General features: G+C 41.6%; 1 pseudogene; it reads left to right on the forward strand.

Annotated features, from left to right (window-relative positions):
* Nucleotides 1-33,046: 33,046 nt before the first annotated feature.
* On the forward strand, nucleotides 33,047-34,159 carry LOC122800268 (annotated as a pseudogene).
* Nucleotides 34,160-72,089: the final 37,930 nt, after the last annotated feature.

Below are 72,089 nucleotides of genomic sequence, written 5' to 3' on the forward strand. Positions count from 1 at the left end.
ACAGGCATCCTGAGGCAATGTAGAAATTGTCTCATGTTTACTGACAAGTTAATTCTCAAACAAACTGATATAGTATGTAAGAGACATATTTACACAATGTCACTCAAGGCAAAGCTCTCACATAAAAGCACTCCTAATGTAAATAAAGTTATCATTAGTACCCACATATGCTGAGTCACTTAAATGTAATCCCAAAGACCTCCTCAATCGTGTACACATAACAAATAACCTCAGCAGCCCCGAATGCACTCCTTCAAAACAACACCCACATTAACACTTTCAGCCACATCTCATGGAGCCTCTACTTATAAGCTCATAAGGCAAGCCACTACAGAAACCAAAATTCTGGTCATTGTAGACTCCATTTTGAGGCAAACTGATGTCCCTCTTACTAGGCTGAGTAAAGAGAAAGTCACAATGAATTGCTTATCAGGGGCCAGGATCCGCCACATTACCCATGCACTCAGGTCAGTGGACTACAAGTACCAGTATGACTTAGTCATAGTCCATGTGGGTATAAATGACCTGAGATATACCCCTGTATACTATATAAAGAGAGACATCATGGAGTTCTCAAAATATGTGTCCCAGGCTGGTATGAGCCTAGCATTGAGCAGCATTTTACCTTCTCCAAGAATGATGCCACAATACGAACAAAAGATGACTCACTTTAATAATTGGAGTAGTTTCCGGTGTCATTCTAAGGGGGTGCAATATTTGTCGGCATAGAAGGAGATGGTCAAGAGACCACACTGTTTTGTCAGGGATGGTCTGCACATCTCCCATCTAGACTTTCAAATATTATCTAAAACATTGTCCTTCCTGTGATGCCCCACCACTGGCCCAGTAATCAAGGAGCCTCAGTCCTCATCACTGGCAACAATGAGGGATGTGCACACTGGGAAGATGACAAGTACACACACAGTAAAGTGCAATTTCCCTTAAGAGCACACAGTCAATCTGGTGCTGGTTTCTTCCTCTTTCTCCAGATCCCCAGTAAGACTCCCCATTGGCACAGCTATAGAGTTGAGATCTCAGCTGAGCGGCCAAGCCAAGACCTGTAACACCCTCTCTGTCCATCCAGTGCTTTGTGTCCCTGCCCAAGTAGCTGACACAGAACACACACACACACACACACACACACACACACACACACACACACACACACACACACACACACACACACACACACACACACACACACACACACACACACACACACACACACACACACACACACACACACACACACACAGACACACACACACACTTTGAGGTTTGATATGCACACACACACACACACACACACACACACACACACACACACACACACACACACACACACACACACACACACACCTGGGAAAGGCTAACACAGGTTTACTAGCTATGCCTCCTTCTATCTAGACTATAAGGTAGTTTTCCCTGCCACCGGCCAATACTTATCAGCTACTTTAAGGCCCTTAGCAAAGGGTGTCCAGTCTTACTGTGTAATGCTTCTATTAATCCAAACAGTAGTTTGGCCAAGAGAAAGGCTATTAGGAGTGGTCTGCACAGTGTCACCAAATAGATATGCAAGTACTATAACAGCTTAAATATCTCTAGACAGACCAGCCACAATTGAAAGGTTTAAATATATTTCCTAATAAATAATAAAAGAATAAGAAAATAGTAAATAAACACAATTACTACAGAGTTCAAAATCACAGGAAATATTTAAATCAACATTGCAGGACAGTCTTAAACAAAGAAAATATCTAAGCTATAGTTCACTATATTCCTAAATATATCTAAGCGAAATTACTGTACCCTAGTTAACGTATTTCCAGAGCCAGGCAAGACAGATGTCGTGAGTGGGTTTTCCAGCTGATACTTACAGGTCAAAGACAAAATACAAAATGTACACTCTCTCAGAGAGTTCTTAAATTAATACCTCAAATATTGCTGCTGGGATACTTGCAGCAAGACACCACTTCTTGTCATCTGACTATCCCAGGTCAAAACCATTGATTTTATCATCTACCTGCAAAAACACATATACCTTAGATCTTTTGGCAAATGGTGGAAATTGTAAAATAATTTACATTCCTCTGCCTTTAAAGACAATACAAAAAACTTCTAGTTCTAGACATTATGTCTCCTGTTGCACTGAAACTAAAAGATAACATCTCTTTTTATGGCCCAGCAATAAAGTACTTCAATCGCAACTACCCTTTTGATGTTTTGCAAGTTAATATCCTGTGTTTCAGTCTCCCCTGTTAAAATGTATATGTAAACAGTTACAACAGTTAGGGTGGCCACCTTTTCAAATGCCCGAAGTGGGACATTTCTGGTACAAACATCAGACTTTGCAGGCCGAAACATACCCACGGTGAGTACAAAGGACAGAACTTCACTTTTTTGCCTAAATAAAAGCTTATTCTTGTAGCATTTTGGTTGCTTATTCAGTTTCTTATAACATTTAGGTGTTTGAGATACAGAATAAATGTTTTATGCAACTATTACATAAAATATAGGAAAAATTATGTCCTAAAATCTCAGGACATTTGCCATTTTTACAATTTTTTTGCAGGACGCAACTGCGCAAAGAGGGACTGTCCCTTGCAAAGTGGGACAGATGGTAACCCTAACAACAGTACATATACATTTCTGCTTAATACTAAAATATCTCTTCAGCACACATCTGTACAATATGGCATACAGTTCTAATTTATTTGTAACAAGGCATGTGAATCATGATGCTATTTACAAATGACACACAGCCACTTACAAAATTCCAGCCAGCTGGGCTGATAGTATCTTCTTCCATCACACTTCTACATAAATCATATTAATATTCACAAATGGCATAGAATTATTTACAAAATTCCAGATAGCTGGGTTGGCAGCATTTCCTTTTGTGACATTTCTCCCCCCGTGAAAATTCAAGCTAGTTTTTCAAGTGAACCTTGAGAAATGTTGCTTGAGAGGGTGAGCCTGTCTTGGAATACACTACCCCATACCGTGTCTTGAGATTCCAGCTGCCTTGGCATTGCTAGCCCCAGTACAGTGCTGCACTGTCCTATCATATGCCTGCAACTCTAGGCTCCACCATAGTAATTTGGGATTTGTCTGGCTGGCTCCCTGCAACCATAGATCCCCCTCAGACTCAACCTGCCTTGTACTGCAAATATTTAGCACCAGAGCCTCCCTATCTTGGTAAGGTTTCATCATTTTAGCATGGTACAGTTTGTGCCCCTGCCTACTGCCTAGCAGTTCTACCATGTAGTTAACATCACTGACCTTCCTTGCCACTTTGAAGGGTCCCTCCCAAGCTGCCTGCAGCTTGTTGTGTCTGACAGGAATGCGAACAATTACCTGCTGCCCTTCAACATACTCTCTAGCTCAAGCATTCCTGTCATACCAGACCTTTTTCTGCTGGTGGGCTTCTGCCAAGTTCTCCTGGGCAAAGCCTGTGAGCTCCATGAGCCCTGTCCTGAGGTTTAGGACATATGCCACAACAGACTCCTTGTGGGATTCACACTCACCCTCCCACTCATCTCGAATCAAATCTAGCGGTCCTCTCACCCTATGCCCATACAGCAACTTGAAGGGTGAAAAAACTGTGGATTCCTGGGGCACCTCTCTATAAACAAACAACAGATGGGGCAAATATTTTCCCACTCCCTCTTAAACTGGTCTGCAAATGCCAGTAGCATGATCTTGAGTGTAGAGTTTAACCTCTCAACAAGACCATTAGTCTGGGGATGGTAGGAGTGGTCTTTAGGCGCTTCATCCCACAGTACTTCCAAAGACAAGCCAGCATGTGTGACATGAAATTTGCACCTCTGTCAGTCAGTATTTCTTTTGGGAAACCTTCCCTGCCGAAAATTTCTAACAAAGCATTTGATACCTTTTCTGCCTCAATGGAGGACAGAACCACTGCTTCAGGGTATCTGGTAGCATAATCTACTACCACTAGGATATACTTTTTGGGGTACTAAGAGGTCTCACAATATCCATAGCTACCCTCTGAAATGGGTCTTTAATCACAGACAAAGGCATCAAAGGAGATTTGGCCTTGTCCCCTGTATTGCCTACCTTTTGGCACTGCTCACAGTTCCTGCAGTACCCTGTTACATCTCTGGAAATCCCAGGCCAATAAAAACTCTGCATAAGTTTCTTGGTATGCTTTATGACCATATGATCTGCAAAGGGAATATCATGGGCTATGGCTAGAAGTGCCAGATAGTAGGTTCTGAGCACTACCAACTGCTGTATTTTCTCACCCTCTAGCCTTCCCTCAGGGGTCCACTGTCTATACAGTAACCCTTTGTCCCAGTATACAGATTCCCCCTTCCCTTGAGAATCAGGTGCCTCACTAGCTACCTCCCTCAGGCCTTGTAATGTAGGGCTTGAGAGCTGAGCCTTGCTCAAACACTCTCTTTGTAACCCTTCCCAGCTCCCCTTCCACAGGAAGTCTGGTATTCTCTGACAGTGGTGCCTTACTGTCAGCCTGGGTACTACTACTCACCTCAGCCCTTGCAATCACTCTGTCCAAAGGAACATCAGTGCCCACAAGCAGCTGTGGTTCACTTTCAGTCTCACTGCTACAGGGTAGCTATCTCCCTGAAGTAACCACCACACCAGTCCTAGCTTCAAGTGTGTGGTCTGTCTGGGTCCCCTCCTCCAGGCTACCAGACCCACATGCTTGTCTTCAAGCCTGACTACATGTCACTGCATGCAAACAAGGTACTGCATTATCAAAATCATTCCCTATCAGGATATCTGCAGGGATATCCTCAAACACACCTACTTGCTGGCTTCCTTTTCCACCCTCCCAGTCAAGGTGAACCCCAGCCAAAGGTATTTGGAATGGGGTCCCTCCTAAATCCCTTACTGAAGTAGACTGCCCAAGCAAGTAGTGCTCCTCTTTAACCATTGCAGGCTTCACAATAGTTAGGTCAGAGACTGTGTCTTTCTCTTAGCAGTGGCCTGTTTCCCATTTACTAAGATAGGCTATAACCTCTTGTGGTAGTTTGGTACCCTTGTTGTCTCCAGACAACTCACTGCTGGTATTCTGTCATTCCCACTTACTGGCTCTCCCACCTTATGTTCCCCACCTTGCCTTCATGGACATCTATATGCTACATGGCCCCACTGGTTGCATTTAAAACATGTAACCCTTAGTCCTGACTGTTGTACCTGAACTAGTGGCTTCCCCTGCTACTGGCAGACTTTGTTGGGGCAGTTTAGGCTGCCAACCATGGGTTCCCTTAGACGCATAAGCAGCACTGGGTATCCTTTCCTGTACAGTGATGCCCTGCTTCCTAGGTATAGGTCTCCCATCTTCCCCAACTCATCTGCAGTATTGCATTGTCTATCTGCTAACCAGATTCTCATGTCCTCAGGCAAAGTGCTAAGGGCTTGTTCCCTCACCAAAAGGTCTGCCAGCCCTTCAAGAGTGGTGACCTGACACTCACTCACCCACCTATGAAAACAAGTGCTTAGTTCAGCAATATATTCACACGCACTTTCATCTGCCTTGCATCTATGTTCACAAAACATGTTCCTATAAGCTTCAGGTTTTAACTTAAAACACTCTAAAAAACAATTTTTAACAGTATTATAATTTAAGCAATCAGTATCAGACAATTTTGAAATAGCAGTTATAGCTTTACCATGGAGTAAGAGGCTCAGGATCCATACCCAGAGCCCTTGGTCAACATTATACTGTTTACATATCCTTTCAGACATATGAATAAAACTGTCAAAATTATCACCCTCTGTAAATTGTGGAAGAAATTTACTGAATTTTGTGGGTTCTGGGGTTCTGTTACTCACTTCCATATTACCTCTATGACCCTGGCGAAGAGTCAGCATCTCCTTATCATGTTGCCTCTGCTTCTCATTCTCCTCAGCTTCTAGACATCACAGTTTCTCATTTTCCTCAGCCTACAGACATCTCAGTCTCTCTCTTGCTTCTATTTCTAAACAGTCGGTCTCTAGTTCAAGTCTCTTTAACTCCAGATGGATTTGTAAGTCCTTTGTGGAAAGGTTGAACTGTCCATTTTCTGAGAGTTGTACATCTCCAAGGCCAGTCTGGTTGTCTTCCTGATTGCTGGTCTGTGATGCAGCTGTGCCTAAGGCTGCAATCATTTCTGCTTTAGACAGGTTGGCATGCACCAGTCCTTTAGCTTGGCATATCTCGGCCAACTGGCTCCTTGTCAGCTTGCCATACTCCTCTGCTGGCATCATTGCCTGCTCTCCATGACTAACTAAGCTAACAAAAAAAATAAAACAATTGTGATATGAAACTCTGAATGTTCACTGTATGGCTGATTGAGAGTACAGTCACCTTCCTTAGTGACCACTGTTTACAGGCTACAGGAATTCATTATCCACATCACTGAATCCTAATATGTGGATATCACACCACTGTCAGCCAATTAATATGTGATGCCCCACCACTGGCCCAGTAATCAAGGAGCCTCAATCCTCATCACTGGCAACAGTGGGGGACGTACACACTGGGAGGATGACAAGTAGACACACAGTAAAGTGAAATTTCCCTTAAGAGCACACAGAGACCACAGTCAGTCTGGGGCTGGTTTCTCCCTCTTTCTCCAGATCCCCAATAAGACTCCCCAGTGGCACAGCTATAGGGTTAAAATCTCAGCTGAGTGCCCAAGCCAAAATCTGTAGCACCCTCTCTGTCCAACCAGTGCTTTGTGTCCCTGCCCAAGTAGCTGACACACACACACACACACACACACACACACATACACACACACACACACACACACACACACACACACACACACACACACACTTTGAGGTTTGATTTATACACACACATATACCTGGGAAAGGCTGGCAAAGGTTTACTAGCTATGCCCTCTTCTGTCCAGACTATAAAGTAGTTTTCACTGCCACCAGCCAGTACTTATCAGCTACTTTAACGCCCTTAGCAAAGGGTGTCCAATCTTACTGTGTAATGCTACTATTAATCCAAATGGTAGTTTGACTAAGAGCAAGGCTATTAGGAGTGGCCTGTACAATGTCATCAAATAGATAAGCAAGTACTGTAAGAGCTTAAATATCTCTAGACAGACCAGCTACAAATGAAAGGTTTAAATGTATTTAATAATAAATAATAAAAGAACAAGAAAATACTTAGTAAATAATCACAGCTACTTAAGAGTTCAAAATCGCAGGAAATATTTAAAACATTGCAGGACAGTTTTAAATAAGCAAAGAAAGCATCTAAGTTATAGTTTACTATATTCCTAACTGTATCCAAGATAAATTACTGTACCCTAGTTAACTTACTTCCAGATCCAGGCAAGACAGATGTGGTGGGTGGAGTTTCCAGCTGATGCTGTCAGGTCAAAGACAAAATACAAAATGCCCAGTCTCTCTCAGAGAGTTCTTGAATTAATACCTCAAATATTGCTGCTGAGATACTTGCAGCATGACATCACTTCTTGTCATCTGACTATCCCAGGTGAAAACCATTTTAGCATCTACCTGTGAAAACACATACCCCCGGATTTACTAATCTTCCATGCAGGACTAATCTAGTCCTGCACAGAAGCGGCAGTTTAAGAGGAGGACGGCAGCGTGCCATGCATATTAATGAAGGCACGCCGCCTGAACTCCTAATGCTACACGGAGCGTGGACGAGTGCGGGGGTTGTGTCTGAGAGCAGAGCTCTCAGAATAAACACACCCCTGCAAAGTAGAACAGAAGACTGTGTAAATAAATGAGTGAGACCACTCATAGATGTCCGCATATCCCCATGTGTTCAATAGCAACAGTACATTGAAATAAAATGAAGAAACCCTTGTGTTTATTTTTTTTAAAACCCCAAGTACAGCTAACCGTTGGTGCGCGGGTTTGCCCATCGCTTAGCTACTGTTAAAGCAGCTTAAAAGGCTAAAGAGAATAACAAGGAATATATATGCAAATAAAGCAGCACAGCAATAGTGTAGTGGTTAGAGCATCTGCCTAATGAGCACGCATTCCTGGTTCGAGTCCCACTGCATCACATACCATTTTTCATGTGAAATCTGTATTTGAACATATTTTTACATATTTTTGCTGTATAATCTACTAAATAACATTTAAATGTGAACTGGAGTACTGCATTAAATGCACATGTGAAGTGTTAGTGTCATAATGAATAAGGCACTAGTAAGCAGGTTTAAGCACAAATAGGCAGTAGTAAGCATATATAAACACTAGTAAGCGTGTTTAAGTGTGTTTGCTTGAGGATAAGCATTGCCTACAGAGATTAAGCAAAGTAGAAGCTAAGTGAGTGTAAGAAACTGTAACCAGAGGTTAGCAGTGCTTACCATCACGCAAACCCACGCATACCCACTTACAACTGCTTTAAAGTGCCTTAATCACTCGGGATCCAACGGCCCATGTTCTGCCCAGAAACAAAATAAACTGCCTCTGCAAGGCTCAAAGTCAGGAACCTGTACACTATAGTCACAGTAGTTAACCACTAAGCCATCATAGCAACAGATATGAATGAGGTATCAGCAAACTAATCTTCACCACAGGGAAATCAAACCAAACATGTGAACTGAATCTATGTATAGTGTGAAGTGGTTTAACCTGCTACATAACATAAATATGTGAACTGGAGTACTGTAGTAAGCATAGATTTGAGGTGTTATTGCAATAAAGTGTAGAAGTCCCCAGGTTCCCATACAGTGTATGTACACAGGAATCACGGATACCAGACACATATATAAGCTGTAATGAAGAATAAATCATTGCCAAATGGCAAATATAGTGATAATCAACTATGAAGCAATGCTAACTGTAGCACAGCTCATGTTAGCAAGTGTAAGCAATGTGTAGGGGAGCCAATTCATTCTGCCTAGTGATATACCTCTGTAAACAGTGCCAACCTTATGTAAGCAGTTGTGCCCATAGCTTAGCCTTTTCAAAACTGGCCAATCACAGCAAAGTGTGGGAAAATGACCATATTTAAACCCCACAGGTGGGTATACATCTCATAACTGGTCGTAGCTTCCTACTGCAGGCAGAATGGCTGGTGTGGGTGAAGGCACTCGATTCAGAGCACAGCGCTGGGTCATCTAGGAGTCAAAATTCATGGTATGGCTCCTGGTAAAACACCATGATCAGAGACTACTGCGGGGCCAGTACCAGGGCTCGCAGTGCAAAATGGAGGCCTGGGACAGTCTTTCTCATGACCTCACCAGTGCCACAGGTATTCCACGGACTGGTGAGCAGGTCAGGCACCACCATGCTGGCCTGAAGCGGCAGAGGGGGGATGCCCTGGAACAGTGGATCCAGGAGTCTTGGCAGATGGCCAATGCCCCAGTACTGAGTAAGTACACATTCTACTAAGTAGTAAATAATTGCCTAGCTTGTGTATACTATTGATAGGTATGGCTAAATATCAATGCATTTCTCTGACAGCTGCAGATGAGCAGGCTGCAAACCAGCAAGCCCATAATGCTAGGCTGCAAAGGCTGCATCGCGAGGCAGGTTAATAATCATTCTGCATGAACTGTCATAACAAACAATATAAGAGCCTTAGAAAGTGTTGTACCAGTAGAAATAAACGTGTTAATAGTCTGTGAATAAAGGTATAACCCCTGGAGTGCTTCTGTTTACTCTTCTCTCATATGTTTGTGATCTGTTCCATACTATAAATAGTACTGTTGTATCTTAAACAGTGTCACCCACACCGTGCTATGCAGAAACAATGGGTATGACGTCCTGCATAACAATGTTGGAAGTGCCAAGAGGTCAGTCATATCATACTAGTTAGGGAGACTTAGATAGAAAATGGTCAAAAGCTTTACATCAATACCCTGATAGCACAGTGTACAGTGATGTTAGGAATTATTTTTTTGTCACACACAGCAGGGGTTTGACTCCTGGGAGTGCTACTAAGTTGTATGTATAATCATACTCCACAACTGTACAGACTGTGATACAATGTTCAGATAGAAAGCTGTATGCATAATTACACCCAACTGTACAGAATTTGCTTGAATGTTCAAATTGTAGGTTGTATGCATATTTATACCCCACAACTGTTCCAATCTGTCCAGCATGTCCAGATAAATGGCCCATATCAGCAGCTTGGTACCCTGTTCCCCTGAAAATTCAGTGTGATGATCCAAGAAATGTAGGCAGCTGCCAATGAAATATAACTGATAGTCAAACGTGTACATAGTCAGAGAATGTATATGAAAACAAACCTGTCAGTCTAGCACCTCATCTAAGTGTATGACAGCAATTCTCAACATATGTTGCATTAACACCTGCAGCCTGTCATGCCTGTATGTAAGACACAGGTCATGTATATAATAATCTATAAACATACCAGTGTACAATATAAGGCCATTGTGTAGTATAATAATACATGTAAGGGAAAGATCACTGCAGTGACTAAGTATGTTGTGAAAACTACAAGGATATATTAGTTGTTAATTGAACCTTCTCTCTCACCCCTACCATATGTGCATAATAACCCAATGACACTCCTCAACTGGTATGTGTACACTCCAAACTTTTTTTGGGACATATGTCCTAATGGTTAATAAATATTCACATTTGTTTCTATGCATGTGCCATGTTAAAATACACACATATTGGTAGCCTGTTGCCATCAATGAAACCTGCATGCTCCTGTAATGGCCACTGTTGTTCCATATATGCATGTGTTCTGCTTGCTCTGCAACTGTGTTAAATCTGGTGTTTCGGGTAATGGGAATACCTATGCATGCTGTTATAACTAATCCTGAATGTTGTTGACTGTTACTAACCCATATCTGCCATAAAACTGTGACAACACAGCTCGTATGGGAAGGCCGGTCCCAGCGGACCCACCTGTCCCACCTCAGCTGGCCATGGCACAGGGCAACAGCACATCTGGGGCCCAGCCTGTGACCTCCTCCTCCGTGGGCCCTGCACCACCTTTGGGAGGAACCACTGCAGGGGATGGGTGTCACCCCCCCCTCGGAGCGGGTGCGGAGGGGAACCTGTCACTCGTCAACAGGTCCAGGCTGTGGTACATAGGGAGCTTGATCTGGAGTATCGAGAGTGGCTACGCCAGCTTGAGGTCCAAGTGGCGCTATTAGAGGGTGAGCCTGCCCCTCCTACACAGCCCCCAGCACAACCACCTTTGGGGCCATGAAGGTGCAGTGGTGACTGCCCATGGGTGGTGACCTCAGTCCCACTGTTACCAGTTGGGGGCTCATGGGCTTGCGACTTCCAAACACCCCTCCCTGTCGAAGGCGTTTACCCCCACATGTGTCATATACTCACCCTATATGCATCTTGTGTGTCTTGTCTGTTAACCTACCCAACCTTCCTCCCCCAAATCTACCTACCACCCCTCCCCAACATCCCACTCTCACCTGAAATAAAAAGAAAAGGGCAATCTGTTCCCACAAAAAAATCTCGGCCCATTCATAGTTGTCCATTTTGCACACATGTCCATTGGACACATGTAATCTAGTCTAATTGGCTTTACAATGAATATATGTTGTCCTCACCCCTCTCCCAGGGGTTTGAGTGTCCAAATGTACCTGCAAATATAGTGTATATGCACAGCTGTTGCTTTCGAACAAATGGGCAGTTATCGACCTTTCCTATATCCTTCCTGAACATGCCTAGCTATTTTCCCTATTGTCTTTCCCTCTTTGTACCCCATTTTTCACCACTTTCCTATCAATCCCTTTTTCTTTTCTTTTAAAGGAATTAGTGTGGGGTAAGCGGCAGTAAGCACTGTTAAGCAGCAGTAAGTGGGTTTGTGTGGGTTTGCGTGAGGGTAAGCCATGCCCACACTGGTTGAGAAAATTGAAGCAAACTGACTGTAAGAAAACATAAGCGGAGGTTGGCAGTGCTTACCATAACGCAAACCTGTGCAAACTTGCTTACAACTGCTTAAAAGTGCCTTAATCACTCTGCAGCAAACATCCCTTGTTCTGCCCAGAAACAAAATAAACTGCCTCACCAAGTCTCAAACCCAGGACCTTGCACTACATACACAAAGTGATTTACCACTAAACCATGGCAGATATATATAACCTGAAGTTTTCACAAACATATCATGCAGCACAATCAGTCAACAGTACAGGAAATGTATTAATATCATACCACACAACCTGTTAATGCAAGACGTCTGGACAAAGTATGCCACACTGTGGGTACAAATAGGGATATATGTCAACTAATGCTCTAATACACTTAAAATGTTGGTAGTTACACAATTATATGTATTAGAACACATATGTAGAAGGAGATGAAGTCTGAAACGCAAAAGTGTTGGCACTAGTTACTGACTTCAATGGTGCGATCATCCATGACAATTGCCAAGTGAATGAGAAACAGGCCAAAATATGAGCCGGACATGCATGGACATATGGACAGATATATATCTGTAAATGTAGACAGATAGACAGCTATATGTAGATATATATATATATTAATGTATGACTCACAAATAATCATATAACATCAATTGTATATAGATACATGCATATGTTCATATGTATATATATATATATATATATATATATATATATATATATATATAATATGTATATATTTCCATAGCTATATCTACATATATGTATGTATATATATATATATATATATATATATATATATATTTATATATGTGTGTGTGTGTGTGTATGCATATATATATATATATATATATATATATATATATATATATATATATATATATATATATATATATATATATATATATATATATATATATATATATGTATATATTTCCATCGCTATATATACATATATAAATATATTATATCCATTTAAAGTTGAATATATACACACACACACAAATACATCTACATGGCGGAATACATTCCCAGTAGTGTTGTATACCTGGGCTGGATTATATGTATGTAAAAACATCATGATTGTGTATATGTGTGATAGCTTAGTGGTAAATCACTTTGTGTATGGTGTGCAGGGTCCTGGTTTCGAGCCTTTGAATAGCTGTTTATTTTGTTGCTGGGTAGATTACACCCCCTTGGATACAGAGTGATTAAGGTACTTTAAAGCAGTTGTAAGTGGGTTTGCATGACAGTAAGCACTGCTAACCTCCGGTTACATTTTCATACACTCAGTTAACTTCTAAATTGTTTAACCTGTGTAGGCAGTGCTTAGCTCCGCGCAGACCTGCGTAAACCTGCTTACAACTGCTTTAAAGTGCCTTAGTCATTCTGTATCCAACAGGCTGTGTTCTACCCAGCAACAAAATAAACAGCTCTTGCAAGGCTCAAACCAAGAACCCTACACACCATAGACAAAGTGATGTACCACTAAGCCATGATAGATACCCAGCTATTCAATGTTTCAGAAACATATCAGCCAGTCCTGTCATGCAACAGTACAGAGAATGTATACCAACATCTAGATGTTTGTGTGCGTAACTATATTACAACCTTAACAGATACAACATATCCATACATGTATATATGTATATATATATATATATATATATATATATATATATATATATATATATGTATATATATACACATATCTATCTATCTATATATATATATATATATATATATATATATATATATATATATATATATATCAAAAACAGATGCAGCATATCCATATATTTTGTTTTACTAACTCTATATACATATATATCGCTATATATGCACATATAGTTATATATCTGTTAGCAGATATATATATATATATATATCTATTTAGGTATATATGGCCATACATCTGTAGATAGCAATTGCAGATTAACAAATACACATATGTCCACATGCACTGTTAATGGGGATTAGAGGCCCCACACACTATACGTCTTGTAAGAATAGGCATCCCCCATACAGCCAAACATATGCACCCTGCAATACACTACCAAGTACAGTCTGCCTCCCATAGGACATGTAATATGTGGAAGCCATCAACATCCCCAGGATACAGATACACAGACACAGGTATGCAGATACAGATAGATATATATATATATATATATATATATATATATATATATGTGTGTGTGTGTGTGTGTGTGTGTGTGTGTGTGTGTGTGTGTGTGTGTGTGTGTGTGTGTGTGTGTATATATGTTTATATATATATATAAATATATATATATATATATATATATATTCATGTGATATATATTCATGTGACTACACATACACACACAGATATATGTACAGTAAGATACATATGTAGAAGGTGCACACAATCTGGAACAGCCACTATGGCTACAGTTAACACCTGAACAACTGGACACTGTATGGGCCACACATACTAATGTCAATCGTTGCCTGCGACATATACCCATAGATAGTTCATAGGAAAGATTCCACACACATGTTTGCAGAAATGGGTATCCTTTAATTGTGTACTATAACAGTTCAATATGCCATGTCATATAGCTGTTCAGATAATGATAACCATATAAACAGAGTACTGCAACTGTGAAACAGTTACACTAATACAGTAGTCTGGAAAGGTTCACAACTGTTGCTGTCCAGGCCAAGCCCTTCAGAATGTACAATAGTGAAGACAGACTGGGCCACAGGGTACCACACAATCGACAGTATGTACTGCAGGTATGTAGTTCAGCAACCTCTATCTACATTCTGTACAAACTGCGTAGGAGGTAAATACGTTTTGTGATCAAATGGGTTGTAACTGGTACATAACAAGGCATAACAAACAGAACAGTCTGTATGGCAGGAGGCAGTAGGCTTGCAGTACCCCAAGTCATGTAAGTAATGTCAATATAGGTGGAGTATACAGTACTGTACATCCACATACCTTGTAGCAGCACACCCCTGATACTCCCACATTTTGTCACAGACTAGGTCATTTAAGGTGCTCCCCACCTTGACTCATTAATACAGGCCCATAAACCACTGTTACATACACTGGCCTATGCACTGCATAAGGGCACACCTGTGTTGTGTAGGTGATGCCCACACATATATGGCCCCAGCCCTACTGTATGTGCGGGGGATACAACAGCAGTGGACTAATGGCAGCAATGGCAGTGTGATATACTCACAGCCCACTACAGAACAACCCCCAACAGCATGACACATGTGCAAAGCTTGGTATGTTGATGGAGGACAGAGGTTGGAACACAGGCACATATGTGGAACACTGTTGCCATACACTAAGCAAGGTGCTGGTGTTACAGCATAGTCTACAACATACCCTTATTCAGGGAATTGAGGTCAGTAATAGAAATGGATGTAGCCATGTACTGATAGCACGCAACACACACACACACACACACACACACACATACACACACACACACACACACACACACACACACACACACACACACACACACACACACACTGCCAGTGTAATATCTGACACAGGACCTGTGTGGTAGACAGACAACACATGATAGGCATACCTCTGTCCAGCAAGAGGATAGGCCCACAGTAATGAGCTGTGCAGACAGACTGCATTCCAAGATACACTAGTATGTACACACACACACACACCCTGTAACACCAGTACTATGCAAAGCATAACACAACTCTAAGCACAGTCTGTCTGTAGTTCCTGATCCTCCTACAAATATGTGGCTGCTCTGAGTGTGCAAGTTCTCCATATCACTGATGCCCACACACAGGAAGGATATCCATCACACAGGAAATTAAGGGACCACGCTCACATGCTGTAGGGATTTATAGTGGGTGGTTGCCATGACAGTAGCAATTGAATGTGTCATTTTATATATATATATATATATATATATATATATATATATATATATATATATATATATATATGGCTATCTGGATAGGTATATGTACATATATTTCCACCATATGTCTTGGACATGGAGTGTAGCCATACCCCAGCCCCTACAGTCCCAATGTCATAGTGTAAGGGGATGTCAGGTATGTATAGCAGGTATATTGATATACTGTTGCTACTGTAATTGAGATTGTCTTCACAGACATGGTGTGTGTGGATGCTGAAATCTGCTTATAACATGTGCGCCATTGGCTACTAACAGACATCCTAAGGAAATCATTGTAAAGTACCGTTGCTAGCATGTAATGCCCCTGTGGAGTGTAGCAGAGATATTGGCCACTATATATGGAACTTCAGACACACCCTGTACAGTCCAGAGGTATACACATATTCCCTTACTGCACCACATGTGTACCAGGCCTGACAATATGGATGTAGACAGCCATGTAGGTGGGTATAACACATAATGACTGGTATACATGTGGCACCATAGGTGTTGGATTCACACACTCCTGTCTGGCCTGACACATAATGACTGCTGGGTCAGAGGTGCCATGGACACATACCACCCACTAGATATTCACATATATCAGTACAGCATCCCACTGCTCTGTCTGGCATGCATGATGTTTAATGGAGGCCTGGCAGCAGTACATCTGGCAAGTATTTGCACATGATATCCCACTGGTTAACTACAATAAGCTGCTAGGCATGTAACAATGCACTGTGCAAGCTACAGGCAGAGTAGCTCAACACTGGCCTACATCTCTTATAGGGGAATGCACATGTACCTGCATATATAGCAGGCTCAACAGCCATGTCACAGCACAGGGTAAGAAACACCTGTGTGATAGTGCAAACCACAACCAATGTGAGCACAGCCACAGCCACATATGGTAAGATAGCATTGTATTACAGTATATGGACTATCTGTTCTACACCATCCACATATGTGGCACTCACAGAATGTCCCTACATATAATGGGCTGCTACACAGTTTGGTCTGATGGCTGTCTGTGGTATGGGACATGTGTGTGTATGGCCCTACAAACATGTACGGCAAATCGGTACCATACAGTGGGGCAGCATGTAACATCTGATAGAAGGGGAGTTAGAACAATGACATCTACCACAGAATGTACACAGGCTAAAGTACATATTAACAATGCACACACTGCCAACATTCACCATTACTACACAGACCTCAGTACTGTACAAACATTCACAGAATGTTCAGCTTATGTCATGAAATATAACCCCTACTGTACATGACATGTGTAGCAATCTGATATATCAATGGCTTGTTATCAGAAATGCTGACACTATTTATGGTGTACAGCACATATGCACCACTTCATGCACGCCATATGTACAAAGGTTGACAGTGGTGTGGCTGACAGCACATACACAGGGCCAGTATAGACATGTTGCTGTGATAACCTTGTATATTTTCCATTGTAACAGTGTTTGTTGCAACATATGTCCTATGAGGATATGAAGTCAGTAACTGTCATGGCCTTCACCATCTACAGACTGCAATCCTCACACTACCTTCTGCATTCCACAGATTGATGCACTGTGGCTAACACATGAAACTATAGTCACAACACTGCTCAATCTGCAGATGACCCTGCAGGTGAGGATTCCTCATATACATGGAACTGACATGGCAGGTATTACTACATGTATGACAGGCATATCCAGACAAACACTGTTAAACCAATATTACTCCAAATGCAGTATAGCAGGACTTACAGTCTGTAGTCAGGTCAGGCACATCCCCTTCCTGTTTGTTGCCCTCTTTCCACAGGGTATGTTGTTAGAGGTAAATCCCCAATCCATCTGAGATGCTATTTGCCAGACAACAGATCTAGTTCCTGCTCACAGTGACTGAAAAGGCCCTACACCACCATGATGCTCCTAGGTACTGGAGTGTGTTTCCATACAATTGGCTATGGGATTTTTACCACAGCTGTTCCACATGCAATCAGCTATGGGAGGGCTGCAATTCATGCAGTGGCCATCAGCTGATCAAGAGGGTCATGTAAAATACACATGCTGCTGCCTTAGCAAGGCAGGTGTGAGTCTTCACATCCACCAAAGAGGGAGTGAGGGAGGCAGACAGAGGCAAATACATGTCAGGGAGGGGTGGGAGTGTAAAACTGAAACATGTTTGTGTCACACACCTACCAGCACAGGGTATCAAACGCCCGACAAATATGTAGTCTTATCACAGTTCGATGCAGTTATTGGATGCACCACATGGGTTACCTGATGTGGACCACACAGAACATATATGTGAGGGTGAGTGACATCTGCAACAGGGATACGGTAGATATACGGTAGGTGTCGTACACATGCCTGTCTGCATGAACAGGTGCCAGTGTCAACACAGGCACACTCACACAGGGATGCATACACACTGACACACTTGGCAGGGCCAGGAGTGCAACTCATCATTAGTGGGATTGCGACAACACATCAATGTGCAGGTATCACATGCACCACATAGGCCATACGGAGGCCGTATGGGCAAAAAGTTTGAGGAGATGTCAGACATCAGACAGCATGCTTCAGTATGCCCTGGGGGGTTGTAGCGAGTGTGGATCTGGACATATGCACCATACAACACACACACATGAACACACAGGGTGCCAGTTCTGACATGCATGGGTGCATGTCTACATGGGTGAGTAGTGGTCAACTGTGCCAGCAGGCTGTACAAGGGTAGGCGATGGTTATACCTTGGCATCAGGCCACATGACAATGGTCTGCATTGTGGCTCAGGCCTGTAGTTACTGCATTTTCCCACACAGGTGGGTATTGCATCCCCCATCCAGTCACCTGGGTGACTATTGTGTGTGGTCAGTGCTGTACACCACATGCTATGTATGTGTTCCTTAGTCCATGACATGGATGGTGTCTGGGATGTGCACACTTCCCACATGCATGTACAATGACATGTGGAACTGTACCTGGGGTGTCTGTCCCATGTTGTGAACACAGATTATCATCAGATGTGCCAATCTTGCTCACCTGTGGCAGGAACTGGTAATGGGCAGCAGGTTTACCCTTCACCTACATTGATGACATGCCAACAGCATTCCCTGATGTCAGTGTCATCTGTCCATACAGGGCATGTTGTCAGGCATGGTATGTCCATTGTGAGTCACATGTGAAGGCACCACAGGTGGTGCAGGTGTCCATTGGGGAACATGGTAGAGGTGCACTGTCTGCATGTACATGCATATTGGACAGATGAGCAGGGTGACATGCCCTCTGTAGCCTACTGCTATCACTGCATAGCTACTATCAGTGGCCAATATGCAGTGTACTACCCACATATTGGCTGCTGCCAAGGTATGTGTGTTCATATGACTCATGGGTTGAGTATGTGTTCTGGGTAATAGTGGGGTTGCTAACTTGGATTGGCTGGCCTTGATGTCACATGTATAGGTATGGCTTTTCACCCCAGTCTCCCAGCTAAGTTACATCTGTTATCCCTGTATGGTTAACATTGTGATATATAGAATTCAGGGAATTATGGTGGCAGGTATCCCTACAAGCAGACCACCTCCCTGGTTTAAATGAATTTATTTCTATTAACCCTTATTAAAATTAAGGTCTGCCAAATTGTAAAGATGAAATAGGCATTACCTAGAGCCGCCATGAGATGGCAGTAACTAACTTGGAGATAATAGTGCTGGGGTTAGAATGAAATTTATTTTATTTATTTTTTAAATATATTAAATGAATTAGTTTTTAAAAAAAACGGAAATAGGGTACTTTTATACTTTTTAATGTAATTTTTAATGTAATTTATAATGGATATACATACTGAATGGTCTTTTTATAATAACTATAAATGAGAATTTGGTTTTAAGTGTTTTTAATTACCTAAAGGTTCAGCTTTATTATATATTGATTAATTGACAATGTAATTAATGGTACTATATATATAGGTCACTAATGGATTTGTCAATCATCTGATGAAGTCTATAGTACAAGACAAAAACGCTTGTGGATATTAATTGGCATTCATGTTGTTGTGATATAGTGTGTCTTCGTGTTCTGGACTTGCAATAAAATTGGTACGATTCAAACCGGAATTCCCTATCTGCACTTTTTGATTTATTGGTTTGTTTTGTGCAGAAGTTTGCAGTATTTTTTCTTTATATATAGTAGGGCCACCATAAAAGAAATAAGCAAAACCCCCTCCACATTGCCCACACTCACTTCTACACAGGATACAAGTTACAAACACACACAAACACCATGCTGGGAATAGAACCCCTACCTAACTAGTTTATTACACTACAGCACTATGCAGTTATAGTACACGCCATGGACATTACTGGAACACTTTTGCCCCAAAGGTGTATTTCACAGTGAATGACATCAGCAAGATTAGCAAAGTAGGGCATTTCAACTGTAATTCAAGTGACTAGCCTAAAATGCATTCCTCCCTACACAAACAGTGAGACAGACTCAAAACATCCACAACTGACATGTGTGGGTATAGAACCCTAACCAAGGTCTATATCACACTACAGCATGAAGCAGTCATAGGCCGCACCACAGGGATTACTAAAGAACTTTCCCCCCAAAGTTGTACTTCACAATGAATGACATCAGCAGGATTGGCAAAGTAGGACATTTGAAATGTACTGCGAGTGAGTAGCCTGTGATGCATTGCTCCATGCAAAGACATTGCAACACACACAAAGCATCCAGAACTGCCATGGGTAGAGATGGAGCCCTACCACAGTTCTAAACCACACTACAGCAGTACACAGTTACAGGACGTGCTACAAAGATTACTGGGCTATGACTTTCCCACAGGTGTATTTCTAGGTGTATGACATCAGCAGCCTTGCCAAAGCTGAGTATATGAATTCTAAGGAATATGAGTAACCTAAAAAGCATTGTTTATTACTGAGTCACAGACAGAGACACACACACACAGTTGCAAAGTCTGGGGTTAGAACATATACTTAACTACTTTATCACACTACAGCAGTACACAGTTACAGGATGCACTGCAGGGATGACTAGGCTATTACTTTCCCATAGTTGTATTTCCAGGTGAGTGACATCAGCAGCCTTGTCAAAGTTGAGTATATGAATTGTACGGAATGTGAGTGGCCTAAAAAGCATTGCTTTCTACTCAGTCAGACACACACACAGATTCACACACCAACTTTCCAGGTCTGGGGTTAGAACACCTACCTAACTACTTTATCACACTACAGCAGCACGCAGTTACAGGTCACGCTACGGAGATTACTGGGCTATGATATTCCCAGAGGTGTATTGCTAGGTGAGTGACATCAGCAGCCTTCCAAAGGTGAGTATATGAATTGTACGGAGTGTGAGTAGCCTAAAAAGCATTTCTCTCTACACAGTCATATACAGAGAGATATGCACACAAACACACACTTGCCAAGTCTGGGGTTAGAACTACTACCTAACTAGTTTATCGCTACAGCAGTATGCAGTTATGGGACATGCCTCTCCCAAAGGTCTATTTCACATTGGCTTGTCATGATACTGCTATGTGGAGGGTGGTGTGGGCATGGGCCGTAACCCATTCATGTAGGGGTTGTCATGCCACATGCAGGCACACATGGGGTCATATGCCACAGGTACGTGTATGCAGCTACTAGGTGACTATTTTGTACAGTCATGTTGCACAGCTGGCACGTACATCATATAGTCTGTCATGCTGACAGATACTGGTGGCTAGTATCTGCAGTGAGTGACACCTGCACCTCATGTGTTTAGGGCCCTTTGGCTGTGTGCTGGGCGGGACAGGCCCAGATGGCTCCTTGTCATGGTCACCCTCTTCCACACATCTATGTCCATATACCTTTGGCTTATTATAGTGTGTTGTCCTTACATATATGTCTGTATTCCCATCCACTGTGTGTGCAAGGCAGGAGTGGTGCATACTGACATGTGTCTGCAATAAGAACTGCAACTTCCAGATATGTCTGGTCCATTGGTGTTTGCAGACATGGCCTTGATGTGTTTGTGTGTGAGCATGCCCAGTATGACCTTTCAGTATGTTGTTGACTGACATTGCCTTCATTTGTCTGTGTGAGCATGCCCAGTATGGCCATCTATATTGCATGTGTGGATCAAGTCCAGGTAGTTTGTACTGTGGTGCTGACCTTTGTGTTGTACACTGACAGGCAGCATGCTATGTCTGTGTCTGTGTCATTCGTGTGTGTGTGAGCATGCCCATTATGGCCATCTATATTGCATGTGTGGATCAAGTCCAGGTAGTGTGTACTGCAGTGCTGACCTTTGTGTTGTACACTGACAGGTAGCATGCTGTGTCTGCAGGGCATACATCGGTCATTTGGCATTGACTGTTGCTACATTTCTGCATAGCAGGGGGAGTACACCTGACTGTTTCTACATTTCTACACAGGGGTGGGGGGGGCACACCTGACTGTTACTATAAGTGTTAGTAGGATGGTGGGGCACACCTCACACTTTTACACATTTACTAGGACTGTACTGGTATGTCGGGTACACCATTTCAGTCTGTGGACTTACCTATCGTGCTGGCTAGAGGCATACCAGTATACTACAGATCTTAGCTTTAACTACCTACATATTAGTTTCTGACTTCCTAGCCTTCACAACTTACATCCAACTACCTGGCCTGATGCAGTCTGTCTGTGTAGGCCTGGGGGAGGGGTTACCCATAGGGCTCATTCAGAGGCCATAGTACAGCATTTGTTTATGTTTGTCTACACCTATCCTGCTGGCTGTGACTGTTGTTGGGTATGTGCCCCCCCCAACTGGCATGTGTGAGTCACTTACCTTGTGGTTGTCCCAGTATTGAGGGTGGTGCTGCAGGGTTGCCTATGTCGGATGCACATAGTACACTCCTATACATGGTTGAGCACAGGTAGTGTCATGTTTGGCATCCCTTTTACTGTATGTGAGAGTCAGAGTGAGGTCTCGTTCCCTGGGTCCCTACTGTGTCAGTGCATGTGCTATGCATTGCCTCTTTGCCAAGGCCAGGGCATACTGGGCATGCCACCTCCTTCTGCCTACTGGGGCAGGCTCAGGTTGTTCCTCCTCTGAGTCACTATGTGCCTGTGCAGGCCTTGGCACTAGTGGAAGGCTGCGTGGCCCTGCCCCATGCTGTTCCTGCTGCAGCTGTTTCCACAGGATCATATTGTGTAGCATGGCACATACAAGGACAATTTGGGTACATATAGTTGGTGAGTACTGCAAGGCTCCATCAGATGTGTCCAGGCACCAGAACCATGACTTGAGCATCTCAAACACATGCTCTATTATAATTCATGTTTGTGCGTGTGCCTCATTATGGAGTTCTTGTTCAGGTGTGTGTGCATTTCTGATGGGTGCCATCAGCCATGGCTCCAGTGTGTATCCAGCATCCCCCACTAGGTCACCATGTGGGGTGTCTCCACTGGCAAATGTCTGGTAGAGATGCATCAGATGCCAGATGTGGGAATCATGGTAGCTTCCAGGGCAGCCAGCACACACATTCATTATTATGCCCTGGGCATCGCACACGGCCTGGCAGTTGATGGAGGGGAAGCCCTTGCGGTTGATGTAGACCCTACCCTGCTCACCTGGTGGTGCTTTAATGCATATGTACATGCAGTCTATTGCACCCACTACCTCAGGGTATTCTGTTATTTGGTGGAAGAGATGCATATTGCTGGCCAACGCCTCACAGGTGATGGGGAAATATACGTGTTCACTGACATGTGCTGACATGGCATCCAGGAACTGGTGGAATACCCCGGATGCTGATGCCTGTGAAATCCCCATCATATCTCCAGTTGACCTTTGGAAGGTACCTGTAGCTAGTATTCTTAGGCCTACACATACCTTGGTATCCACTGGGATGGATTCCCCTCTGTTAGTTCTGTGTGTGAGGTATGGCCACCACAGCTCAACAATTTGCTGTAGGAGGTCCCTGTCCGGGTCTATATTGCAAAACCGAAAGAGCTATTCATCGAGTCCACTATCGTCCACACATAAACAGCGATCCGTCTAAATGTCGAAAAACACACACAGCAAAACACAAAAACTCGAAAAACCATAGTTGGCCAAACCTAGTAAAGTAGATATGTAACAGATGAACAACACTCTCATAACAGCCTACACTTTAGGACAACATCCCGATATACAATAAGCTGTGTATAAATACCAATGAGACATATCAAAGCAGTCCGACACACTCAGTACCGGAAATTATAAAATCAGGTGTGATGCGGAACACAACTGTGTGTATGGCAATCCATATATGCAACAATGGCTACATATACGCTAACAGGTCCTGGTGTGATAGGCAATAGTTACTGTACAGTAAAATCGCAAAAAGGCAAGGAGATGTTGGTAGTTGAGGGTTACTTATATAATCTGGAAAAGGTGTTGAAATGTAAGAAATACCGGTGCTACCGGCTTAAATATAGTTACAAATGTAAGGGCAGGGCGATAACAACAATGAAGGGTGTAGAGGAAATACTACTAAAATCAACATCACATGACCATGCCTCCGACCCCACAGACGTTGAGAAATATAGGGCATGCCGGAAATTGAAGGACATGGCTAGTACTACCAGAAACACTCCAGCATTAGTTGTTGACAATGTGTTGGCTAGCACATCTTTAGAAAGTGTTGTAACCCTACCAACCAGGAGATCGCTGCTACAGCAGGTAAATAGAGTGCTGTGGGGGAAGTTGTTAACGTATGCTAAACCATCCACACCCCTCAGTTCAGTATGCTTAGACGAGTACAAATTAAAGCAATCTACATTCCTGCAACAACGAAAGGTAGATCTACACTCAAACCTGCATGTACTACTCTTTACAACTGCAGAGAATCTCATAGATCTCTGCAAGTGTGATATTTGGTTTATGGATGGGGTCTTCCTAACTAAAGGAAAGTTTTGCAGAGAACTCTACAGTATACACGGAAGTATCACACATAGCAATAAGCAGAAATGAGTACCATTGGTATATTGTTTAATGTCTGTAAAGTCATTCAAGGCATACAACTACATGTGGGACTGTTTATTCACTTTAGTAGCTGGCTCTAACCTAAGTCCTACTGTACTTGCTGTGTGACTTTGAATTGACAGCCATGAAGAGTATTGCAGCTAATTTTTGTGGATGTATGCAATAAAGCTTGTCTGTTCCATTTCGCACAGAACGTATGGCTAAAGGTTCAACAATTGCAGCTGTCACATATGTATGGGACGTCAGTTGAATTCCAACTCTCCGTAAAACAATTGATAGCATTGGCCTTTCTATCAGAAAGTGAGGTCATTCCAGCATTTAGACAGTTGACTAAAATTCCCTGCTAACGGTAGGGCTCTGTTATCCTATTTCTCCGATGTGTGTGTACTTGTCCGTGTTTGTAAACAATTAACATGGACTACGGCCCCTGCACGGTTTCCACCTACTTAGCCTATCTCATTCTGGAATGTGTCATCCCTTAATAGTAAATCTTTACCGCGAACACACAACCATGTTGAGGGGTGGCATAGGCATATTCGGTGGTAGGCAAATCTCAGATATACCAGCCGTGATTTCAGTGCTGGTACGTGAACAGAATAGGGTAGATGAATTGAGGGTGCAGCTTCTGTTAGATTGTCCAGTATCCCCAAAGAAGAGGAAATCTTTATTGCGGGAACACCGTTTACAGTCAGTACTTCACAAATGGGAGGAGTATAACACTTGGGACTTCTTACGTACTGTAGCTATGTTACTAAAAGTCTAATGTAGTCTCTATACACATGGTAGCTGTATGCACCGACTACACTTTATATTGCTTTCTTACATTTGGCTGCATGGGTTTAGTGTATTGGGGTTGATCACGGTGTTCAGTCGTTTTACTATTTGATTTATGTCCGGTTGTTTCAAGGGTTGTGTGACATTCACGTAGGGAATTCATACCATTAGGGTAGTGTGCATTACTTCACATTAGGAACGTTATTATTAACTTACGGTGCAGGGTGTCTTTCCATGGTGTATTTCGTTGTCTACATCGCACCAGGTTCTTGCTGTTGGCCAAACAAAAGTTTTTTCTGTTTTGTGTTTCGCTCATTGTGCACTTCGCTATTATTAGCGGTCACTGTCTATGTGTCGACTCGATGAATAGCTCTTTCGGTTTTGCAATATAGACCCTCCTGTCCACCCAATAGTGCTCCACTATCTCCAGCTCATGTAGCCCTTGGTAGGTTACCCTGTGTCTGTACACTCTTCTCTGTCTCCTCACTGTGGGTTGCTCAGCAGCATTCACATCCTCACCACCCTTAGCCTCTTGCACATGCTGGTTTATGATAGCAAAATCAGCCCCTAACATTTTTTCTCCTGCTTTCATTTTGTAAAATTTCCCCATCTGTATACACCGGTGGTGCAGAGTTTTTGGGAAAAACAAGGGGGAAAGGTGTTTCCATAGTTTATAGTGGTGTGCTGGGCTGGGCTGCTGCCTGTGTAATTGGCTGTTTCTGATACATTTCACCTGTCAGCTAAGCTAGTTCTCCTTGATCGCCTTCCTACTGCTGTTTTCCCTTCCCATTGCCTCCCTGTTTAAGCCTGTGTGTGTGCCGCGCAAATAGAGTGCTCAAATGTGCACAGAGCTGCTATTTCCTGGTTTAATTTCCTTTTTCTTCCTGTAAGACCAGGTGCACGGCGCGTACACCTGCTTACACTTTGTAAAGAGTGCTGGGCAGTTTGGACACACCTCTAGCTTAGCTGTGCTAAGCTAGGAGCAGTCCCGAGCCACAGGATTCCAATACACCCCCCCATGATGTCACCTATATCCTAGTCTTGTTTGGGACCTGCCTCACACCCTGGGAAAATCTGGGATTCACTAACCTTTCCCTCATTTGCATAGGATTGCCTGCTAATGCATAGTTACATGTCCCACACTGAGCCTCCCCCCTTAGAAACCACTACTCAATGGCCAGGATGTCTTCTGCCTGACATTGACTTGCATGGCAGAATACTGAGTTTAGTTAGAATCCTCATTTTCAGTTTATTTTCTTATTTTCCCCCGATCCCATTTGCATGCCGCTACCCAATGCTTAAACAGCCGAGATCGGTGAAAAAAAATTAAAAGTTGATTTTTCTATTTTTTTTAACAGTTTGCAATGCCAATGGCCTTATACTTGGCCATTGGCATGCTTCTTCAATGATATGCAGCCTTTATTTGAAGCTGTCATAGCCAGACCTCTCAACCAATCGGGGACAAATTTCAACATAATCAGGGACAAGTCAAGAAAAAAATCAGGGACAATCAGGGACACTTTTAAAATATTAGTGCTATTACCTTGAAACATTGACAGAATCAGAGCATATGAATTAATACACATTTTCTAAAGTAAAAGAAGTCTATAACTCTTAATTATTATCATTATTCATTAAGTGTAATTCACCACCTTTCCTCCAAAAGTCACTAGTTTTAGGTGGGATTAAGAGGGACAGAGCTAAAATTTGAGTCAAAATCAGGGACGTCCCTGAAAATCAGGGAAAGTTGAGAGGTATGGATAGCTCTGTTTTGGAATTTGCAGAAATGTACTCGGTTACTAACTAAGTACATTTCTGCAGATTGCACTAGTCTTGCATGGACTATTGCAAGCTTCCTGGATTGCAAAATCACCTCATTTGCATGGATTTCCCCTGCAAATGAGGTGATTTGCAGACCAGGGCTTAGTCCGTGCAGGATTAGTGCTGGAGCTCTCATGCATGCCCCTGCCGGCTGTTCCTGGATCGCAATAGCAGACATATTGCCTGCGTGAGCTTCTGCACTCATCTTGCACTCCGTGCAAGCTTTTGAGACTCCGGGGGAAAGACTTTAGATTTTTTGGCAAATGGTAGAAGTCGCAAAATAATTTACATTCCCCTACCTTTAAAAACAATACAAAAAACTGCTAGTTCTAGACATTATGTCTCCTGTTGCACTGAAACTGAAAGATAACATCTCTTTTTATGACCCAGCAATAAAGTACTTCAGTCTATTATTCTATTTTCCAAGTTAATCTCCTGTGTTTCAGTCTCCCCTGTTAATAAATATATATATATATATATATATATATATATATATATATATATATATATATATATATATATATATATAAACAGTTACAACAGTGCATATACATTTCTGCTCAGTACTAAAATATCTCTTCAGCACACATCTGTACAATATGACATACAGTTATAATTCATTTGTAACACAGGCATATGAATCTTGTTGATATTTACAAATGATACACAGCCATTTACAAAATTCCAGATATCTGGGCTGACAGTATCTCCTTCTGTCACACTTCTATATAAATCATATTAATATTCACAAATGACATATAATTATTTACAAAATTCCAGATAGCTGGTCTGGCAGTATTTCCTTTTGTGACACTTTCCCATAGTGCCTTTTCTAGTCAATGTCAAACTCAAAGTACTTCTGACATAGCAAATCAAAACAAAGAATCGAAAGGTGTTACTGCTCACTGCTAGCAGTCTAAACAAAAAAACTCTACTCCCTAAAGGCTTTCTTCATCCTAGAGAATGCTGACATCTGTATGTTCACTGAGATATGGTTTAAATCCATGGAGAGCACATTGACAGTGCCAGGTTATAATGCTTTCTACACATTTAGACCAGTTACTACACTGACAGGGACTAAAGGTGGAGGTTTCTCATTATACATAAAAAATAAATATACCTCAAGGCTGGTCAAACAAGACAATACACTGAGCATCTCTAAGTTCAAATCACCATAGGAAAAATCCAGTACCACTTCCTTGCAAGCTATAGGTCCCCCTCTGTGACCCAGGAAACCCATACCATGCATTTAAACTTATTAAAACACTTACCATCCAACCATACCTCTCAACCTTTTAGAGCAAGAAATCTGGACAAAGCCATAAATAAAAGCGGGACAAAGGTCCAAAAATAGGGACAATTTTAAATATTGTTTTTACAAACTAAGAAAGTTGATAGAATAGCAGGCTTTACATTAGCATGAATTTTCTAATTGGTATGAAGTCTGAAACTCAAATGTCTGTTATTATTTTTTAACTTCAGTCTTTAATGATTTGCCACTAATTTGCCAGAAAACTGCAATTTTTTGAAAAGCGGGTCAAAATATGAGGCAAAAATTTGTGCAGTTGAGAGGTATGCATCTAACCCAATAGCATATTCATGGATGACTTTAATTACTCCACTATTAACTGGGAATCATATACAACACCAAACATACAGTACATGTACAGAAGTTTCTGGATTTTGTAAACACAAACTCCCTGGACCAGATTGTCTTCTCTGGTATGTTTAGATCACAAAATGGTCTCATTTGAAGTAAAAATAAAACCTGGAACCTTAGCTAACCTTGGAATATTCAATAACTACTCTAGGGCTAACTTCCTACTATTAAGTGATAACCTGGCAAAATTTCAAGGCCCCATAAACCCTGAGAGTACTGCTACCTATGAGGAACTGTTCATAGAAGCCCTATACAAACATGTTAATAGCTGCATGGAGGCAGCTGTATCCACCAGGAAGAAGTACAGAACTAACTCAAAAAACAAGTCACCCTGGTGGAACCACAGCATCAATAGGCTGTATAACAGAAAGAAGAAAATCGTGGCAAAAATGAGGAAGTGCAGCAACCAGCAGGATAAACGCACTCTCATCAGACTAAACAAACAACTCAGAGGACAAATGCATATCTACCAAAACCAAATTTAAGGTAAAATTTGCCTCCCAGGAAATACAATCAAATATAACTCCCCCCTTCTATAACTAGGGAACAGGTCCTTAATTCACTTTCTAAGACCAAGAGCACTGCATCAATGGGACCAGACAATATCCCAGGATGCCTTCTAAATATCCTAAAATATGACCTGTCAGGCCCTCTGGAACTGCTATTTAAAGGAGAACTGCACCCAAAAACTCATTATGTTTTTCATCAAATTTTAATCTTTTCTGCATTGCTAATGTCTCTGTATCAAACTAAATTATTACTATTATTTTCTAATTTGGTACCGTTGTCGTCTCACAGTAAGTAACTGTCCGGTTCGATTCTCAGCTAGAGCATCTTCTGCGTGGAGACATGCGTGAATGGGCATGCCTTCGTTGAAGGTTGTGCATCAGGGCTGGTAACTCGGCACGTAAAAATCAGCTACCATTCATTAGCGGACCGGAGTTCCGCTGTGGCGACCCCTTACTGGGAAAAGCCGAAAGACTCAACATTTTCTAATTTGTTACACCCCAGAATGATCAGAAGGAGGCTGCCATGGCTAGCATTGTTTTGTTTTCCAGTCAATGGCTTCATCTTCTTTGTGTCATGTTAGAGAGACAGAAAGAAGGGAATCCTTTGCTGTAGTTTTCTCCCTCATCATATTGCTGTGAGTGTTTACTTTTCACTCTCAGCATCAATCTGCATTTTTAATTACTTTGCTTCCTTTAATTTTCATTAGTGGCCATCTTTGTTGCAGCATTTTAAGGAATGTTTCATTGACAGGCTTGTAAATATAGTTGAGTTAATTGTTCTTTTCAAAGTAACAACTATAGTTTAGTGTTCAAGTGTGAGAAATCTGACCCCTGTGATTAATAGGTGTCACCACTCTGGTTGAAATGGTTTGTGTTGCATTCACAGTTCTAAATATTGTAGCTAGAATTAAAGTCTTTGATGTTAATCTTCTTTCCCCAGCTCCAGAAGAAACATACACTTTTGCAGAAATTACAGTGTAGAAAAAATAAAAAAACATATACTGGCAGAAAGCAAGAAGTTAGAGTAACATATTTTCCTTCTTTCCTTGTGGCACTGGGTTTTACAGGGAAAAACATATTTATCTGAAAACTAAGCTTGAAAGCCCTGACTTTTGTTCAGACTCCAGGCTACACTATTTATCTGAGGTGAGATGCTGGCAATCTGTAACTGATAAGGCACATTTAAATGTCATTGTTTTCTTAATGGCTCTGTTGTTGGGATAAGTGACCTAACATAATTGTTGTGCCACTCTTAGTAACTGTTGTGATGTAACAGATGACACAGATACAGGAAAGAAAGAAAAACATAAATTTCTTTTTGGAAAGAAAAAATTTGACTTTTGAGCGGAGTTCTCTTTTAACTTTAGTTTCCAAACAGGCTTTGTGCCTCATGAATGGAGAATGGCAATAGCCATCCTATTGCACAAAGGTGGGTCAGTTACAGACCCATAAGTCTTACTAGTCTCATATGCAAAGCCATGGAAAGAATTATCATGGAAATGATGAGTAATGACATAGGAGAACATCTCCAGACACTGGACCCAACCCAATTTGGTTTTGTCAAAGGCAGGTCATGCCTACTCAACCTGGTATATATTCTATGATGGGCCTGATGAGGGATGAAAATTTAAATGGCTATTGCCATTCTCCATTCTATTGCCATTCTCCATTCATGAGGCACAAAGCCTGCACAGAAGGCAACCCAGCCAAGAATTGAACCAGAGAACCTCTTGCTGTGAGGTGACAATGCTAATTGCTACACCACTGTGCCACCCTTTTAGTGGCCTCTGCCTGACTAAATTTTAAATTTTCATCCCTCATCAGGCCCATCATAGAATACAATGCCCCTTTTGGGATGTACCTTACCCGACACCTGCAGCAATTAGAAAGACCCCAAAAGTATCTCACCAAGAGGATCAAGGGTCTCAAACAGATGCCATATGCTGCTCGGTTAAAAAAACTCCAGCTCTACTCAGTTGTATACCGCCTACTTCGAGGCGATCTATGCCTGACATACAAAGCTATGTCAAATCCAGAATTAATGGACATGCTCCACCTCAGTAAATCTAAATCCCTTAGAGCCACACGCTCGAGGGACTTGAACCTCAGCACAGAAATAAATAGAACTTGCTGGAGGGACAGGTTCATAACCCAGAGGCTCCCTTCGCTCTGGAATAGAATTCCAGTTCATGTGAGGCAGAGCACCTCACTGAATCTCTTCAAGAAGAATCTCGATAAGTGGATGGGGGATCGTAGGTTTGTCCCAGGGATTACTCCCGTGTCACTATTAGACAGAGGCACAGTAAACTAAACCTTAAAAAGGGCACGGTATACTCAAATCAAGGGGTGGCGTAAGCCATACAGAATCGGGCTAGGCTTATAATTGCCTCAGGGCAGATAGCCTAGTATGAACCTATGAACCTATGAACCTATGGTGAACTTCTTTAAGAAAGTCACCAAAGCAATGGATGAGGCAAAATGGTTCCCACTGCCTACTTTGACCTGGCGTGGGCATTGTTGACAAACTCAGGAGGTTAGGTACAGACCCTTATATCACCCACTGGATAGCCAACTGGCTCTCAGACAGGACCCTGGAAGTTAGATTTGGGGAGTCCACCTCTACAAAGAGGCCAGTCACAAGTGCAGTCCCTCAGGGATTGGTGCTGGGATAGCTACTTTTTGGCATTTACTTCTCTGAAGGCAAGTTCAATGTTAGTGGCCTCTCTCACTCCTGTTTATGCACCATGTGGTACATCAGGCAATGAGCACCTTTCAGCACTTGTTGTTTCTGTAGCAGTTACGGGTTTTATGGACTCAGGTTGCTATCCCATCCCACCTCAGAGGGTACACCACACATCTGCATGCACACACTCACACCTACGGCCAAGTTAGAGTGTCCAATCCACCTACCGCATGTCTTTGTAATGTGGGAGGAAACTGGAACACCCAGAGCAAACCCACGCAAACACAGAGAGGACATGCAGACTCTGCACAGAAGGCAACCCAGCCAAGAATTGAACCAGAGAACCTCTTACTGTGAGGTGACAATGCTGATTGCTACACCACTGTGCCACCCTTTTAGTGGCCTCTGCCTGACTAAATTTGCAGATGATTGCAAATTAGGAGCTGTCATTGAATCCCCCACTGATACAAATGTTCTTCAGGAAGGACTGACACAAACAAACAACTGGTGTCAGAGCCATGGACTAAAAATAAATGCCAAGAAATGTATAATAGTATCCTTCAGGAAGTCCTCCACCTCTGGTGGCTATCATATTGACAACACTCCCCTAAGAGCTGATCTAGTAGTCAAGGACTTGGGGACATACAAAAACAGTAATGAGTCTTTGACCATCATGTGTCTACAGTAGTGAGGAAATCATTCTATGTTGTACAACTTATAAAACATAAGTATGGCATCTAGGTCCAAGGTATTCATTATTCCACTGTATTCAGCATTCATCAGACCTATCACTGAGTACAATGCCCCTTTGGTATGTACCTAACCAGGCATACCAGACAAGTTGTGGTTCATTATCTACATTCCAAAAAGATAGCACCCTTTGACCTCAAACCTGAAAACATTGTGCTTTTAGACAAAAATGTCCCTAATAGATGCATTAAGCTGATTGACTTTGGAATTGCACACAAAATAGATGAAGGGACAGAGTTCAAAAATGTTTTTGGCACACCAGAGTTTGTGGCTCCAGAAATAGTCAATTATGAGCCATTGGGTCTGGAGACAGACATGTGGAGCATTGGTGTTATCACATACATTCTCTTAAGTGGAGCTTCACCTTTCCTGGGTGAAACAAAACAGGAGACCCTAGCCACCATCTCAGCAGTTAACTATGATTTTGATGATGAATATTTCAGCAACACCAGTGAACTTGCTAAGGACTTAATTCAAACATTGTTGGTTAAGGATCCCAAGCTTTTACCATGTAAAAAAAAAAAAAGACCAGCAAGATTAGTGACATTGAACCTCTTGGCAAAACAAGCTATCCAAGAGAATCCCCAGAAAAAGAATGACTATTGAGGACAGCCTGCAGCATCCATGGATTAAGGTGATCAAGAGGAGAAATGTTTGACAAGAGGACAATGACAAGAGATCTGATAGATGACAGATGAAAACAACATGACTGAAGGAGTACACCATTAAATCTCACTCCAGCATGCTGCCTAATAACACTTATGTCAACTCTGAGAGGTACATCAAAGTCATGGAGGAGCTCAGCTGTGCTGAGGAAAGCTTGAAGGAACTGGAAAAGAGTAAAAAGTCTTCCCAGAATGATATTGAAGCGTTGGTATCTATCAATGAGGAAAAGAAATCCTGGTACAATGAAGAGAATGAGAGTATTCACCAGCACCTGTGACAACTCCATGATGACTTAATGAAGACGCAGTTTATGAAGAAGCAGACACAGGATGATATCAAGGCTGCCCAGCTGTCTGTTAATTCATTGAAGCATTGTTTTGGAAAAATGGAAACTGCTATGAAGCCCTGGCAAAGCAGGTTGCATCTGAGCTTAAATGGGTGGAAGAACTAGTGAAATCATTTGAGCAGGAGAGGATAGAGAGTGAAGGTGAAAATATGGGGCTGTGTTAGCTCTAGTTATTCTGAAATTGAAACAGAACTGAATACTTTTAAATACCACGTATTACTGAGATGAGCTCAGGTGTAGTCTAGAAGTCAAAATGGACTTCTTTTAATTTACTGTGGCTTTGGGATGTCATGAGAGGATGCTGTCTCATTTTTTTTACACAGAATCCATTTAGTTAGAATTTATGCATGATTTCAAACTAAGCAGCTCCTGCTTTTTGGGGTACTGTTTTTGTTGTTCTTCATTTTTCTGTCATGAAATATGACATGGACTTCATTCATCATATGTAATGTACCAAAGGCCCTTGCTAATCGGGTTGCCCAGACTGATGAGCTTCATGCTGCTCTTGAGCAACTGGGAGCTAACATCAGGTGGCACGATGCCAGGGCACTTCTATGGGCTAGGCTTGTAAAGGCTCCAGGGCCATTAGCCTAGTACACACCTATGAACCTATGAACTTGAACATCGACAGAAGTTCCTCTCTAAAAAATACAGAGTGTAAGTAACATGTCCTATGTAGACTACCTCAAGGCCCGATTCCTATTTTCGGTCTCCTACAGGCTGCTGAGGGGAAATCTCTGCCTGGCATACAAGATATTGTCAGAACCCCCCCCCCCCCTTTGATGGACCTCTCGCATATCTGCAAAACAAACAGCACCAGAATTACCCATTCTAAAGACTTAAATCTTGCCTGTGATATAAACAGGACCTGCTGGAGAGACAGGTGTGTATTCCAGGGACTACCCTTTCTCTCAAACAGGCTCCCCATCCATGTAAAGTTGAGTTCCTCCCTAACACAATTCAAGTGTAACTTGGACAGTTGGATGTGGAAAAGGAAATTCATTCCTGGTTTGGCACCTATGTCTCTAAGGGTCACAGGCAGCCTGTAAATGGTTCATCTCCCAGGACCCTGCTTGTAAATCTTTCATCTCCCAAGCCTCTGCTTAGACTTATCAAGCGTACCAGAATTTGTCAGGGTTATGGGATGCATGGCTAGGATTAAAAAGGCCTGGAAAACACTTAGGAATCTATGAACCTAGTTATCAATTTTATTTATGTTCCCATTTCATTATCCTAGGAATATTGCACAATAAAATATTAGTGCTGGGTTTCATTCTTCTCACAGGTGATCATTACTATTGCACTTTATGTAATACAGCCACAACTACTTTACACTGACTTGGAAAAGTCAGTTCATGCACTGGCGACATTTGCCAGAGAAAGGTGCCATCATAGACTGGATCTTAACATCCCATCCTAACCTTATCACAAAGGCATGTATCCTTCTTGACCCTCTCAGTGATCACCTGCCAGCTTTCACAGATGGTCACCCCTCCCCTCATCAAAAGAACCAACACTACATCCAAACTCATAACCTCTCCACTTCACCCCCCCAAAATTTTCCAACTGTCTAAAACTTACTGACTGGACCCCTTTAAAACCCTGCCACTTGACAATGCTATCACCTACTTCAACAAAACCTTCTTAAATTTACTCAACAACCACACTCCTCTAAGAACCAAACATGTCAAAGCTAAAACCTCCCCATGGCTGTCAAAAGAAACTAAACTTACTATGCTCCAAAGAGACAAAAAAATGGAAGCAATTCCAAAGCAACAAACAACCTAATACACATCTTGAATACAAACAACTCTGCAAGTACGTAAAAAAACTAATAAGTAGAGACTATAAAGCATACTACTCAAAACTTCAATCTGATTACTCAACCAGCCCTAGAAAATTCTGGAAACACCATCTCCTCCATCTTCCATCCAGGAAATATAGATAACCCCTGTCCCAATCCCAACCGTACTGATCTTGATACAGCCAATCTATTCAACTCCTTCTTCATGGATTGTATAGCTAAACTCTCCTCCTCCTTCCCTCACCCCCCCCATCACAACTCTGCCTCCCCCACCCCTCTGATCATATACCTCCTTACTCCCCTTTCAACCTTAAACCCATCCCCACAAGTACAATATGTCCAACTAAAACCTTGTCACAATGCATCAGATAACCTGTCATCTTCCTTTCTCAAAATATCCGCTGAAAGCATTGCCTTTCCCATTTCCATCTTAATCAACAAATCCATCAAAGAATCCTATGTCCCTTCTATCTGGTGACATGCATACATCATCCCACTCCACAAGGGAGGTAAAAACACTGACACCACCAATTTCAGACCCGTTGCCGTCCTTTCCCCTCTCTCCATAATCCTAGAGAAATACATTCATTCCCAACTGACACCATACCTAACACATAATAACCTTCTAACCTCCACTCAACATGGCTTTTGTCCTAGCCATAGACCATGACTGCCCTCCTCTTCTTTCTTGAAATCATTAACCTAGCACGTGACTTTGGCAAATTTGTATCGACCCTGTTCCTCAACCTATCCAAAGCCTTTGATACTGTCTCACACCCCTTACTCCTCTCACAACTATCCTCCCCTAACCTCTCACTTTCCACCATAGCCTCATTCACCAGCTACCTCTCTGAATGACATCAAGCCATACAATGGAAATCCTTATCCTCTCTCTTCCTACACCCCCCCACTGGTGTGCCCCAAGGTTCTGTTATTGGCCCTTTACTCTTCAACATATTTATCAATAACTATCACCTCTCCATCCCCGTGTCCACACTAATCCAGTATGCAGATGATTCAACAATCATCTGCTCAGCAGACTCCTCCTCTGACCTGCTTTTAAAAACCCAGTCAGCTGTCTCCAAAAATGAAACTTGGATGCAAAACGATCACCTGGCCCTAAAGGCAAATAAAACAAAACTAATGATTTTTCCCCTTCTAGAAACTCCTCTATCGACAAAAACTCTGTCTCCATACACAGCCAGAATAAAGTCCACATCAAAATTGTATCAAATACTAAACTCCTTGGTGTCATCATTGATGACCACCTAAAATTCGGCACCCATATCCAATCTACAATCAAAAAAGTACACCAAAAATTCAGGCTTCTATACAGACACTATTGTTACCTTACCCCCACCACCAGAAAAACCCTAGCTGCCACCTACCTTCTCCCTTCTCTCTTATATGGTGCTCCTCTCCTAACCAACCTCCAACGTGGCCTACAATCCAAACTGGAATCCTGCTACAATAAAATAAGCAAATTTTCCATCAATTCCAAAAACTCATCCCACCACTGCCACTCTCTCCATTCTCTGCAATGGCTCAAACTACCTAATCACCTAAACTTCCTTAGACTCACTACTGTCCACAAGCTCATCTTCAAGCCTTCCAGCTGCCCCTGTCTCGCTACCACCTTAGCTCCCTACATTCCTAACCACTCACTCAGATCTGAAAAATCCTCGTGAGCCCCAGGCTTCCTCCTGCTATCATACTCCATATCCAAATTATGGAACTCCCTCCCTCCCTCCCTACGCAATACTCCAAACCTTACCAACTTCAAATCTCTCTTGTTCTCATATCTTTCTTCTAAAAGAATTTGCCCAAGCCACTATCCAACATAACCACCTCCCTAGCTCCCCTCAGATCCACCCCCTGCTTCTTTTCATAATATTACTTTGTCTATTATTAAACCCCATTAAACTAATACTGCACTATCTTTTGCTTCACATTGGTTAATGTTGTTAGATCTTCCTGCACCAGAAAATCTATCTAATGCTGTATAAACAAAACTGACAACAATCTCCTATTATTTGTATTTTCTTAGATTTAATAATATTCTGCATTTCTTTGAATAACTGTATTATACCCCACATGCATTTTTACTGTATTCTCAGTCTGTTGTATATAAACTGTATTGTATTAAGTATGTTTGTAAACTGACTATTTTACTATATGTATGTAACTTTATGTATGTTTGTAACTGTCTTTAGAGCTTTTCTCCCTGGGCCTTGACTGAAAACGGGCTCTTCTTGGCCCAGTGGACTTCTCCAGTCATCAAACTGAAATAATTTTATTTATTTATTTATTTATTGTCATTTGTTAACCGGGTTGGTCCAACTGAGCCTAAGGCCCATTTTCAGTGGAAACCCAAGGAGAAAAGGTCCAATTACAGTTACAGACATGCCAAAAACAGTAATTAATACAAAGACTAAAAATTACAATAGTAATATTGACAAGAAACATTTACATAAAATGAAATCAACAAAGACAATATATTTATATATAAGTTTCAAAAAATCCAGTACAATAGCTGCAGGATAATCCCTGAGTAGGAATATTTACAAGAACCTGATTGTAGATATACTGTAAAGAAGAGCAAGAAAGAAAGGCAGATAAAAAGAGAAAAACTTAATCAAAAGTAGAATTTAGGAAGAAATCAGTTAAAGATTAGGTCGGAGCTTGGCAAGGGCACAACCAGGTTTTAAGAAGGTAGTTTTTTAGTTGTAGTTTGAAATGGAACTTATGGGGGATACTTCTTATTTTAAGTGGAAGGGAATTACAGGTGTGAGCTACAGAGTATTTATATAGGGACTTATCAGTATTTTTTGACAATTTGTAAATGTCAAGAAGATGTTTATCAGATGTATGAAGGTGACAGCGGGGGTTATATAGAGATACAATATTAGAGATGGAGGGACAGAAAGTGGGATTATAAAGAATTGAGTGTGTGATATGCAGTTGAGAAAGAACAATTGTTTAAGGAATTCAGGCCATTGTAATGATTTAAGGGTGAGGCAGTGGTGGGATTTGTCAGAGAGATCAGAGGCAAATCTAGCTATTTTATTGTATGTTTGCTCTAGTTTAGAGAGAAGTGAAGACTGAAGGTTAGTAAAAACTGGAGCTGCATACAAAAGACAGGGTAAGAGGAAAGACAAGGCCAGGGAGGGTTTGGTGGAGGGTGAAAGCAATTTGTGGTTATGGTACAGGAGACCACGTTTCTGGTGCTTTTTTTTTTTGTTTTTTTTAATGCAATGATGGATATGTATGTCTAATTTTAATTCATTGTTAATTATAACACCAAGTAATTTAGTAAGGAGTTCTGGTCTGATCGTGATATTGTTGAGAGAGGTAATAGAGAAAGTGGATTTGCGTGTTGCCAGTGTTTTAGGAAAGAAAAGTAGAAGTTTAGTTTTTTTTGGATTTAGAATTAGTTGATTATCAGTGAGCCAGGTTTTGATGGATGTAAAAGTGTCTTGTTTAAGAGCAAGGAGTTCTGGGATGCTGTGGGCAGTGGTAATAAGGGTCGAGTCATCAGCATATTGTAAGAGGGCGGAGAGGTTGATAGCAGAGCATAAACTGTTAGTAAAAATACTGAACAAGAGAGGACACAATATAGAGCCTTGAGGGACATCGGTGTTAACAAGAAGAAACAGGGAGGTGACAGTTTTCCAGCGTATAGATTGTTTTCTATTAGATAAGTAGCTAGAAAACCAGCTTAAAGAGGGGGTGGAAAGATGAAGGTCAGAGAGTTTAGTTATCAGTTTAGAGTGAGAGACAGTATCAAATGCTTTGGAGAGGTAGAAAAAAACAGGAAACTAGTAGGTTGCTTTCACGGGCTTCTGCTACCATTTGGGTGAATGAGAGTAGAGCTGTTGATGTACTGTGGTGGGGTCTGAAGCTGTGTTGTGTGGGAGTAAGAAGGTTATTATCTAGCAGGTATTTAAGTAGTTGAGTGTGGACACACTTTTCTAGAATTTTGGAAAGGGGGATAGTATAGCAATGGGACAATAGTTGGCTGGGTCAGTGGAGTTTCCTCCTTTGTGAAGAGGGATTGTGTAGAAAGATATCCATACATCTGGGACAAGAGATTCAGTAATAGAATGATTAATAAAGATAGAGACAGGGTAATCAACAGCATTGGCATCAATTTTAAGAAAGTAGGAAGATAGGCTGTCAACAGAGGGAGAGCAGGGTTAAGTTTATTTAGTTGGGATTTGATGAAGGCAATGGGAACTGGTTGTCAGGAGAATGTATTGGAGGAAGAAGGACTGGGATGTAAAGGTAGAGAGGAGACAGTACAGCTATTTGGAGTTAGGTTTTGGATTGTTTCAATAAAGTAATTATTTAAAAGAGCAGCAGTCTCTGAGGCAATATTGAGAGGGAACGGGTTGGGGGTAGGAGGATTACCAGGGTGGAGGATTTTATTTATGGTAGACCAAAAATGTTTAGGGTTGTTATGTGGGCTACACTGGTTGGCGGCAAAGAAATTTTTTTTTGTCTCTAATAACTAGTTTTTTACACCGGTTTCTAAGTTCCTTGTAGCTTTTGAGTAAGGGAGGAGCTTTATTTCTGGCCTAAGTTTTCCAGGCAGCATCCCTCTGATGCATGATAGAGCATGTTTGCTTAGTTAACCAGGGAGCATGTTTTGATTTTACCCTGATTTTCCTGGAAGGTGCCATGGAGTTTAGTACATCTAGAAACAGAGTATTGAAAGATGTTACAACATTATTAAGGGGGAGGTTTTTAAGGAAGGACCAGTTTATGTTGGACAAAGTGGAGACGAAATTGTCTGAGGTGAGTCAGATCACGACATTCTCTGTAAAGGTGTTCTTTGGGAGGGTGTTGGGAGTATCTATATATATATATATATATATATATATATATATATATATATATATAGGGGAATGGTCACTTAAAGAGTTAGGGAGAATGCTGGGGTTATGACTAGAGACAAGGGTCAGAAGTAAGGATCCAGTCTATTATAGATCCTGAAGTAGAACTTCTGTTGTACCTCGTAGAGGAAGATATTAGTTGGTGGAAGCCGTACAGATTGAGACTATGAGTAGGAGATGAGAAAGAAAGAGTGGTCCAATCTATATTTATGTCACCAAGTATAATGGTTTCATAAGGAATGTTTAGGGTAAGCCAAGAGAGAAAGTTTTTAAGGATAGGGATGTTGTCCCCTGGGGGTATGTAGATGGATACAATGGCAATTTTTTATAGGGGTTAAGGTGACAGTTTTCTATTAATATTTCAGCAGGAGCAAAGCTAGGTATGGAAAGTGAGAGTGGAGAGAGAATAAGTTGGTTGGAGTAGAGAATAGCAACACCTCCACCTCCTTTATTTGCTCTGTCTGCATGGAAGATATTGTAGCCTGGGGGAAGGATTTCTGAGTTAGAGATGTGAGGTTTTAGCCAGGTTTCTGAGAGGGTTAAGATGTGGGGGGGGGAGTTGAAGTCAATCCATGAGTGCAAGTCTGTAGTTTTTTTAACAATGCTTTGGATAGTTAGAGAGAAAATAGTTAGGGATTTAGGAGATGGACTGTGGCTATGGGGTGTGTTTGCTTGTAAGGTGTGGAGATGGGTGGTTCAGGGTTGTGGTGGATGTCGCCATCCAGGAGTAGTGCATCAATTAAATCAGTCAGTAAGGAGAGTAGGCCAAGTGTACATGGAGTTATGGGTTTTGTAAATGTGGAAAGTGAAATATTAAGATACATCTTAATTGAATAGTAAGCGGTAGGAGAGATAAGAAGTAGGTGAGGAGAGATTAGAATTGTGTGAGGGTAGCTATAATGGTGGTGGTTGCTGTGTAATGCAGAGGTATATGGTATGAAGTAGATAGTGCTAGTAGGAGGAGAGAGGGGATAAGTGGGTGGTGAAGTGACATAGTAGAGAAGAGTTGGGTGAATGTTAGTAAGAGCAGTAAGGTGTAGGAGGTTTAAAGAGAGATAGGTGATTCATAGAGAAGGGGACTAAGGCAGGTTTGAGAGGAGGAGGTTAGGGAAGGGTATATGAAATGAAGTATTGTAGGAGGGGATTAAGGTATATGGGAGGGGAGAGGAAAAGATAATTGGGAGGGTGAGGGGACTGATCATAAATGAAGGGGGTAGAGAGTAGAGAACTATAAAGGAAATGAAAATGGGATGGGTGGGAATGTGGGTAGGGTAGTAGAGAGGAGTGAGTCCAAGCATAGTGAGGGTGAATGGAGCGGGTCGACCCGGAAAGAAGAAAGCAAAAGAGGAAGGAAAAAAAAAAGAAAATCAATCGGTAAGGTAAGTTGAATGAGCAGGTAACTCAGGGAGATCTGTGCTGGCTGAAAGGGGAGATACAAGCAGGTAGTACATAATTAATGAAGAATAAGTATTGAGGGGGAGGGACTGAAGTCTATGACTCTATTGAGAGGGGCTAAATACATTAACATAAAACAAATAAATTAAGCAAAATGTATTAACAGTGAAACGGATGAAGGGGGTGGGGTGGGCTAAGAGAAGAAGGTTACAGCTGTTGCCCCTGGGGTATGCACTCTAGCTGATTGTAACAGATTTTAACAAGGCATAAGAGTAGTCACAAAAGCAGCCTCCCACAATGCACAAGTGGCAACAGCAAGGTTCCCGGAGTTAAAGCTGGGGCTGAAGTCTATTTTGTGATGATTGTTGGTTAGAGTTTCCTTTGCTTTTAGCTGGAGTGAGAGGATTCCTTGCTTGCACAACTGGGGAGGGGACCCAAAGCGATCAGGTGCTCAGTGGCTTAGAGTTGCTACAACTGGAGGGCTTTCAGCTGTAAAAGTAAATAAACAAGTGCAGGTTAAAATAATGATTCTTTTATTGATAATTCCCTTTCTGGCCTTGAATAACCTGCTCCACGTTCTGTGCAATATTGGTTAAATGTTGCAAATGTCCACCTACTTAAGTGATATCTAACCTTTTTTTTAAGCCACATCCTCAAATTCATGCATTATTTCTTTGTGTTATCTACCTGCTACAATTATTTCTAAATTAGGACCAGTTCTGATCAAGCAGGTTGTCCATACATTTATATCTGATTTTAGAGCCTAAAATTGACTTAATTGGTTTAATTAATTCCGTACAGACGTTTTTGACTATCAGCTCTTCATTCTCTGCTTAAGCTAATGCATTGTTATGCTGAAGTGCTGAGTCAAACAATAACTATGTTATAATAAATTAACAAAATCTGCAAAAATAGATCAATTCTTCAAATATAAATGACTCATAGGACATACTTTTCTTTAAATTCCTTGTGCTATACCAGATGCTCCTATCCACCCATACACTATTAGCTAGTATTTCAACAGTAACATTAATATATATATATAAATCGTGATACAAATTTTGTATGGACCACATATGCACTTGCAGAATAAAATAAGCACTCACAAAGGAGAGAGAGTCAGGCACCCTTCATGTTCAAATAGAGTATGTAACCTTTTAAAGTTGCTTTCATCCCCTGTAAATACTTCTCCTTTAGAGGCATTGTACTATTCCCTGTTATAGCTGAAGACGGATTATCAGAGGTTCTGCATTTTTAGACAGACTAGTCACTAAAATGCTGAAATCATAAATGCAGATGTAAAGCTTTTGGTTTCCAAAAGACACTGGTTATTTTTTTTAATCTTTACTTTTGTCACTAATTCTGGGTAAGAATTAATCTTTCCAAAATAATTATACAATACAACTTGACATGATGTGTGCTCAGCATTTAATGTTTCACGAAATTCCACAAACATGTCATCATTTTCCAGAACGGTAATTTTTTTTTTACTAGTAATTGTCTCATCACATTCCATGCTAAAAAGCCATCTGATTCTTCCATTTATTGTCCTTCAGCTGGAATAAATTTAATTGCATAAACTTCGCCTACTTCAGTTAATGTGAAATACAGCTGCTGCGTATCTTTTAACACAAATGTACTCAAATTCTCCTAGTAAAATAGAAGACATGCACACTATTCAGCCATAGTCTGCTCTGAGAGTATGAAAAATTGCATTTCCCAGTCCTGACTGAATCTAGCAGTGACTGCAGGCCAAACATTGTCTCTACTTTTTTTTCTTTTAGACCTAATTTCTGAACTCAGGAAATTTACCTTTTAGATTAAATGCTTTTCATCTTTTTCATTATCATTTTATTAATTAGAATTTGATGCTCTTTCCCTCCCAAAGAAAAATATGCCTTCCTTAAGACTAAATAACACAAACTGCCACAAGCCGTTTTGTCTCCACACCAAAGGGTGATGGAAGGTATTCATAAACCACTTACAGAAGGCATATGGCTATTGTAAAGCTAAGCTGAGATTCGTAAAATAACGTTTGCTTGGAGTATACTTGGTGCAGAGGAATGATATATTGATTAATCATTTTACTCTGACTACCATATAGTGAAACATAAAGTAACACGTATACATGGCACTTCTGAGTCATAGACACGTGGAAATGATTATATCAGAAAGTGTAAACTGGAGCGGTCATGTTTTTGAAAAACAGAGGTAGAACACAGAACAGGTGAATCCTGGCTAGGATGTACTCCGCGCTCTATTTAATCTCTTTAGGTATTTGGGAGTATGGCCAGCTTCTGCTACACCATGTTTTACATGTGTTTTATAAAGCTGGCTAATCAGGACAGTATGAAAGGGTTATCATGTGGTTATGACAGAAAACATTTCATACTGCAGAGAGGGCATGGGTATTTTCATAATGTACCAGTTAATGTTATGAACATTAATTGCTGGCTGACTGTAATGATATAAGACCTCCAAATAACCTGGTTACTAGGCTTGGCAATCTTACTACTGCATCATGTGGTTACATACTATAAACAATTATTTCATAGCTAGAATAAGTAACGTTTGTCACAAATAAGAGGTGAGGTGCAAACAAGCCAAACACATTGCAGAGGTGTACCTAGGTCAACTGTCTTAATAGGCAGTCCCCAGACTGGCATCCTGCTCAACTTAAGTTGAGGACAAAAAAAAAATGGTCTTTTGAAGTTGAAGACATTGTTATAGTTACTAATATCACCTGCAGTTTCTTAAATCAATCCCAGGATCCAACAGGAGCTGTCCACAAGACATCTTTAATCTTAAGAAGATTCCAGAAACCTTTCATTGGGCTCCTTTCAATCTATTAGGAGCAGATACTTCATGCCTAGGTTGTTTTAGCTCACCAAGTTTCTCACACTGACATGAAAATTGTCAAGTAGACCACAGACAAAAATCTAATTTGAGTTGCTTGAACCTGCAGTTTTGTGTTTACAGTCAGTACTTGTTACCATAGTAGAGGATTAAGTAGGCTGACAGATAACCTGAAAGCTTTGCTACACCACCACAGATGGGTTCTATGCCATCTGACAGTTCTTCAGTCTATGTGTCACTCCCATGGTACCCCCTCACACCATTTATTTTCAAGACCTCAAGGTATTTAAACTGTTTAGCTAAGAACAGCTGTCCCTCCACTCTTTTCATGAAAGCACCATGGCCTCTAGTTTTAAATTCTCATCCTAGCAACTTTGAACTCAGTGGCTAAACATTTGAGTTTGTTCAAAATGATGATTCGGTGAACAACATCTGAAAATGATCAAGATGCTACTTCTAGATCTTCAAATTAGATGCTGTGCAAATTTGGCTACATCCTAATATTCTCTCCATGAAAATCATGAACAGGAATGATGACAACATTATTCCTTTGCGGATGAAGTAATCACCTTAAGTTAGTTCATCTTAATACAGAACATGTGACCACATCTGTGCCTGTGTTCATATAATAACTGAAAAACAAGCAGTAGTGGTCCTGGTACCCCATACTGCTGCATAACCTTCCTCCTCACCTGAGGGTTCACTTGCTTATAAGCCTTTTCCAAGTTTCCAGAGCACTTGTGGATGAGATTAGCAAATTTATAAAGCCCATCTCGCCACTGAACAAGGTTAAAGAGCTGGTTCACTGTTTTGTGCCTTGAACAGTATATGCAGTGTTCTTCCTAAACTTGAAGGGTCTATATTGAATTAGCGAATGCTTAAAAAAGCGAACGCTGATTCATCAACTCTGGTTCAGCGAATGCTGAAAATCTTGAACACCTGGAACAGCGAATTTCTTTTCAGGGAAAGAAATTGCTGGGCCGCTTTCGGGGGTTTGTCATTTCCTCCACTGTGGTGCGATCTCAGAGTTGGTATATTTAAGTAGGGGGGGTGTGAATACTATTTTAAGTACTTTTTTTTTTTTTTTTTTGTGGAACATCGATTTTTTTTCCCCCTGGGAAAAAAATCGCTGTTCTGAGTGTTCGGCATTTTCAACGTTTCCTGAACAAGGGTAGATGAATAAGCGTTCACTTTTTTAAGCGTTAGCTTATTTGATATAGACCCAACTTGAAGTTTTATCACTGGACAAAGTTTCCTCTTTAGCACCACAAAATAAGTTTTGATTCCTTCATAAATGAGAAATCCTGTTAGTCCATTTTACAAAGAGGGGTACTGCTGCCTTGGTTTTATGAGCCAGGAGATACTTCCCTACACACATTTCACACTCCATAGAAAAGGCAGATTCCAGAGATACTCCCCCACACATTTCATACTCCTTACAAAAGGCCAATACCAAGGATACTCCCCCACACATTTCATACTCCTTAGAAAAGGCAGATTCCAGAGATACTCCCCCACACATTTCATACTCCTTACAAAAGGCAGATTCTGGAGATACTCCCCCATACATTTCATGCTCCTTACAAAAGGCAGTTTCCAGCGATACTCCCCCACACATTTCATACTCCTTACAAAAGGCAGATTCCAGAGATACTCCCCCACACATTTCATACTCCTTACAAAATGCAGATTCTGGAGATACTCCCCCACACATTTCATACTCCTTACAAAAGGCAGATTCTGGAGATACTCCCCCACACATTTCATACTTCTTACAAAAATTACCCATGTTTCTTCAGAGTTGTCTGCACTTCAGCATCTTAAGCCAGATCGCAGCAGCAGCTTCAGTCTGACCACTCTGGAGGAATATGATCACAATAGTGATTTCATTGTCTAGAAGGTCTCTTTCATAGATATAACAGCTTTGCTCACTGTTGGTCTCCACTAGGATAGTAGGATTACCATCATGGCAGGCATTGCTCACCTCTTCAGCTTTTTTTGCTGCTTCAAGATATAGTGCCCACAACCTCATTTAAAATAGATTGAATCTTTTAATGGCAGGAGCTGAGCACACCCATCACAGAATCCTTTTCCAGGTCTTGAAAAAGACCCGTCCTCTTTGTGTCATGTGTGTGTGTGTGTGTGTGTGTGTGTGTGTGTGTGTGTGTGTGTGTGTGTGTGTGTGTGAGTGTGTGTGTGTGTGTGTGTGTGTGTGTGTGTGTGTGTGTGCGTGAGTGTGCATGTGTGTGCATGTGTGTGTGTTTGTGTGTGCACGCACATGCGCATCCGTCTCCTGTTGTAACCCAGTACAGTAACTTCAACTCATCATCAAGTAGTGATTCAATAACATTTCCGCCATTAGTTTATCTGAGTGTCCAGAATTTATGGACTAAAGCTGATTGCTGACCTTTAGCCCCAGGTGCTCTGGTAACAAAAATAATTATCAACTTTCTCATGCACATACATTTTGTATATCGACAGTCTACGACTTGCCCAGAACCAATGACTCTGCTTCAGATCCTAGATGCCATTCCTTCCAGATGTGCCCCAGCAATTGTCATCATCCAATTTTATATGACTAGTGAACTCTTCCAATAAGACCTGTTACTCTTTCAAGTTATCTTTCCACCTTCGCCTACAATGATAAATACTCTGTACAGGTGTTTGGTGTGCAAATAAGTGTGTCTTGTTTAATTCAGAGGGTCAAGGTTAAGGATTGTTGATGAGCTTCATCCTGTAGTCCTGGGTTTGATTCTTGTAGTTCCCCCTTGCAAAGTGTGTGACTGAGCAAGTCACTTAATTGCACATTGCACTTAGATCAGTCTTGAAAGGGGACACGTGCTGCTTACCCAGTGAATAAATAAATGAAGCACAGATAACTGCAATTTCATAGGTTCATAGGAGGTTACTAGGCTAGCGGCCCTAGAATGCTTACAAGCCTAGCTGATTTAAACCCGAGTTGCCCCAGCTGTCCGTGGTTAGATGGAAGTAATTCACAGAGGGAGTTTGTGGTCAATACCAACTACCTCTGTCCATGAGAGACATGGGTGCCACCCCTGGGGTGAATTTGTGGTCTTCCATCCACTTGTCTCAGTTACACTTGAATAGGTTCAGTGAGAAGCTCTGCTTCATATGAATTGGAAGTTTATTCCAGAGGAGTTGCAATCTCGAGGAGATATATTTGTCTCTCCAGCATGTTTTATTTATGTCACAGGCAAGGTTAAGATCCCTAGAGTGAGTGACACTTGTGCCATTTGACTTGCAAATGCAGCATTTCCATCATGGTAGGGTCAGAGACAGCCCTGTAGGCCAGGCACAAGTCGCCTCTCAGCAGTCAATAAGATACAGAGTACAGTGGTAGGGCTTTCAGTCTATCCACATAGGTCACTGTTTGGAGTCCCTGTATTTCTTGGTGAGAAACCTCTGTGGTCTCTCCAGCTGCTGCAGGTGTCTGGTGAGGTACACGCAAAAGGGAGCATTGTACTTTATTAATGGTCTGATGAGGGTTGAGTACAGTGGAGTTATAACATCCATAGACCTGGATGCGATGCCCTTACTTATGAGATGCGCAACACAGAAGGCTTACCACTGTGAAAACTTGGTGGTCAAAGTTCGGATTGCTATCAGTCTGTGTTCCCAGATCCCACACCACTGGGTTTGAACTTAAGTGCTGTCGATATTGTAATTAGCAGGTAATTCCATTTGGCCAAAGGGGATAATAATGCACTTTTTGGCATTTTTAGACCGTGGCTTTGGAACCAATCATTTGTCTGTGTTAGCCCCTCCTGTGATATGTTAACATCACTGGGGACTCAATGATTGCAACCAATTTGCAATCATCAGCAAACTTGATAAGCCAAAGGCAGTCTACTTTAGCCTGGCCTTCCAAGAAATAGATTACAAACAGTAAAGGGCCCAGCACAGATCCTTGTGGTATGCCACTGGTGACAGGTCTACAGGTACAGGTGGAGTCACCACTTTGACAGTATGTGTTCTCTCAGTGAGTCAATTGGCTACCCATCTGACTTAAGGGTTAATCCCAGTTGGGAGAGTTTCTAAATGATATCTGAGTGGGGGATTATGTCAAAAGCACTGGCTAGGTCAAGATAGGTGATGTGCACTGTCTTACCTTCATCCAGGGCTTTGGTGACTTTCTCAAAGAAGTTTATTAGGTTTAATAAGCATGATCTACCCTTAACAAAGTTAAACTGGGTTGGGTCTAGAGTCTGAAGGTTGCCTATGTCCTTGTTGATAAAGTCCATGATGATTCTTTCCATGGCTTGCAGATGAGGCTGGTTAGACTTATGGGTCAACAATTCCCAGGGTCAACTGATGGCCTCCCTTTGTGCAAGGGGATTACTGTTGCTGTTCTCCACTCTGCTGGAACAAAGCCAGTTCTCAGGCTATGGTTAAAGAGAATGCCAAGTGGGTCCACTAGCTCCTGTTTTAGATTGCTTAGTAAGCAACCTGAGATGTTATCTGCTCCTACTGAGGCCATGATTTTGGCCTTGGAGAGTACAGATATGACCCGATCTTTAGAGATACTAGGCAGAAGACTGATGTCAAGTATAGTTTAGGATATGACTGGTGGGGACAGGGAGGTGATGTTTGTGCCAAATCTGTTAGCTAGCAGGTTGGCAATTTCCACCAGTTTAGTATGAGTGTTACCATCCACTACTAGTTTGGCACATAGCTGGGCATTCCCTTTTAGATTTTGGACATAGTTAATGAATGCTTTATGTTTATCCTTAGCTAGAGATGCTATTTTAGCTTTGTATTTAGCTTTAAAGGACTTTACAAGATTACTGATTTGCTTGTTCAAGCTATGGAGGGTATTCTTCCCCTGCTGTTCACTCTTGTTCTTAGACATCAGTTTCTTCCTCTTGTTATATAACCTATTTATACTTGAAGTCCACCAAGGTGGCTTGTTTTTTTAAAGGAGGACCTGGTCTTGATCTGGTCAGGTATGGCCGTGTCTATACGGTTGTTTAATTGTTTGTACCAGGTATTTGTATACACCTCTGCATAAGAGTTATTGTCTTTGATTGCGGGGGGGGGGGTATAAAACTTTCATACCTTTGCTTCATACCACTGCTTAGTAGGCTATAGTTTGCTTTGGAAAAGTTTTTTTTTTGCTCCTGTGGGGGTGTCAGGTCCAATAGTTACTTTGAACGAAACTGAATTATGGTCCAACCTTATCATGGAAGGCATCACACAGGAGGGAGTGCAGTGACTGCCCATGTTGGTGAGTACTATGTTTAAGACATTTGAACCCCTTGTGGGGATGTGGTGCCCATGCACTGGCCCAGTAATCAAGAAGCCTCAATCCTCACCACTAGTACCAGTAAGGGGCGTCCACATTGGGAAGGATAACAAGTACACACACAGTAAAGTACAATTTCCTTTAAAAGCACACAGAGATCACAGTCAGTCTAGGGCTGGTTTCCTTTCTCTCCAGATCCCCAATAAGACTCCCCACTGGCACAGCTATAGTGTACAGATCTCAGCTTAGTGGTCAAGCTAAAATCTCCAGCAACTTCTCTGCCTAACCAGTGCTTGTGTCCCTGCCCAAGTAGCTGACACACACACACTTTGAGATATGAGTTATATACAAACACACAGACACTCCTGGGGAAGGCTGGCACAGGTTATCCAGCTATGCCCCTTTCTGCTCAGGCTATAAGGTAGAAATCACTGCCACCAACCACTATTATCAGCTACTATAAGGCCCTTCCCAAAGGGTGGCCAGTTTAACTGTGTAATGTTACTGTTATCCAAATAGTAAGTGTGACTCAAGGCTAAAGCTATTGGAGTGGCTTGCACAGTATCACCAAATACATGCAATGTACACTAACAGCTTCAATTATCTCTACGCCAAACGGCCACAGTTGAAAGGTTTAGAAATATTTAATAATAAATAATAAAAACACAAGACAGTACTTATTACTTCAACACAATGGCATTACAGAGTTCAAAAAGCACAGGAAAATGCTTTAAATAATACTGTAGAATAGTCTGACATAAATATAGAAAATAGCCAGACTAATCTGGCTATTTCTATCTATCTCTTAAGAGAAATCACGGTTCTAAATAAATATCTTACTTAAAGTGGAAAGGCAGAGTGCTGGTGAGTTGATGACTGACGACAAAATCCAAAATGCTTAATTCTCTCTCTCTGAGAAAGTCTTAAATTGATAACACAGTACTGCTGAGTCATTTCATATTACATCATTCTTGACACTTCTCTGGTTCCCAGGCTAACAGAAACTCAAAATTTATATTTCTTAGTAAGCTGTACCTGGCCAGGAAGCCACAGCAATAAAATACATTATACATGTAAAACCTTAGTATTTATCTCTTACATCAGGACAATAGATAGAATTTCCTGGCCCAGACATCATATCACTGAGCTTGAGCTCAAGCAGTCATACAATGCTTGACTTATCAACTTTCTTCCAGCAGAGTGCACTGTGGTTACATTTTTGAAGCTCAGTACAACAAATAGTTTAATCATGACATATAGTTCTCTTTACATTTGTAAACCAAGCCTGTGGATTATATTAATATTTAGAAATGGCATAGAATTATCTACAAAATTCTATCTAGCTAGGCTGGTAGCCTTTTCAGGGGGTGTAGACTATCTGTTCCAGAGCATTTGTATTGACAAAGTCCAGGAACCTCTGGGTGAGCATATATGTGCTTGTGTATGTCATCTAGCTGATGGAAGGATAGCTGAAATCTCAAAATGACTAAGGTGCTGGTCTGTATGGCGAGTGACTCCAGTAAGTCCAGGTAGGCGGTGTGCTTTTCTTGGTTCATGGTGGGGGACCTATAGCTAGCAATGATGTGGTAAGTTATTGTGCCTATAGTTAAGGTTGCCTATGTGTGTGTTTTGCAGCCATGTTTAAGCAACTTTCTTGTCCTTCATGGGAAACTCTAACTGCTTTTCATTTAGCAAAGGACCAGAGACTATCACCAGACCTGCCTGGGCCTCCCACGAGGAGCAACTGAAGAAAAATAGGTTGACAAAGAATGGGAGAGAGAGAGAGAGAGAGAGAGAGAGAGAGAGAGAGAGAGAGAGAGAGAGAGAGAGCTATAGGCCACCCAACTGAGAAGTCTGGTTCCAGACTGGGTGTTGAGGTGGGTCAAACTACATCTATATGGTACTTTCCACCTCTTGCATCAGGCTAGGCTCCTCCCTTTCCAGGGGAGTGAACCTTATTCGGTTTTCATTGTTATAGTCTAGATTCTGTGACTCATTCAACTTGTGTCTACCATCTGGATGGTATAGCTGCCAATCCCTACCATTCATCTTGCATATTGTGATCCCACATTTAGCCATTTCAAGTTGAGCCAGGCTATGTTATGCAGGAGGCTTGGTTACCAGACTCTCATCAGTGGTCATCACCCCTAGGTCTGTATCTGGGTTCTAATACTGACAGTCTGGGAAAATTCTGATTCACATTCAATGGGGCTTTACTGATTGGCCTTTGGCTGGCCTTCACCCCAGACCACTTCACAAAGTGGGGCCCTGCCAGCAGCACAAGATTCCTGCTGACATAGGTCTTTGGAGGGGGTGGAGTTATGTACCCATAAGGTGAAGACATTTTGCCTGGAGCTCTGACAAACTGATATTAATTTATTTAATCAAAGCTTCAAAATATTAGTTTTAAACTTTAAATGGCTTGCTTGTCATCACTATTTTGTTAATTCTGATTTTTGTTTTTATAAAGTTATGGTATGAGCAGGTTTTTGAGAAAAGCTCAGTCATTTCAAGGGGCTTACCATTAAGATTCTGAATGATGTTGCCTTTTAGAAGGCTGGACAGGGATATCACCAGCAGAAGGGGGAAGAATGAACAAGACGTAATTACTACCACTGGGAAAAGTTTTGATCTTGAAAGACAAAAGTTAGTTGAACAGTTCATAGGTGTTACTAAAGTAGACAGTAAAGTAGCAAAATTATGGGATGAGGATGTCATTGGGAAATGGCAGCATCACTGCAGTCTGAGGTATCTGGGGTAACTGAAGGAGTTTAGAAAGGATTTGGCCTGTTTTAGGAGGAACAGCTTACAGCAGCTCTAAACTTGTCTCCATTGTGGCCTGTAATAGAGACGGCATAATGAGCCCTATGGTCACCTGGAGTGAAATGCAATCCTCCTCATCAGGTAATATGTAAATGTTTAAGTCTAGCTAATAAGAATTATGTTCACATTCTCGGGACCCCTAAAGAAGGAAATACCTTTGTGTTGTTGAATTATGAGGTTTAGCTTTGCCAAGAGGCCAGGTACATTGGTTAAAAGATGTGTTTTTCTGAAGTAAGATCACTGTGTTAACAGAATGTCTTGTCCACGATGTTGCATCATCTTGTTGATCTAGTGATTAAGTTCCAAACCAGGAATTATACATTTTCTTCTGAGTCACCATTGAGGTTTTGAAAGGGAAACTAACTCTTACCTGAGACTGAGGATGGTATTGCAGTGATTTATGGATGCAAATACTAATAATAGTGACAATGAAGAAGCAAAAGTATCCCAGAAAGGGTTTGAAGAGTGTCAGGACCTGCTGAATATGCAGCAGTGACCAGAAAATATGAAAAGAGCCTGACCAAATCTGTTTGCAGGGATGTTGAAACTCAGGATTGCAGTAACCTGGAGGAGAGCATAAGAAGGAAGCTGCTTTCAAGTGGAGTCTTCTGCTACATCTAATTCATTTGCAATTTTACCTGAAATTTCTGATGACCCTGCTGTGGATAGTATGGATGTAAATCTTTCCTGAGAGATGGAAGCAGTAGCAAAACTCTTTCACAATTCTAATTTGTGCTCATCAACACCCCCATCATGAAGAATGAGAAGAGGATAGCATGGATTGTGGTTAGTCTAAGAAAGGCGGGTAAGGTTCTAAACATGTTCATGGCACTTTGAAATTATTTTTTTCTTGTTATTTCTTTTGGAGATATTTTATATTAATGCCAAAGGAGTTCTTATGGAAGCATTAAAGACTTCATTTAGACCTAGAGCCTCCCATAGATCATACTGACAGAAATCTGCTGGTTGTATTGTCACGTTAGCCAGTGTGATCTCCTTGTTAGTCCATGTGCATTGCTATTAATGTGAGGAGGCTTAATTCCCCTTATAAAAGGAAAGCTTTTAAATTTTGTGTGCAGCAATGTAAAATTTCACAAGACATGATAAAGTATTGAACAGATATTGGTAAGGTGACTGTGTTTATAATCTATCTGTGAAAGCAAAAGGAAGAATGGCAGTATTATTTAAATGCTCATTTGCATGGAAGACTTAGGAAGTAATTAAAGTTGGGGATGGTAGAGGCTTTTGTGTTTTGTTGCAAACCAACAATGCAGTAATAGTGTTAAGTAATATTTCTGGCTATAACATGGTTTAGTCACAACGTTTTCTGGATATGTTTACATACTATATAACAGAAGTACACGGGAGCTTAAATTTTCCTTTTGGGAAGGGAATTTCAATGCAGTTGTTTAACATTAAATCACAAAGTAATCAGAGGGGCAACATTTGATTGAGGGTTTGTAGATGTGTGGCAGCTAGAGAACCTGGATGAAACTCAATATGCCTTCTTTAGTCCTAATGATGATGGAGCTAAGTGCTATGACTACTGACTGTTAATTAAGAATGCTCTTAGCCTAGTTCAGGGTCTAGAGATTATACAGACACCCTGTACAGATCATTCAGTACTAGGACCCAGTATGGAGTCTCAGCAGAAGTCATGGATGTTGGACCACTACATTTCTAAGAGGGGTGATCAGATAATGAAGAAAATAAAGTCGATGGGCAATTTTTTAAAGTTTGAATCTACTAGGCTCCCTGCCTCTTCATCGATGGTGAGAGTTGTATAAGATGGCATTTCAAAGTCTATGTAAACTGGTGAAGGTCAACATTATTTAGGCATGAAAAAGGGAGAAGGGTAGGAATTAGCTTATGAGAGATGCAAACTGGCTAGAGTTAAGTTTAAATTGACTGTAGATGAATACAGGAAATACATATTCAATTTAGTCTGATGGCAGCTAAATAAATAAAGCTGTATCTAAAGAAGGCTGAAACTAGATCTTAGTCTGAGCAATGTAAGCATAAGAAATATGTTGTACAGAGGGTGAAAAAAGAAAGAATGTCACAGGTGATTAATGTCCTCAGGGGTAGGGTGAAATCAATGCCCAATATTTGTCATAAGGATATAAACAAGGCACTTGCCTCCACTATGCAGCTTTATATGTAGTATTGCAGCATTTGTCTGAGGAAAAACATAAAGTAATATGCTAGTTTATTAAGTAAGTGGCCTATTTCTCAGCAGGAAATTATGGTAATAATAGCACAGGCTCCATGGGCTCAACAACAAGCTATGTAAGATGCTGCAGCTTACATTGCCTCATCTGCATCAGTCCTTTGGTGCTACTAAAATAATTAATTCATCTTCTAGGTCTTCTATTATTAGTGTTATTCCTTAACCTATAAAAGACCTTATGGATGTCGTGAATTATTATCCACTCTGTCTCTCTCAAACACTGATGTTAACATTTAAGAGTACTGGCACAGAGGGGGTAAAGAGTCCCTGCCATCACTTATGCTTCTGCTGCAGGCAGGATTTGTTCCAGGCAGATCCAGTGTTGGCCATCTGTATATACTTGTTTGTTACATGCATGGCCTAACCACCACCCCTAATCCTGCAGTGGTGGTGCTTATTGATTTTTCAGAAAGCCTTTGATATGATTAAGAGCAATTATTTTACAAGGTACTTAAGCAGATAGACTTTTGCAGTGGTGGTGCTGCGGTAGCATTGTCGCCTCACAGTAAGACGCTGTCCGGTTCGATTCTTAGATAGAGTGTCTTCTGCGTGGAGACATGCGTGAATGGGCGCACCTTCGTTGAAGGTTGTGCATCAGGGTTAGTAACTTGGCACGTAAAAATCAACTACCAATCATTAGCGGACCGGAGTTCCGCTGAGGCGACCCCTAACCGGGAAAAAGCAGAAAGACACAACAACAACTTAAGCAGATAGACTTTACAGAACAGTTTATATCTGCAGTTCAGGCCTGTATTCAAATCCCTAGCCAGAGTTCATGCAAATAGCACTATACCTCAACCCTCTTAATTGGAAAAAGTTACAATACAAGACAGTCCCTTATCCCTGACTCCTTTTGTTAGCTATTGAGCCCCTTAACAGTTTTCTTAATTATTTCTTGAATAGTATTGGTTAGTCATTGCTGAGGATAGAATCTAAAACTATCTTATTTTTAGACAACTATATTATTGCCATACAAAGTTCCGTGGTTGATATCAACTTAACCTTAAAGGGTACAAAGGGTTAGTCCAGATAAAATCACCTTAGGTAGCAGATCTGGGAGTCTGTCTGTCTAATACCCTCTCTTTGGTAGGAATAAAGATGCCTTGTTGAAGTTTCAAGTAGTATATTCAGTTAAGTAGGTGGCTGGACAAGTGTTCTTTTTCTATGTTAGGCTGAGGCCTGAGACTTTTGTTAAGGAAGGAATGTTGAGATAGTTACAGCATTGGAATTACCTTGTATTAGATATAGACCTATGTGACAGTGGTAGGGTAACTACTTAGTTAAAACAAAAACTTAGAAGCTATTGGTGTCTGTGGTATCATGGTATCTTACAAAATGAGGTTTTTTCTTAGTCCCCCATTAAAGGGTAATATTGGGCATCAGAGGCACTAATGTATATAGCTGAAAAGGTCACGGTAGTGAGGATTTTTTTTTGCTTCTACAAATAAGAATGCATCAGATGATGGAATTACTGTAGAAAATATTTAACTGTCAGAGATAATATTTAATGTCTGTAAGCATGTGATATGTTCACAAATGCTTATATTATTAGTAGTATAATCAATCTGCTCTGATATCTGCTGTGCTGTGTTTTTGTGATATCATGTTTACTAGTTATTGAATTTTTCATGTGTCATTCTAATGTATTTCTCTTTTTTGATTTCTCTGCTTTGATGTGTTTCAGTAAGGTTGCTGTTTGCCAAAAAAAAAAAAAAAATATATATATATATATATATATATATATATATATATAAAACTTTGGATCAATAAGCCATACTGGCCTCATCCAGAACAAAATGTTAATGAGCCATGGAAGAAATTATATATGAATACACTATAACCAAAATCAATAGACAACAATAGTAAACTTTTTTCATAGATTCTTAGATTGTTACTAGGCAAATGACCTGGGGGGGGGGGGCATTCTAAGCCTAGCAAAGTTTTCCCAAAAGAATAATGATGTCCTGTATCATATAGGACATTGAGAGCCAGGCATTTATAAGCTACCTCTCTCTGTAAGGGACATGGGTGACAGGCCCGCCCCTCTCTACTGTAAGTCTAGGTTCCACTAAACTGAGTAATAGACAAACTCAGCTTCCCATGGATGGGAAGCCTGTTCCAGTGGAGGAGCAGTCTCTGGGACACATACCTGTCTCTCCAGTGTGTTCATGGATGGGAAGCCTGTTCCAGTGGAGTAGCAGTCTTTGGGATGCATACTTGTCTCTCCAGTGTGTTCATGGATGGGAAGCCTGTTCCAGTGGAGTAGCAGTCTCTGGGACACATATCTGTCTCTCCAGTGTGCTCAAGGATGGGAAGCCTGTCCAGTGCAGGAGTAGTCTCTGGGACACATACCTGTCTCTTCAGTGTGTTCATGGATGGGAAGCCTGTTCCAGTGGAGGAGCAGTCACTGGGATACATACCTGTCTCTCCAGTTTGTTCATGGATGGGAAGCCAGTTCCAGTGGAGGAGAAGTCTCTGGGACACATACCTGTCTCTCCAGTGTGTTCATGGATGGGAAGCCTGTTCCAGTGGAGGGGCAGTCTCTGGGACACATACCTGTCTCTTCAGTGTGTTCATGGATGGGAAGCCTGTTCCAGTGGAGGAATAGTCTCTGGGACACATATCTATCTCTCCAGTGTGTTCTGCTTAAGTCGCACACAAAATTCGGGCTCCTAGACTTGTATTTCTGGTACTCTTTGAGTTAGAAATATGTAGGTGATTCATAAGTGTGAGGTTTCAGATGCCTTGTAAGCCAGGCATAGATCACCCATCAGCAGTATATAGGAGACTGAGTAGAGGGAAAGGACTTTAAGGTTCTCTGCATAAGGCAGGTTTGTTATGCCTTGTATTGTTTTTTGTAAGGAACCTCTGAGGTCACTTTAGTTGCTGCATATGCCTGGTCAGGTACATACCAAAGGGGGCATTGTACTCTATGACTAATATGATAAGGGTAGAGTACAGTGTGATAATGACTTTTCTGGACCTAGATGCCATGCCCTTACTTATAACCTGTACAACATAAAATGATTTCCTCACCACCATAGCCAGACTGTCCATGTGCATACCCAGATATCTGACCACTGGGTCAACTCTTAGGGGTGTATTATCAACATGGTAACTAGCTAGGATGGTTGACTTCTCAAAGGGTACAATTATGCATTTCTTAGCATTCAATTTAAGACCATGGCTTTGCCACCATTTGTTAGTCAGAGACAGACCATCTTGAAGAATGCTAGTATCTGCAGGGGAGTCAATGATAACCCCCACCTTGCAATCATCTGCAAACTTAGTCAGCCATAAAACATCAGCATTTGCTTCTATTTCATAGAAATAGATTACAAAAGGAGTGGACTCAGCACCAGCCCTGGGAGACTCTGCTAGTGTCCAGCCTCTTGGTGGAAGTTGTTTCACCTATTTTGACCTCCTGGGTCCTATCAGTGAGCCAATTGGTTATCGATACCTGCTGCTCAGGCTGCTGCAGAGAGATTGACCTACTGCCAGCTGTAATATTGAGAAAAGATAAGTGTTTATTCTCATTTTTGTCTGCATTTTGATTTAATATCTCCGTAATCTGTACAACTGTACTTATTCTTCTTCTTGTGTGTTATAGCTGTATATCTCTTAGTGTTGACCTCAGTTGTAGTGAAATCCTTTGTCTGGAGGCCTTGTCTGTTTTCTTAGTGGCAGTAAGTTTTCAGAACTAGTTTCATCCAGCCAAAGTATTCCTGCATCTGTATTGTTTGGTTTCTGTCCTGTGTTTTAAATCAGATATACCTGTTGCTCAGGCTGCTGTAGAGAGATTGACTTACTGCCAGCTGTGATATTGAGAAAAGATAAGTGTTTATTCTCATTTTTGTCTGCATTTTGATTAATATCTCTGTAATCTGTACAACTGTACTTATTCTTCTTCTTTTTTGTCTCCACCCACCCTCCCTGTTCTTGTTTTGGTGTTAGTGTTGGTGGCTCTGGAATTGCCCGCCCCTCCTGTAAGTCTGTATTTAAACACTCCTCCTGAGTCCATCTCATTTGCTCACTTAACCGAATACAGTGAGATCATATTCTGTATCTAGTGTTCACTCTACATAATACAGAGAGAAGATTTGAGAAGGCCAACCCACTTAGGTTCTTCCTTCCTCTCTCCTTGCACTTTACTAAAAAAAAAAAGTCATCTGCTGTTACTGTATTTGTGTTTCCTCCTACTTTATTTTGCTTTTGCCTCTTCTTAAAAATACTCAATTTGATTTATTCTGCTGCACTTATTGCTGCTTGGTAGTAGCCTGATTAAATTGTAACTGTTATTCTAAGTCTTTTTGTTTAAGCACTTGGGCTTCATACCAGTTGTTTTACATTAAGAAGGTTTGTGGTCTACACTCTTGTGGGAGAAGAGGCTGGATTCTGCCCTTCTGAGCCTGGAATGTCTGGTCACAGGCTTATTGTGCCTGCTTATTCGAACTGTTTCTTTCTGAAATTGGTGTGCTTTGCTGCTGTAGCATAGGACTAGATTCAGGCCTGCTGAATATAGCTTTGTTTGTATAACTTGAGCACTGATCCAGGCTATCTTTTTTGGAGACACTCCCCTGCAGCCTAGTAGCGGGAATTACCAGTTAGAACTTGTCTGATTGAAGACTGCTGGAACAGGGCTCAGTTTTGAGTTTTATTCTGGTCAATTGGGTAACTTGTTTAAATCAGATTGTTTGTTTTCTATTGTTTTATATATATATTTAAAAAATTGCACTTTATTCATCTGCTTTTACTGTATTTGTGTTTCTTCCTACTTTATTACTAGGGGCATTGACTACAACTCTGAACTGAGCTATATAACAATAAGCATCTTTTTATGCGCATTTAAAGTGTTTTTTTTATTTTATCTGCTTTATTTTCTGAAAAAAATATATATATATACTTAGTTCCCACCTTTCTAAGCTGGTATAGTGCAGTTTTCAGGTTAGTGCTGAATACAGGGCTGTGTTACAAATCTCTGTAATTGCCCATACCTTACTTGGATAGAAGGAAGTTTCTCTGTTCACCTGTGAGAGAGGGGAGCTTTGAACAGCCTATCTGTCCCTGGAGGAGTGGTTTCAGCCCAGAAAGTAGTAGTTTATTGGCCATTTTCGGCTAATTTCTATCTCTTTCATTTCCCTGCTATAAAAAACGCATTTGCCCGGTTTTGTGCACCTGGCAGCGCCGGTTAGCTAGGGTATAACTATTCCCGGCTCCACAAAGTCTCCTCTTCAAATTTTCCCTTGGAACTAGACAAACTTTCAACTTAAGCACTCAAGCCATTCATTTTTCAGCCTGGCACTTGCTCAAAACTCATAGCAAGCACTTATAAACCCTAACACTACAGAAGGACAAGGCTCTCTATTCGGCCTTACGAGCCATTCAGTAAAACAGTTTACTGTACCTATCCAGGCATGTCCAAAGGGCAGTTTCAGGTGTACTCTCCAGTCCAACTGGTGAATCTAGGCATTTTGAGGCAATGTTACAACTGCCTCATATACACAGACAACCCTCTCCTCCTACCACCAAACTCAAATACATGCGAGAGATGCAATTATACAGCCAAACTGGAGGCTAAGCTCTCTCAACCCAAGACTGGATCAGACAGTCAAGAGGAGAAGGGAAATACTGGCATCACACCACCAGTCTCACATAGGTTCATAGGTTCATAGGTAAGTACTAGGCTATCTGTACAAGGGCATTTATAAGCCTAGCCAAAGTGCGTTGGCTTTCGCCACTCCCTTAGATTAGTTCCCTGTGCCTCTTACCAACAGAGCCATTAATTCCCTGCACCTCTATCCAGCAGTGCCACTGCAGTGATCCCCAGGGTAAATTTTCTGTTTCCCATCCACCCGTCAAGGTTTCTCTTGAAGAGTGCTAGTGAGGGGCTCTGCCTGATGTATATTGGAATCCTGTTCCAAAGCATGGGGAGTCTCTGGGTCAGGAATCTATCCCTCCAGCACATCCTTTTTATCATTGTGGTAAGGTTTATATCCCTATAGCATGTGTCTCTCAGGGATTTGTTTTTTTAGGTGGAGCATATCCATCAATTCTGGGTTGGACATGGCCTTGTATGTCAAGCAGTGATCACCTCTGAGTAAGCGGTATGCAACCAAGTACAGCTGGAGTTTCTTTAGTCGGGCTGCATAGGTCATCTGTTTGAGGCCAGTAATCCTCTTGGTGAGGTACTTTTGTGGTCTTTCCAGTTTTTGCAGGTGTCTTGTAAGGTACATCCCAAATGGGGCATTGTATTTTATAATGGGTCTAATAAGTGATGAGTAGAGAGGCACAATAACCTCCTTTGTTCTGGATGAGAACCCTTTTGAGATTAGGTGGGCCATGTAGAAGGATTTTTTAACCACTATGGCAATATGATTATCAAAGGAGACATTGCTATCTACTTGGGTCCCCAGATCCCTTATTACTTTTTCTGTATTTAGGGGACTACCACCTATGTGGTAGTTCACGGGTACTTTGTTTTTTCCAAAGGGAATGACTATGCACTTTTTGGCATTCAGCTTGAGGCCATGATTTTGACACCAGATATCCATCTCAGTGAGACCCTTCTGGAGGGTGTCTGTATCAGCCTGAGAATCAATTATGGCCCCTAGTTTGCAGTCGTGAATGAACTTGGTCAGCCAAAGTCCTCCTTGTGCTTGCCTGTACCTCTGAGAAGTATATACCGAACAGTAGGGGTCCTAGGACTGAGCCCTGGGTGACGCCACTTGTAACCAGTTTAGAGTCGGACCTAGAGTCTGCAACTCTCACCGTGTGAGTTCTGTTTGTGAGCAAATTTGCAACCCATCTCATGATGTAGGGGTTAATGTTCAGGTTGGTGAGTTACTCTATAATACTAGAATGGGGAATGGTGTCAAAAGCCTTTGCAAGGTCTAGGTAGGCTGTGTGGACCTTCTTACCCTCATCTAATGCCTTGGTAACTGTCTCAAAGGAGTCCACCAGGTTTAGGAGGCATGATCTGCCCTTAACAAAGCCAAACTGGGTGGAGTTCAAAGTTTGGAGGTTCCCAATGTCTCTGTTAATGAGTTCCATGATGATGTGCTCCATAGCCTTACAGACCAGGCTAGTCAGGCTTATAGGGCAGTAGTTCCTGGGGTCTGCTGTGGCGCCACCTTTGTGGAGTGGGATAACTGTTGCTGTGTGCCACTCTGTGGGTACATAGCTTGTAGAGAGGCTGAGTTTGAACAGTGTGTTTAGGTGAGGGGTTAGTTCATTTTGGTGCTCTTGTAAGACACAGTCTGGGACACCATCCGGTCCCATTGAGGCTGTGTCTTTGGCTTTGGATAGGGCTGTTTTAACATGTGTGTTGGTGAGTGCTGGGGCCTTACATTCTTCTGCTATGGTTATGGGCCCTTTAGGGGGTGAGAGGGGTGTGAAGTTTGCACTGAACCTGTCTGCCAAAATGTTGGCAATATCAGTCAGTTCAGTGTATTTTTTGCCATTCTGCACCAACTCAGAGCAGATCTGAGAGTTTCCACTTAGGTTCTTGACATAGCTAAAGAACGCTTTGTGGTTATCTTTGGTGTCCTTGGCAATTTTTCTTTCAAAGCTAGCCTTGGATGATTTAATGAGGGATCATAGTTTCTTGCTGATACTGATCAGGGATGTCTTTCCTTCTAGGGATTTTGCTCTTATCTGTGCTAGTTTCCTCCTTCTATTGTAGAGCCTGTTTATGGCAGGGGTCCACCAGATTGGTTTCCTTTTCTTGGAGGAGTGAGTCTTGGTTTTACTTGGGATAGCATGAGCCATGCATTCCTGCAGATGATCATAGAGTGCCTTTGTATAGGTTTCAGCAGCTTGGACAGCATTGTCCATTGGCATGGGGGCTGTGAACCTTTCCACCTCAGTCTTAAGCAAGATGAAGTTTGCTTTTGAAAAGTTTTTCATGGTGATTTCCTTGATTGGGATTGGGGCGGAATGTGAATATCCAGGGTGATTAGTCTATAGTCTGATCTAACCAGTGAGGGGTTGACGTCAGGTGTGGAACACCGGTCATCCATGTTGGTGATGACCAGGTCCAATATGTTGTTCCCTCTGGTGGGGGTGTTGACCAGTTGATCCAGAGTGTTCGAGTTTATAAATTCTAGGAAGCGTTGGGCAAGGGAGTTAGTACTTGAGTAGTTCTTCCAGTTAATGTTTGGTTAGTTGAAATCACCCAGTATTAGGGTGTTTGGTAGGACCTTCATATTTCCCAGTGTCTCCAGAAATGCAGAATGGGAGTCCTAGGTCATGGTGGGTGATCTGCAGCAAGCTACACTTTGGATTGCAGTTTTGCCCATTGTTAGTTGCACTTGGATGATCTCTGATGTATCGTGCTGCATCACTAACCTGCAGGTGTGAGTATCCTTGATGAATATGGATGCACCCCCGCCTTTTGTGTTTCGGTCCGGGTTCTGTGGCCAAAAGGTATGGTATGAGTTATAGCCTGGTAGTGCTGGGGTTCTCTCTGGAGCCTTAAACCAGGTTTCTGTTACTGCACAGATATCGATGTTTTCCATACTGAGGAGTGCCTCGAGTGCATGCATTTTGAGGTTTAAACTTCTGGCGTTGAGTAGCATTACCCTCAGTTTTTGGTTACTTGTGCTATTTACTGTGGTGGGTTTGTCTTTTGAGCCTTGCCTAAAAAAGGCACTATGGGGGTGGCAAGAGCCTTTGCCAGTATTCGAAAACCTAAGGGTGACAGGTGCAAGCCATCTCTTGTGAAGCAATATGGCTTGTCGAGAATGTCATCCCAGGCAGACAGATCTGGATCCCCTTTGAATGACACCAAAAACTTAGCCAATTGTTGAAGTTGATAATTTTTTCTTTATACTGTTGCATCATTCTTGGTGAGGGCAGGATGCTACTCAGGGTCAGGGTCATACCTGCCTGCGCTACATGACCAGAGAGCTCTTCCATGTCTCTTTTAATGTAGTCCAGGTAGGTACATCTCAGGTGATTCACACCAACATGTACAATGACAGAGTCGTATTTGTACTTGTTCTGGAGTTACCTGAATGCTTGTCTTATGTGGCGGATCCTGGTGCCCAACAGGCAGCTAACTGTAACCTTCTCCTTGTCCAGCCTAGTTAGTGGGACATCAGTGTGCCTGACTATAGAGTCACCTATCACTAGTGTGTTAGGTATGTTATTTTGCCTTAAGGGCTGTGATTGCGAGGCACACTGATTATGTGAAGTATGTGTTTCATGGTTGGTGATGGGTTGTGGAGGTTGCTTGGATGTCTGCTTTGGAGGTCTCTGTTGCTTTTGCAGATTTTTATTTAGAGCCTCTGAGTATGTTTTTGTGTATTTATGTGTGTTATTTGCCTGTGTTGGTTTGTTAGGTCTATGTGAGACTGGTGGTGTGTTGCAGGTATTACCCTTCTCCTCTTGACAGTCATTTACAGTCTGGGGTTATGAGAGCTTTGTCTCCAGTCTGGCTGTATAATTGCATCTCTCGCATATATTGGTGTTTGGTGGTAGGAGGAGAGGGTTGTCTGTGTACATGAGGCAGTTGTAACATTGCCTCAAAATGCCCAGATTCACCAGTTGGACTGAAGAGAACACCAGAAACTGCCCTTTGGACATGCCTGAATAGGTAGAGTGAGCTGTTTTTCTGATAGACTGGTGTGGACGAATAGACAGCCTTGTCCTTCTGGACAGTATAAGGGGGGGCTAGTGCTAGGGGTATTTAGTGCTTGTTATGAGTTTTAAGCAAGTGACGGGCTGCAAAATGAATGGTTTGAGTGCTAAAGTTGAAGGTTTGTCTAATTCCAAGGGAAAAACTGAAGAGTAGACTTCATGGAGTCGGAAATAGTTAAACCCTATCTAACCGACACTGCCCGGCGAGCAAAACCATGCAAATGCATTTTTTATCAGAAAGATTAAATAGATAGAAATTAGCCCAAAATGGCCAATAAAACTACAGTTTCTGGGCAGAAACCACTCCTCCAAGTGCAGGCAGGCTATTCAGAGCTCCCCACTCTCACTGGTGAACAAAGAAACTTTCTTTTTGCCCAAGTAAGGTATGGCCAAACACAGAAGCTTAAACACAGTCCAGGTATCAGCAGGCATCTGAAACTGGACTTTTCTAGCTTAGTAAGGCTGAAAAATAGCAATATTTTTTTTTTCAAGAAAACAGAAACAAATGCAAAAACACTTTTATAGTGCAGTAATGACTGTCGCACTTGAGTGGGAAGAGTTAAAAATACAATTTAAAACAAAAAACAAATTTTAAAGTGCAGGCACAAATAAATGCAATTTCAGTGTAAAATGAGCATTCTGAGAAACAATAAACACCAGAAAATGAGCATTTAGGTGGAAATAGCAATAAGCTTCAAGAAAATCCAAAAAAATGGTACTTAAACACTCCAAAGTCTCTCCTTTTGTCTCTCTGGCATTGTAGGTCTCTGCAGGACACCTGGGCAAGATCTGCTGAGCTTATACAAACACAAAAACTGCACAAATGCGTTTTTTTATATCAGAAAGATTAAATAGATAGAAATGAGCCCAAAATGGCCAATAAAACTACAGTTTCTGGGCAGAAACCTCTCCTCCAAGGACAGGTAGGCTGTTCAGAGCTCCCAACTCTCACTGGTGAACAAAAAAACTTCCTTTTTTGCCCAAGTAAGGTATGGCCAAACACAGAAGCTTAAACACAATCCAGGTATCAGCAGATATCTGAAACTGGACTTTTCTAGCTTAGTAAGGTTGGAAAATAACATTTTTTTTTTTTTTTTTTTTTTTTTAAGAAAACAGTAGAAACACATGCAAAAACACTTTTATAGTGCAGTAATGGCTGTCACACTTGAGTGGGAAGCCAGTAACAGTTAAAAATACAATTTACAACAAAAAATGAATTTTAAAGTGCAGGCACAAATAAATGCAATTTCAGTGTAAAATGAGCATTCTGAGAAACAATAAACACCAGAAAACGAGGGTTTAGGTGGAAATAGCAATAAGCAACAAGAAAAAAACAAACAAAAAAAATGGCACTTAAACACTCCAAAGTCTCTCCTTTTGTCTCTCTGGCATTGTAGGTCTCTGCAGGACACCTGGGCAGGATCTGCATAGACCCATTAAACCAGCACCAGCAAAAAACACACATAAATACATGAAAACATACTTGGAGGCTCTAAATAAAAATCTGCAAAAGCAACAGAGCCCTCCAAAGCAGACATTCAAGCAACCTCCACTCCAACACAAATCATGAAACACATACTTCACAGAACCAGTGTGCCACGCAATCACAGCCCTCAAGGCAAAATAACATACCCAACATTCTAGTAATAGGTGACTCTATAGTCAAGCACACTGACGTCCCTCTCACTAGGCTGAATAAGGAGAAGGTTACTTTTAGCTGCCTGTCAGGTGCCAGGATCTGCCACATAACACAAGCACTCAGGTCACTCCAGATCAAGTACAAATATGACTCTGTCATTGTCCATGTTGGTGTGAATGACCTGAGCCGTACCTCCCTGGACTACACAAAAGGGACATGGAAGAGCTCTCTGATCACGTAGTCCAGGCCGGTATGACCCTGAGTAGCATCCTGCCCTCACCAAGAGTGATACCACTGTATAAAAAAAAAAATTATCAATTTCAACAATTGGCTAAGTTTCTGGTGTCATTCAAAGGGGATCCAGTGTCTGTCTGCCTGAGATGACATGCTCGACAAGCCACGTTGCTTTGCTACAGACGGCTTGCACCTGTCACCCTTAGGCTTTCGAATACTGGCCAAGGCTCTTCCCACCCCCACAGTGCCTTTTTTATGCAAGGCTCAAAAGACAAACCCACCACCGTAAATAACACAAGTAACAAAAATCTGAGGGTAATACTACTCAATTCCAGAAGTCTAAACCTCAAAATGCATGCACTCAAGGCACTCATCAGTATGGAGAAAATTGATATATGTGCAGTAACAGAAACCTGGATTAAGGCTCCAGAGAGCACCCCAGCACTACCAGGCTACAACTCATACCATACATTTTGGCCACAGAACCCAGACCGAAATACAAAAGGCGGGGAAATATCCATATTCATCAAGTATACCCACACCTCCAGGTTAGTGGCACAGCACGATGCTTCAGAGATTATACACGTACAATGGGCAAAACTGCAATTCCCAGGACCCCCATTCTGCATTTCTGGAAACACTGGGTAACATAAAGGTCCTACCAAACATCCTAATATTGGGTGATTTCAACTACCCAAACATTAACTGGAAGAACTACTCAAGTACTAACTCCCTTGCCCAATATTTCCTAGAATTTATAAACTCAAACACCATGGAACAACTGGTCAACACTCCCACCAGAGGTGACAACATATTGGACCTGGTCATCACCAACATGGGCGATCAGAGTTCCACACTGGAGGTCAACCCCTCACTCGTTAGATCTGACCATAAACCAATCACTTTGGATATCCACATTCCGCCCCCAGCCCCGGACAAGGAAACCACTGTGAAAAACTTTTCAAAAGCAAACTTCACGTTACTTAAGACAGAAGTGGAATGTTTCAAAGCCCCCATGCTAAAGGATACCGCTGTCCAAGCTGCAAAGTCCTTTACTAATGCATTCTAGGAGCACCTACAAGAATGCATGGATTGTGTTATCCCAAGCTAAACCAAGACTCACTCCTCTAAAAAAAGGAAACTAGTCTGGTGGACCCCTGCCATAAACAAGCTATATAATAGAAGGTGGAAACTAGTACAGAAAATAGTAAAATCCCAAGAAGGGAAGACAGAGGCAGAGGGAACTAATCTAAGGGGGTGGCGAAAGCCAACACATTCTGGCTAGGCTTATAAATGCCTTCGGGCAAATAGCCTAGTACCTACCTATGAACCTATGAAAATGGTTTATACCTAAATTAGTTAGCCTGTGTATAATGCCTGCATGGCGTATTATATCAAAAGTCTTGGCCAAGTCGAGGTAAACTGTGTGCAGAGTCTGACTTTCATCCATTGCTTTGGTGACCCTCTCAAAAAAGTCCACCTGATTTGATAGGCATGACCTTCCTGTAACAAAACTGAGCTGTAATGGGTCAAGCATTTTCAGGTCACCTATGTCCTCATTTATCATGTCCATAATGATTCTTTCCATGGCCTTACATATGGTTTGACCTCCTTTGTGCATGGGAATTACTGTAGCTAACTTCCAATCTTTGGGCACAAAACCTGACTGAAGGCTCCAGTTGAAAAGTGATTCATGTGGACCAGAGAGGTCATGTTTCATGCTATTTATTAAACATACCATGATGTTATTGAGGCCCATCCATGCAGTGCTTTTGACGTTGGAAAGTGCATTGTAATAGCTGGGTGGATTGTGGTATATGGAAATTGCTGGGGGGATTGTGGTATGCGGTATTTCCTTTGGACTAGTGGAAGAGAGTGGGGAGGAGGATTTGAGCTGCAGCTGTCAGCCAAAAGGTTGGCAATGACTCTGGTTCAGTGTGGGTAATACCATTTACAATAAGTTCTGTGCATTGCTGTGTATGTTCCCTGAGGTTATGAACATAGCTGTAGAACGCTTTGTGGTTTAGTTTGCCTGACAAGCTATTTTTTTTCTTCAGATTTAGCCTTTGAAGTATTAATTAACCCTCTTAATTGCCTGTTTAGATTGTTCAGGGGACTTTTAGTATGTGTGACTTTCTTCCTCCTCCTACGTTTGGCCAAGTGTTTTTTTTTCCATTGTATAACAACTGATATTATGATTCCACCAGGTTGGCTTGTCTTTTGAGTTTGCCTTATTCTTAATATAAGTGGGGACAGCTCACTCTATACAGCTTTCAACATGGCTGTACAAAGATTTTGTAAATAGCTCAGCATATGCTATGGTGTTTATTAGGGTTTGGGGGTGCTTGGAATTTAGTCAAAGTGCTGCTTAGTAGAGAGAGGTTAGTCTTGGAATAGTACGTAAAGGTTTTTGGTTTCACTGGATCCCCGGATTTAATTTTTATTTCAAGTAATGTTGCCTTACAGTCTGATCTGATGAGCGAAGACAATACAGTAGGTGAGGAACATCAGCCTCCCCCATGTTCGTGAGTACAAGGTCAAGGATGTGTGTACCCCTGTTAGAATTCTGACCAACTGTTCCAGTATGGTATAGTATGGTATTAACAAAGTTTAGGAATTGCTGGGCTTGTGCATTAGAAGTAGTGTAGGACTCCCAATCTATAGAGGGGTAGTTGAGATCCCCTAAGAATATCATATTGGGTTGAAAGGTGAGGGACTTTAGTACATTGAGATAGGTAGTATCAGTTTCATGAGACATGCCAGGGGACCTGTAGGTTGCAAGGATATGGTATGACAATCAGTTTATGGTAAATTGCACATGAATGAGTTCCAGTGGGTCATACACTTTAACTAGTCTGGATGTGAGGTTGGTTTTAATATAGACTGATACCCCTCCACCATTAGCTCTCTCCTGTGCTGCAGCTGGTTTAAATATGTGAACAGCATTATAACCTTGCATTACTAGGGCACTATCCGCAACTTTAAACCATGTCTTCATTACTACACAGATGTCTACACTCTCCAGGGACAGGAAGGCTTGCAAGGAGTGGAATTTCTTGTTAAGACTTCTAGTATTGAGCAGTACCACCTTCAGATGTTCTTTCATAGGTTAAGACGGTAGGTTTATCAGTTTGGCAGTGCCTAAAAAAGGCATTATGGGTGTAGAAAACGTCTTTGTCAATATCCAAAAGCTTAGAGGGGATAAGTGCAAGCAAGCCCTAGAAAAGCAGCATGGTCTGTCACCCATGTCCTCCCAGGACATCAGATATTTTAAGCCCCTGGGTTGACACTAGAAGCTACACCAATTGTTAAAATCAATCATTTTCAGTTAGTAGAGTGGCATCATCTTTGGGGAAGGTAGTAAGCTGCTCAGTACTACCTGCCTGAAACACATAATCAGTGAGCTCAATCATGTCTCACTTCATATAGTCAAGGGAGTTGTCTCAGGTCATTAGTACCCACATGGACTATGAAAGAGTAATTCCGATACCTGAGTGTCTATGAGACTTGATGTATCCTGGCCCTGGAAAGGCAGCTAACCATGACTTTCTCCTTACTCAGTCTGGTGAGGGGGACATCAGTGTGACTCACTAAGAATCACCAAAGATCAGGACATTTGGCTGTGCACTGGCTTGCCTTAAATGCTTAACAGTAGAGGCATTGGATACAGTGTTACTGTGTGTAGCTGTAGTTGGTGTTTTAATGGAGTGTTTATGCGATGGCTGAGGACACTTTCTTTTATATTACTGTGCTGGAGGTCTTATTGTTTTAGGAATGTTACCTGTAAGTGCCTCAGCATAAGCAATTTTATATGTAGGGTCTTTACCCTGTGCAGTAGACATGTTAAAAGTGTCACTGGCAACCTATATAGGATTAGTTTTGGTTGTATGAGAGAGTTTTGCCTCCCGCGTTAAAGTGGATCTACACCTCTGGCATACTTTATCTGTTTTATTGAAAATAAATGGGTTGACAGTGTACATGAGGCAATTGCTGCAATGGCTCAGAATTCCCATGTCAACCAGACTGGCCACAGATAGAGTCAGGAAGAGCATATCCGTGGCTACTGATCTACTAAGAAGTGAAAGAAATTTAAATATTGAATAGGCCAATAAGAGTAATGGTGAGTGTGGAAGAGAGGTGAAGAAGAGAGTACAGACAGGATGGAGTGGGTGGAGAAGAGTGTCAGGAGTGATTTGTGACAGACGAGTACCAGTAAGAGTGAAAGGGAAGGTCTACAAGAGGGTAGTGAGACCAGCTATGTTATATGGGTTGGAGACAGTGGCATTGACAAAAAGGCAGGAGTCAGAGCCTGACGTGGCAGAGCTGAAGATGTTAAGATTTGCACTAGGTGTGAGGGGGATTGGCAGGATTAGGAATAAGTATATTAGAGGGTCAGCCCAGGTTGGAAGGTTTGGAGACAAAGCCAGAGAGGCAAGATTACGTTGGTTTGGACATGTGCTGAGGAGGGATGCTGAGCATATTGGGAAAAAGATGCTAAGGATGAAGCTGCCAGGTAACAGGAAAAGAGGAAGGCCTAAGATAAGGTTTATGGATGTGGTGAGAGAGGACATGCAGGTGGTTGGTGTGACAGAGCAAGAAGCACAGGACAGGAAAAAATGGAAACAGTTGATCTGCTGTGGCGACCCCTAACGGGAACAGCCAAAAGAAGAAGAAGAAGCGTACCTAGTTGATAGGGTTGCCACCTGTCTCTCTTTCTGCAGTTCTTGCCTGTGTGTGTGTGTGTGTGTGTGTGTGTGTGTGTGTGGGGGGGGGGGGGGGTCTTGAAAATGGTAAATGCATTTATACTTTGCAAGAAAAAATATTTACTGACTTTTCTCTAAATGTCACAGCAATCTTTGGTAGTACTCAAGTTATCTTAACACAAACTATTATAAATAACATTTAAAGCTTAGAATTTCAATACTGTTTTGCTGCTTATGTAGATTTGTCAGAAGAGTTGACAATTGCCTTTAAACCCTTGACTGATTTAATTGCTTTGTTTTGCTATGAAACAGGAGTGTTAAGTTCTCCTCCCCTATGCAATAAAAACAATGGAAATAATTCCACAGCTTTCTGTCTTTTTTTTACATCAGTTGCTGTGTTCCTTTCATTAGCAGGATTAATTACTCAACTAAGATTGACAGCAGTACCCGAAAGAGTAAACTACAGATTTAACTGTGTCTATGATATGTCATGCAGGTGGAGACAACCTTGTCTGCAAAGTATGAGAAAAACTGAGTTAAAAAAAAAAAGTAGGTGGGCTTTCCCTTCCTTTGATGCCAATGCAAGGAAATAAAAGTTGTAAAAACTACAAAC

The sequence above is a fragment of the Protopterus annectens genome, chromosome 4.part0 (genome assembly GCF_019279795.1).
Source record: "Protopterus annectens isolate FY-2018-M chromosome 4.part0, PAN1.0, whole genome shotgun sequence".
NCBI lineage: Eukaryota > Metazoa > Chordata > Ceratodontiformes > Protopteridae > Protopterus > Protopterus annectens.